This window comes from Sus scrofa, chromosome 4, assembly GCF_000003025.6.
Source record: "Sus scrofa isolate TJ Tabasco breed Duroc chromosome 4, Sscrofa11.1, whole genome shotgun sequence".
Classification (NCBI taxonomy): Eukaryota; Metazoa; Chordata; class Mammalia; order Artiodactyla; family Suidae; genus Sus; species Sus scrofa.
This window is the reverse complement of record NC_010446.5, coordinates 95,703,035-95,762,599: the sequence shown is the minus strand read 5'-3', so window position 1 is coordinate 95,762,599 and position 59,565 is coordinate 95,703,035. Positions and strand designations below refer to the sequence as shown.

Here is a 59,565-nt window from a genome sequence, read left to right as displayed (position 1 = left end):
TTAGGATTTCAGGAAAGCAGTTGCCACCTTGCAGAAGGGCACTGAGGGTGATACAGGGAAGTTTGATTTTATGGAAGTGAGGTCTGATCAGAACCTGGGGTGACCTGGGGGTTCGCCCTCTGAAGAAGGCATCCCCTAGTCCCTGGCAAAAACAGATGGAATTTCCTAAGCTCCTCCTTCCCTCCTTTAGGACACTGCTCAAGATAGGAATGCCAAAGCATCCTCTGGCTCGAAGGTCCCAGAATTCACAAGTACTACTGCCTTCTTCATCCACTGATACCCACCCCCAGGAATTTTCACTCGAGGCTCATGTAAGTTATTTCCACCATTGACACTCTTGCCCTCCTTCCCCAAGGCATTTCTGTTTTGTTGGCTAATTCCCTTTGGTAATTGGTTTTGCAACTCTGTTAGGAGTTGTTTCCTGTCTTTATTTCATTATACAGGAAAGAGAGGGAGAACTCTCGAGTGGGCCAAAAGGATTAGAAAAATGATGCCTGGCTGCCTGATGCCCACATGCAGTGAACCCCTTAATCCTCGCCCCTGTCTTCCTGGTGCTGTCCCCAGGCTAAGACCCTGGCTGGAAGAGTACTGCCTGCAGCTAGAGCAACTAAGGAGGCCTAGGATGACTGCCAGCGCTCCCAGGATGTGTGAGGGCTGCCAATACCAACGACCGGGGAGAGGGTTGTCATCCCTGTGGAGGTACTGGAGAAGCTGGGAGGGGGGAGCTGGGAAAGAGGAAAGGAGGCAGAGATGAGCTCAGGGCCCCCAGAGAATGGAGCCTTTGTATGGGGTACAGATGAGGGACAAGGGGGTGATTGTGTGGGAGGGCCGGAAGTGCCACACAGACTGGCACCACCATAGCCAGCACCGGATTCACCCCTCTCCTGCTCTGAGAACTCCCTGTGCCCCGAGGGACCAGTATCAGACCTGGCCGGGGAAAGCAGTGTGTGCCTGAAGGCAGCAAGGGATGGGAAGGCGGAAAGAAGGATGAGCAGCAGGAGGAAAGGAGAGGTATCCCCCACAGCTACCTCAGACCCAGGGAACAGGAGGCAGAAGAAGAAAAGACAGAAGCAGCTTTTACTATATTTACATCCAACAAAATTTCGCAAGGAACAATCCTTATTGCACAGTCAGGGCCCTGGGTGGGTGAGGCATGCCCCAAGGTGGAGTGGACAAGACGGCTCGGGACTGGAGAGGGACACCAGTTTTTCCTAAGGGGAGCTCGGGACTCCCCTTGCTCCCACCTCCTGACTTTCAAGGACCGTGGGGCCCCCTTTCCCTTGTCTTTCTCACTGTCCATAAGAACCTCATAAGCAAAGGGGGCTGTGGCTCCAGAATAAATAACTTAAAATAAAATACAAACACTAAGGTAGAAAAGCATTGAGAGCCTTGGGCTCCTTCAGCAATTCCAGGGAAGAGGGACCATCACTGGTGGAGAGTGACACCCCTCCCTCCCACTCAGGGCAAAGGCTCAGTAGCTCTGTGTCTTTCCAGTTGTTTTTTAAAACAAAAACTTATAAAATGACCAGGGCAGTGCAGATCAGTGGGTACCCTGGAGGGGAGTTCCTGGTATAGGACAGGGAGGAACAGAGATGTGCCAGCTCCCCGCAGGCCTCCTCCAACATCGGCATGAGCATATAGGGCAGGCTGGAATTTGGGGGATTGTGACTTTTGGTAACAGTGGGTCCCTCTTCCAGCTGCCCCCTCTCAGAGCCTACAGCTGGGCATGCTTCCCAGCCTATTCCCAACTCTATGAAAGGAACAGGGAAGCAGGTTATCGCTAGAATCCTTTCTCCCTCACCTCCTCACCCCAGGCTGGAGAAGGAAGCTTAAAGGTCCCTAGCATTCCAAAGGTGCTCCAAAACACTTTCGGCAGTCAATGGCCTTCGGGGTGGGCATTTGTGCCCGCCGCTGCCTCAGCTCCTCCTTGCTCATGCTGCTGGCCAGCTTGTTGAAGGCGGACTTGTACTTCTTGTCAAAGGCCACTAGGGAAAAGGGCAGAGGTAGGTCAGTGTATTAGGATTCCGACCCCCCACACCTGGCTCCAGGTCCCCAAATTCCTCAGCACCATGCCTGCTCCCTCACCTATGTCCACGTGGTCCTTGCCCAGAGCAGCCATTGTCAGGAATAAGATCTCACGGTAGATGCCCCTGGAGTGGAGGCCAAAGGCTATTATAAGTGAAAGAAAGGGGGTACAGAGCCCGGGACAGACTAGGGACCCCTCAGATGGAAGAGCCGTACCTCTGTAGGTGCAGGCCAGTGGGAGGCGGTCCTAGAGTTTCCAGCAGGAGCCCTATAGCCTTGTGCACTTCGTTGAGACCGACGTGGCGCAGCACCGACTCCAGCAACGCCAGGCTAAGGGATGCGGGTACCGGGCCTGGCCATACCACCCGCTGGGGGATCTGGCCTAGGTGAAAAAAAAGAAGGTAGCCGGGATTATTGAGCCCTCTAAACATGGGACCAACCCCTTCCCACCCTGGACCAAATACCGGACTCACTGTGGACCCTCCAGAGCACATAGAGAGGTGGGCAGCTATTGGGGTCAGGGGTCAGAACATCCCACAGCAGCCGCACCTGCACAGATGCTGGATCAGGCATTATCCAAGGAGATGGGGCCTGCAGGGAGCCAGGATAAAAGAGTGGGAGACAGGCGACAGGAAACGGATAGGTGCTGTTCCAAGAGACAGGGACATTACAGGACATAGCCAAAAAGAAGAGGGAAAGAGAACTCTCATTCCCCATGGGAACACAAACCCCTTAAGAGCAAGGCCTTTGTTTTGTAATCCACTACATCCCTAGTGCCTGAGGCCCTGTCTGGAACCTAAAAGGTGCTCAATAAATACTGGTGCAATAAATAGACCGGTAGCGAATCATCGTCTGGGTACCAGGCACTACACTAGGTGCCTAACAACAGCCCAGCGAGGGGGGTGCTTATGTCATTTTACAAATGGGAAAATTGTGGGAGTTCCCACTGTGGCGCAACGGGATAAGAGGCATCGTGGGAGTGCTGGGTTTGACCCCTAGCCTGGCACAGTGGGTTAAGGATCCAGCATTGCTGCACCTGCAGCATGGGCTGAAACTATGGCTTAGATCTGGTCCCTAGAACAGGAACTCCATATGCGGGGCAGCCGAAAAAGGCAAAAAAAAAAAAAAAAAAAAGGAAAGAAAATTATAGCTTGGCGTAGTGAAGTGAAAGGGCCAGGAGTCAAACCAGTGCAATTGACTCCAAAGCCTGGGCTCTCTCTATAGCACCAAGGACACAAAGGACTGAGACAGAGCTGGGAGATGGGGAACCTGGGACCACCTCAGGGCACTGACCTGGGGGTGTGGGGGGCCATCACAGGAGGCCAGCACCAGGCATGGCAGAATACTGGGCAGGCGCAGCCGCTGGAAATACCACAGAAGGTTCCAGAAGATGATGGGGTGCGCAGCAGGCAGCTCAGGCAATGCCAGCACCTCACTGCCCTCGTTCTCCACCAGCGACTCCAGCTCCTTACGCAGCACCAGGGGGCTCAGATATGCCCATGCCCCACCCTCGACACGCCGGGAGGTACCCTGTCAGGAATAAGGGGGTAGGGGGCAGTGGAGGGCATGTACCACAGCCCCATCCTCAGAGCCATGCTTCCCACTGAGGCGCATGTCCACCAGCTCCTGGGATCCTCCTTGCCCTCAATAGCCATCTCTCCCCAGCACCCCTGGGGCCACCCACAGAGCAGCACATACACACATGGCTCCTGCCCCTTTGGCCCAGCCCTTACCCCCATGTGCCCATTGCAGAGCTGGGGCTCATCCAGGGCAAGGCAGAGCCTGCGGTCACTGAGCACAGGGCCTGGGCCCCCAGGGACAGGAGCATCTTTGCTGCCACTGGCACCAGCGGGGGTAGGCTTGGGGCTGGGGGCACTGCAGGGAGAGAGCAGGAGGGCGTCAGCCCTCGGACCTCCACCTCCCGGTCCCACCCCCAGCACCTGCCCTGCTTGGGGCACCTGGGTCGGGAATCAAGCGTCTGGACACTGAGCAGGGGCACGAAGGCGCAGGCGCAGAAGGGGCAGGTTGTGTTGAGGTTGGAGTCATCAGGTGCCCAGCCAGCCATGATCTCCTCATCATACACCAGGGAGTCACAGGTGCGGCACAAGGAGCAGCTGGACAGCAGGATCTGCAGGCGAGAGGACCTTAGCGAGCAGCCCCTTTGGCCTCCAGGCTCAGGAGCCCATGCTCCTTCCCCAGCCCTTTCACCTTCTCACCCAGCCCAGCCTCCACGGCCTCCCCAGCCCCTGCCTTTGACAGAGAGAACGGGTGTGTGTGGGGGGGTGTTCAAGCACATCTGTGTGGGAGGGGTTATCCTCACTTCCAGGGAAGGTGGCTGGAAGGATCCAGGGGTGTCACTGAGGCGCTCTGAAGAACGACGAAGGCTCACGCTGCTGAGAGAAGATTCTGAGAGGTCCCACTCACTGCCCAGAGAGGCTGAGCTCTGCCATTACATGAGAAAGCATGATTAGCCAACCCCATGCCTCTCATCCCCCAGGATGCTGGCTTCAGCCACCCCTCAGGGCCCTCTCAGGGCAGCCCTGGTTAGCAGCCCCTCCCCAGGCCTCCTGATGCTCAGGTGTTCAGCCCCTCCCCTCACTGGCTACCTCAGACGCAGTGGATCCAGGGCGCTCCCGGGGGTGCAGAAGGCTGTCCATGGGGCTGCGGCGGGCTGGGGGAGGCAGGTCCGGGGGCAGCTCAGGCGGGGGGACACGAGAGGCAGGGGAGCGGCGGGAAGGAGTGAGCAGCTGTTGGAGGCGGGCACCCAGCCCTCGTCGGGGGGTGCTGGCCTCATCCTGACGCCCACCAGCCTTGGGCACCTGCCCACTTGACCCTTCCAAGGTTTCAGTGGACTGGGTACTCAGGGCTGAGCCCGAGTCCCCTGGGCTGCCTCCAGGTGCTGGCTCCTCCCCAGTCAGGCTCAGGTCTGAGAGACTTCCATCGTGCCAGGGCGCAGGTGATGCCCGGGGCTCCAGTACCCCCAAGGCCCCTATCACTGCAGGACAGAAAAGAACCAGAGAGATGGAGTCCAGCCTCTCTTCCAGGAGCTAAGTAAACACAATTCCTGGCTGCACCAACTCTGGCACTACAACCCCGCTCATAATGCCATTCCAGGCCAGATTCCCTCAGACTCTACAGCACCTGCCGCAAGGCAGCACCTCTCCATCCGGCTCCAGGCTTCCCCTCTCTCACTGGCAAGTGATTAAGGAAGCTGACAAGGCTAAGGGCTGGGGTGTGGGACAGGGGCACTCACTGTGGGCCACGCCAGCCTCCACAGTGGGCTGTGCCCCTCGGGCACTACCCAGGCTACCACTCTTCACCAGACGCCCCTTAGGCGAGGCAGGGTCCCGCAGGCTTCTCCCAGCCCAGGTAGTCTGGCGCTGAAGGGGGCGGGTAGGGGAGGGGCGCTCCAGATCGGGCTCTGTAAAAGACAGGCATGGCGGGGTGGGGGTGTTGGAAGGCAGCCAGCTGGAGACCCAGCCCCAAGCCCAAAACAGACTCCCTCACGGGCCTGGGTTGGCAGGGCTCCTCCCATGCAGGACTTCATCTTTTTTGTTACCAGCCAAGTGTCGTCGATCCGTTCTCAGAACACTCAATGCCAACCCCTAAGCCAGCCCCAGCTCTCCACACCTGTCCTTGCCAGAGCCTTGCTGGTCCAGCCCGGAACCCATGTCATGAGTCCCTACCCACCTGTCTGGCAGCTGCCTGCCTCTTGTGCTGCTGTGTCCACCTCCTCCTGCTGCTTCTGCTGCCGCCGCCGCTGCCACCGTTCTCTCAAGGGCTGGCGGAACTGAGCAGCCCCCAGGACAACGTTCCGGAGCTTGGCCCAGCGCAGGCGCCCACCGGGTGTACCCGACGGCCACTTGCTTTCCAGCACAGCCTGCCAAGCACAGTGCCATCGAGATGGCCTTCCACACGCTGGGCCCCAGCCTGCTGCCCACCGCCTGACCCGGAGCCCCATGACCACCTTCCCCTCCAGACATCCTGCCTAGGACTGTCCTGCCAATGGCTCAGCCAGAAACAAGAGCCCAGAAGAGACAGCTGGCAGCAGCCACCCTGGTGGGTTCTAGAGGAAGCCGGAAGCAGTGGAGACAATCCAGATTCTGCTGTGTATAAACTACAAGCTTTGAAGAAATCAACTCTTTTCCTCATCACTTTCCTCATCTAAGAAGCGGGAAATAGTTTAGCATCATGGTCAAGGGCCTGACTTCAGGAAACATCGATATGCCTGTGTGCATACCTTCAACTCCCTAACTTACTCACTCTGGGACCTCAGACAAGCTACTGACCCTCTGCAACCTCACTGCCTCATCTGTAAGACAGGGATACTAATCATTCCACTTCACGGGGCTGTGGTGAAGAGAAAATGATTTTGTGTGAACAACGTGTTTGGAACAGTGCCTGGCACGTTGGCTCACACTATTACCGGGAGGTAGCAGCACTCACCCAACCTCCTTGTCAGGGCTGTTGTGGGTAAGAATCAAAGCAGCCAAGTATGAGAAAACCCTCTGTAGGGCCTAAGGCACTAGAGGAGCACAATGCGTGTCAATGGTCACAGGACCTAGTTGGATTGTCTGGGCCCAATCACCAAGGAGAGGGGAGAGCAGCAGGCCTCCTCCCTGCACTCACACCCATGGCCACAGACCCACCACGCACCCCAGGTTAGGTACCTTGTTATAGTAGCCGTAGGTGATGGTGTTGGGCACGATGCCTGCCCGCCGCATGTCCAGCATGACCCGCACGGACAGCACGGGCTGCCCATAGTGCGAGCAGAGCTGCATCAGCACCCGGTAACACACCTGGGCCAGGAGACGCGCGGATGAGAGCAGACCCACTCCCAACCCCAGCCCTCAAGTCTCAGCAAGCACCCTCCTCCAGCCTCCTCCACTTCTCAGACTTCATTGGTCCCCCGGTGGCTCCTGGGGCCGCCTCAGAGCCACCCACCCTTCCTGCCGACCCTGCCACCCTGCAGTCTCCACAGCTACACCCTCAACGTGCTCATTAAGTCGGTGAATGTGACGGAGCACCCGCCCAGCTCCCGGGCTTGTGCGCAGGCTCCCCATCTGCCTTCCCTTGATGACAGGGTCACCAAGTTTCCCCTCACAGCCCCCATGGCTGCACAAGCCCCCCCGGGGCCAGGCAAGGCACCCACCTCGTCGGGCAGCACCACCTTGCGGCTCTCCATCTGGCGCAGCACCTGGTAGGCCGTGTGCAGGGCCCTCACCCGGGAGGGCGCCGACCGCACGTAGGCAGGTAGACACAGGAACCACAGCCCATAGCAGTGGCCCAGCAGGCACCGGGCCCACAGCTCAGGCACAGCCGCTGACTTCTGCGCCATCCGCTGTGCGACCTTCATCTCCTAGGTAGGGCGGGGGGCACATCTGGGTGAGAACGACGCCAGGGCAGGGCAGGTCTTAAAATAGTGTGGGAGAAGCAGCACCCTCCCGGAGCAAGGGTCTGTGTGCTGAGACGGGAGGAAGGCTGCACACACAGCCCTGGATCCCCAAGCAGAGGTGCCTAGCTTGAGCTTGGGCAGGTGGCCTGGAAGCGGCAGCAAGCCCCTGGATGCCCAGAGTTCTCAGAAAATGAAGACAAGGCTGATGGCAATGGTAACAACAGCTAGTGTTTCACGTGCCAGGCTTTTTATGGGCTGGCCATACTGAAACCTCCCAGCCACCTTATAAGTACTACTATACCCATTTTACAGGTGAAGAAACTAAAGCAGCAACCCTTGGCCTGAGCCATTTGCCTCTGTGAGGCCCACCTGCTGGTTACCTGTTTGGTACGGCGGGGGGCAGGACTGCTGGGGGCGCTTCGGGACGGCCCCGGCACGGGCAGCGCCCCGGGTTGCTCTCGAGGCGACTCAAACAGCTCAGCCCGAAGTTCAGGGAAGCCGTCATAGCTGGAGGGGCAGAGAGGGGCACCCCCAGGAGCAGTCAGCACTAAGTCAGCCTGTGGGGCCCGGGAACATGTGCAGGGACAAGGGGCTCTCACCAGTACTGCGGTGTAGATTCACTGCCCTCTGGCGCCGGGGGCTCCTCAGGAGGTGTGATGAAGACAGTGAGCTCACTTCCCGACAGCTCCTCCAGCTCCACCAAGGGGGTTGGCTCAGGCTTCTCCTGCTCTGGGTGGACCTGGAGCGGGACGATAAGAGAGTGAGCGTCAAGACAGTGGGCACAGAGCAGGGCCAGGGCTTGCAGGAGAGGGCATCTCCCAGGAAAGCACATCCACGGGGAAGGAGCTGTGGGCCCCAACTCCACCAAGGCCCCGGACATAGAGCCTGGGGACGGAGTGAGGAGTGCGAAGACAGTATGTCTGTGAGGCCAGGCACTGTGCAAACTTCAGGGGTGCCGTCAAGCTATAGAGCGGTTACCGCAGGGGTAACAGAGACAGCCAGGAGGAGAGCTGGGGCAAAGGGCACCAAGAGAAGAGACAGTGCCCGATACCTTGTCAACACAAGAGTCAAAGAATTCCAGGGCAGCATGCCGAGCAGAGCCGAAAGAGCATTCCTCGATGAACTGCGAGAACATCTGTGTGTGCAGCAGCTGGGAGTACAGCTTGTGGCTGGAGCGTTCCCGGGATTTGAGGAAGCCTGATGGATGAGAATGGGGCAGGGAGGCAGGTTACCGGGGTCCCTACCACAGCCACCCCCCCTTCGCAAGTCTGGTCGTGGCTGCCGGCCAAGTCGGCATCCAGGCCCACGGAGGCCATCCTCCCTTCGGCCCCGCTGGCACCACTGCACCAGGACGAGGCCCGACCAGCTCAGCTTCCCCAGCCCTGCGCTCCCGAGGAACCCCTCCATTTTGTCACTTGGCACCTACGGCCTCAGACCGGGGCTTCTCCCAGGGAAGAGCGTTTTGCCCATGGGGGCGGCTCAGCACAGGCATCAGTGTGTTCTCATCAGGCCCAGGGCGTCCCAGAGGGCAGGGCCACAGCCGGGCATCTTTGTACCCTTGTCCCCTCCAAGCCCAGAAGAGCACAGGGCTCAGGGCTGGTGCGCTGAGTGAAGGAACAAGAAACCGCATGGTTCCCCTTCCCTCCCGGCTTCCTCATGGAGCCCGGCCCCTGGCCAGGCCGCCCGCGACACCCTCCTCCAGCAAGGCCAGGCCCCCTTTACCCTGCAGGAAGAAGAGGTTGTCAACATCGCGAGCCCCCTCAGAGGGGGCCTGGGTGAGCGGGCGCAGGAAGTCCCGGTAGCCCTTGAGCAGGCAGGCCATGAAGCGGAGGAAGGCCCCCTGGACCTCGCGCTCCAGCCGGGCCCGGCGGCCGCACACCGCCTCGTAGTCTGTCAGCAGGAACTCCAGGGAGGCCTCCTCCTCGGGTCCAGTATACGCTGGGGAGGGACCAGGGCAGCCTGAGAGTCAGGGCCAGCATCCCGAGGGCTTGCCTCACCCCTGCTCTTCACACGGGAGGCATCGCTGCTGCCTCACCACCGCCAGACTTGGTACCGATAGCGACGAAAACTCACCTTCAGGGAACAGTGTCAAGCCTCTCCCATGACAAGCTCGACCTCCCTGACATAATTCAGGGAATATTAATATGACGTGCCCCTCCCTCTTGCTCAAACTGGAATGTGAATTCCTCTCACTTCCACCACGTGAAATTCGAACCCCTCTAACCTCCTCAGGCAAGGTCCAGCCCCCCACAGGCCTACACACACACACACACACACACACACACACACACACACACACACACGGGAGGCACAAGGCCAACGGCAGTTTCCAGCCTCCCACTCCCGACTTGGACTACTCACTCTGATCCAGCTGCTGGTACAGGTTTGTCAGTGTAGCCAGCAGAACCTTGTAGGGTCTGCGGGGCAGGGTCCGAGGGGAGAGGGGCTTCTTTTCCTCACTCCTGTGAGATAAGCAGGAGGAAAGGCTGACGGGGCACCTGGCCAGCCTCCTCCCCTTTTGGCCTGAGGCACCTGTTGAGCAGGTAGCGCCCTCTCCCACCAGCCCCCTGGATGAGAAACAGCTCTCTTACGGGAAGAGCGTGTTGGTATCCAGATCAACGCAGATGACATCAGCGGGCGGGTCATGCAGATCGAAATAACTGGAGTGGATACCCACAATGAAGGGCACGGGGGCACTCAGCACATCGGCCAGCACCAGCGGGCACAGCGGAATGTAGGGGCACTGCCAGTGCAGCGGGAAGATCATCTAAAGCATCGGGGAGTGAGGACCAGTGAGCAGGGCGTTGGGGCAGCGGGAGAGAGGGGACACTGGTGGTGGGGTGGCGCCCATGGAGAGAAGCCACGGGAGGTGGGCTCCACAGAGCTCCTGACGGAAGCTGTATGTCCCGTAGGCTGTGCCCAAGGATGAGGCTGAGGAACCCTCCCAAGGAAGGAAAAGTATGGAGAAACTAAGAAGGGATGGAGCACCAGAAAGAACATTCCGGGCAAGGCAAGATGAGCAGGGTGGCACTCACAGAGACCAGGGCTTCGCAGACGCTGGTGAGCAGGTCTGGCCGCAGCGAGTGGACTAGTAGTTTTTGCTCTGTGAGCACAGCCAGCAGCAGCACGATAGCCTGCTCAGGGTCCAGGCTTTGCAGCAGCTGCAGGAAGCTGGCACCACTGTGGGCAATGCCAAGGTTGGGAAAGAGTCAGCACGAGGCCTTTCCCTAGTCATTGGGCACAGACACCACCTGGCCCAGCCTGCACAGACCTCAATAGATGTGCCCACCTGCCTGGCACCTACCACGTCCTTGGTGATCAAAGACCCCCCCCCAATGTGAGCACATACCTGAGGGGCAGGGGTGAGGATACAGGCTGGCAGAGGAGCAGGTTGTCATAGGGAGACATCTGGGAGGCAGAAGAGCCACGGGTCAGGATGACGAGGGCTAGCCCCTGCCGACTCCCCTTCTCCCATCCAGCCCCAGCCCGGGCCTCAGCTCTCACCTGCACCAGGATACGGGGTCTCTGTGGGGAAGGGAAGGGGACATTGTGAATGAAGTGGGAGATGTGCCTGGGGAAGAGAGGGACACAGTCAGAGGCAGCCTCCCAGTCTCCTTCACGGCCACATTGGCTCTCCTCCTTCACCGGTCCGCAAGGACCCTGTTCCTCCCTAAACTCCACCTCGAGACCAGGATCAGCCATCAGAGCCCGCGTTACATACAGCACTTGTGAGACTCAGAAAAGGTTTCCTCTGCGTGCAGGGGGCGCGGCCAGGACTTGGCTAGCAAGTGCAGACTGGATTTGAGGCCCCACTCACCCCCTGGGCGAGGGGCACGTTTGCAATGGCCCAACTGTCTCTGCCGCACACTGCAGCCCCATCCCCCACTCCTCTGCGCCGCCCCCCCCAGCCTAATCTCTTCCGCCTCGAGCTCCCCTCATGACCCTTCCCCGCGTCAGGGAAGCCATGCTCACGCTTCCAGGGGCAGGCGGTGGGGGCCTGAGACAGAGTAGCGGTAGAGGAAGGTGAGGAAGGCTCGGAAGGCAGGGAAGGCAGGCCAGCGGGACAGCACGGCGATGGCGCGGCGGCTGCGCACAGCTCGGCCCCCCAGCGCCCGGCCGCGCTCCACAGCGCTCAGCAGGCCCAGGGCCCGCGCCTGCCGCTCCGACAGCCTGGCCCTCGGGAACGCCTCGTAGAACTGCAGGGCGGCGCCGTACACCTGGCGGGGGCAGAGGGGCAGTCAGGCGGGCCCCGCGGGCCCCGGCCACCTTACCACATGCTGCACACCCACCTTATCGCCAGCTGCACCCGTGAGCACGAAGGTGGAGAAGACGGGCACGGGGTACTTGGTCTGGGCCGGCCAGCACTCGATGGTGGCCCCCATGGGCAGGCAGAAGACAGGCACTGACTCGGGCAGCGGGAACGCCTCATTGTCCTCCTCTGGGTAGCGGCCCAGCAACTCTGCACCCCCGGCAGAGTGGGGGGCACCCAAAAGGAGTAGGGTTCATCAGACTCCAGGCGAAGGAACCAGGGGATCCCAGAGAAGGGCCGAGTGGCAAAGGGGAAGTGAGTTCTGGGGACACTGAAGGTGCCAACCAAGAGGCACCAGGGTAGAGGGACCCGGAAGGTCAAGGGGTTGGAGAGACAGGGGTTACTCACCTGCCTCATACACCAGCGTGTTGGCCTTGGCCAAGCCCACCTTGTAGCACAGGTACACTGCGGGGCCCCACTGCCCCAGAAACGGCAAGAGACAAGCAGACACACGGCTGACAAAGGTTTCTGGGGTCCATTTTCTCCACCACCCCTAAGCGGTCTTTGTCTTTAGAACTCCCCCTAGTCCGGTTCCCCAAGACCAGAGTCGCGCCTCTGGGCCCACCCCTGCCGTTAGAGGCCTTGGTCCTAGGATGCCCTTTGTGCCCAGGGTCCACACCCTCGCCCGGAGGTGGGGCAGGTCTCAGCTCCTGGCCCAGGGCCCCACTCACCATGCCAAGGTTGAGGTTGCGGGGCAATCGGTAGTAAGTATGAGGAGTGCCCTCACCCTTGCTGGGCAGTATCAGGCAGAGGTCAGTGATGCCCAGGGCATGCAGCCCTGCCCCCTCCGCTGCCCGCCGGTAAGTGAGGTAGGTGCGGGGGTGTCCAGGGCCTGGAGGGGCCAGGTTGGCTGAGTGGCTGTAGGGAGTCGTATCTAGCACTTGGAAGCCAGGCTTGGGACGTTCCTTCCCCTCGGACAACACCCTTGGCACAGAGAACAGGGAGCGATGTCAAAAGCTCATGACAGAGGAAAAAGACCCCGGTCCTGCTAGATCTGCCTGCCTAGTCCTGCCCACTCAGCCTCATCAACCCTCGACACTGGGGCCCTGGAGTTCTTGTTGAACTCTGCCCCCCCAGAAACCTGTGGCCCTCCTCTGCCCTTGGCTCTTCGTGGTCAGTAACAGCCCCTCCAGCCTTCCATGGGTCTCCAGCTCATGAGTAAATGCTAAGCAAGAATAAAAGCTACCATTTATTGACTCTGCTGAGTCCCTTATGTGGGTGATCTTGTTTCATCTTCTCAACCACCCTGTGAGGAGGTATTATTTTCCCCAACTTACAAGTGAGGAAACAGGCCCAGAGGGGCTCGTGACCTGCCTAATGTCACACGGCTAGCCAGCAGCAGCACTGGTACACAAACCCAAATCTGTGTGAGGATTAAGTACACACAACTTCAGGCCCTTCTCCCTGGCCTCTAGCCCACTCTCTTCAGACTCCCATTGCACCTCCCTCATCCCATGCCCCTGCTTCTCCCCAGATCTCCTCCCAGCCTCCCCTGGTGCCAGCATGGGGAGATGCACACACCCCAGTTCAACGAGGGGGGGCTTGTCACGGCCCCTGCGGTAGCAGATGACGGGCTGAGTTCCACCCAGGAGGCCAGCACTGAGTTCCAAGGGGTGGCCCCCAGTGGAAGCCTGGATGCAAGTGTAGCCCTGGGGCACCTCCTCGCCCAGGGCCCTGGCGATGACTGCCACATCTGTGATGGGCTCAGCTGGCCGGGGAGGGCGCAGGGGCCCACTGGGTTCAGGCACCCATGTTTCCTCGGGGATGGGTGCTCCATCCCCTGCAAGCCCAGCTATCACGAAGTAATCCACCAGCCGGGGGGGCCGCTCCTCCGCCATGGCCCCCCCTCGCTCACTGCATCTGGAATGGTCAAGTGGGGGAGAGACGAAGTGAGGAAGGCTGGTGTTGCCATGGCAATCAGGGTTCCCACCCCCCCTTCCTAGTCCTTTCAAGGAAAAGCAGGACCAGTAGCCAACCAATCCTGAACGCTCCCGCCTGTGACATCACCGAGCCCTCGAAGCCCACCACAGCTCCTTAAAGAGACCAAGACCCTCTCTCTCAGTGGTACCAGCCCTCTTCCCAGAGAACCCAACCTCCACTATGCTGCACAGAGCCATCCTGGGCTCTGACATCATATACTTTCTGTATCCCTTTTAAAGGCCCCACCCCTCTCCACTCCCTAACATAACAAAGATCACAGTCTTTTCAGTAACAGCCTGCAATGACATCATTCATTCTGGCCGTGACATCATGCCAACTTTACAGTCTTTATAAGGTTTTCCGCCCTTAGCACTAGTCGACATTCTAAGAACCTCATGAAAGAGGCCACCTCTAGGTTTTTGTGAAGACCCCCACAAGACCCAAGCTTTAAGTGTCTTTTCACCAGACTCAAAAGCATCCTTTTTCCTAACCTAACTCCACCAACCTGACCAAAAAACCAGTGCCCTCCCACTCCCAGGAGCCTCAGGTGTCCCCAGTTAGTCCAAAGCATCTGTGGCAGACAGTCCCAGCCAGCCCCAAGCCCTCCTCCATGGAGCCCAGAGATGGAAACAGGCCCACCAACAGGCCTTCAGTATCTCTTCTCACCTGCCTCCATGGCCCAACCCCAGGGAGTAGGAGCCCCAAGGGTCCCGGGGTGCCCCAAGAAGTTGGAAAAGAGCTTGGTGGGTGGCTTGCAGCAGAGGATCAGAGGCGTGGGGGCTGCTTCAGAGGGGAAGGGAGGTGACTTCCTGAAACAGTGGAGGGGAAGCTGCAGCTCAGCGGAAGTTAGCCTATGGGTGTGTGTGTGTGGTGGGGGGGGGGGGTACTGTGGAAGGTGCCAGCACAGCATCCAGCCAAGTTGGAGTCTGAGACTAAAGGACCGGGAGCACGGCAGGAGGCTCAGACTGGATCCAGGATGTACAGTCCTACTTAACCTCCCACCTTTTCCCACAGAAGAGGGATGCAAGGGAATCTCACGGAGCCAGGCTGGCTCTCCTTAACCTGGCCTCTGGCCACACACACGCACATCAACCCCAGCTAAATTTAGTCTCCACATCTGCGAGGTGAAGCCAGGAGTCAGCGTCAGACTCCTGATTTAGCTCTGGGGCACAGCCCCGTGCCTCGTCCACCGCAGGCAAATGGGAGCCCTATGCCCTGTGCCCGGGTAGCAGGCGGGAACCATGAGGTGGGACCAGCAGAGGGGCGACAGGCCCCCATGGGCAGGATCTGCGCACCCGGGCCTCCCTTCACCGAGCCAGGAAAGAGTCCTGCAGAAGGCACCCTTTCTCCCTGCGGAAGGCAAGGGGCAGGGAGCGCTGCTCCGGGTCCCAAGGCCCACAAGCCGGGCGACGGGAAGTTTGGGTTGGGGCAAAGGGCGCGCTGAGCGGGAGGAAGCTGAGGAGGGAGCGGGAGGGTTGAGAGGAGCGGGCGCGCCGGCGGCCGGGGATGTGACGGCAGCAGCGCCGGCCGCCGCGTGACCCGAGCCGAAGGGAGGGGTGCTCGGGCTCCGGACCCGCGGGAGCAGGAGGGGTGCAGGGCGCCTGGGCACAGCTAGCTAACTCCGGGATGCGCCCTCCCCTCCACTTTCACTTCCCCAGGAGAGAGGAACCGGAACCAGATGTGCAGCGCCGAAGAACAGCTGGGGGAGAGCCCCCGCCCGGCCGGCGCTCCCTCCCTTCCTTCCCCGCCCGCTGCCCCGCCCGGCCAAGCCCCTACCTGCCTGCCCCGCGACTCCCCGGCCGGCCGGCCCGCAGGCGGGTGGCTCGGAGGGCGGGCTGGCGGGCCGGCGGGCGGCGGGGCTACCCGGCCCCGGACATGGCGCACCCGACTCGGGCGCCGCTCCCGCTGGAGCGGCGAGTGAAGGAAGAAGAGGCGGCTGAGGGCGGCGGGGCGCGGGGCGCTGTGGAGGGAGATCCGGGCGCTCCCAGCGTCCCCGCCGAGCTGCGCCACGCGGGGACTGTGCTGCCGCGCCGCTCGCTCGCGCTGCCCGGTCCTCCCGGCTCCCGCTGCACTGGGGGCCGGGTGCTCCTCCGCGCGCCCCGCTTTCTCCGCTCCCCCCACCCCCCTCCCGGGCTGCGGGCGCTGCCGCTCCCCCCACCCCCCTCCCCGGTCGGCGGCCGTGACCCTGGCAGCGCCTGCCCAGCGCCCGGCCGCCTGCAGCGCGACCCCTGGCGGCTGGGAGGGCCCCTTGCACGCAGGCGACTTGCCACCAGCCAGCCATAGCCGCAGGACACTGACCCCAGGCGGCCCTTGAAGTCCAGGGCGCGCTCCCGTCCCGCCCTTGGTCCTAGTCAGATGAGGTCTGCCTGCCTGGGTGAAGGCCCTGAAAGCCTGGTTTCTGGAGACCCAGGTGGCTCCCCCTACTTCCAGGTTCAGTCCCTCCTACATTCCCTTCCAGGCTAAGCCAGAATCTCTCAGTTCTCTTTTCTGAAAACGACAAGTTTTGGAAAGGGGAAGAGAAGAAGCCAGGGTGTGGAAAAGCAGCAGAGATGGGGGCAACGAAGGAGGGGCCCTACTCTCCTGACTGCTGTGTGGGGAAGAGAGGAGAGCAGAAGCTCAGATGGGAAGGATTCCAACCCAAGCCAGAAAAAGGCAACGTCCTCAAAACAAAGTTGGCACGCAAGCCTCAGCGAATGAATGAGAAGAGTGGAGAGCACGGAGTGAATTCGTGCCTAGTGAAGGGGCAGGAATGGGATTTATGGGCTTCCCTGAGACCTAGAGGCATGGGGTCCGAGACAGGCTGGTACCACACCTAACTTCCAGGTCCTCTAGGCTTAAAGGACCATAAAGAAGAGGGAGCCGACCTGAGACCTACCTGGTGCAGGTAGTTTTTAAATACTCTCTCCTTGGGGGCCTTAGCAGTGAGACCAGCTACCCTCCTGGGAAAGCTGGGGTCATTGTACCAGAAACGTTCAGAACCCAGAGCTCAGCCAGCAGTCACCTCCTCACCTCCCAACTCACTGCCAGGCCTCACGGTTGAGGAAGAGCAGTAGCTTGTCTGGCCAGAGTCCTTGTCCTCTGATGCCGCTGCAGCAAGGTCCTGGTCACATGAGAGGGCATACATCCGTCCTACCACAGGAGCCTACACCCAGCCTGGACCTCCATATCCAATGCTGCGTACAAATTCTGAGGCTGGGGGGCACCTTCCACCAACCACATGGCATTGACAAGATGCAAAACCGCGTAACCGACAAAAGGGCCTGCACCCCAAGAACCTCCTAGATCCCCGTTGCATCCCAAACAGTAGCCAACCACACCATGGGTTTGATATGATTTTTTTATTAACATATAATATATTTAATAAAAAATAATATCCACTCTGGCTCTTTCCTCCATTGCAAGGGGAAGAGTGGCGAGGAGGGGCTGGCACTGCCCACCCCTAGGCATCCGGACAAGCCCTGCCTCCGGGGCTCCCCTCTACCCCCCTGCTTTCCAACAGGCTCTGACCTCCAGACAGACGGTTCAAAGTTACAAGTGCTTCAGGCCCTCCCTTGAGCTCCCCTAGGCCCACCCTTTGTGCAGAATTTAGGGGCCACCTGGACACACCCCTTGCTTCTTCTCATTCTTAGGATCCCTCGTTCACGTTAGAAAGAGGATCTGGGGGCAGAGAGTGGAGTCTCTACTGGCCAGGGGGAAGGGAGAAAAGGGACAGTGACGGCGGGGGACAGGGCCGAGGAGAGGGATGGCGATCAGGTGCCCTCACTGCAGCCGGTCACTGCGGAACGAGTCCTCCACAGCAGGGTCGGGCAGCAGGGCACAGGGGTCGCTCAGCATGTTGAGCCCCTCCAGGCCCAGTGGCTCCATGCGCAGCTCCTCCTCCAGCCCCAGGCCCAGCTCCAGCCCAGCCGTGGACACCTCGAAGCCAGGCACTCCAGCCAAGGCTGCCGCAATCTCCTTAGAGAAACCTGGGGAGGATTCTCCTGTGTGGGCAGAACAGACAGGTGAGGACCCCACACCCTGTCAACGCCTCCAAGGTCCCCTTGGCCTCCTGCCGCGCCACCCAATGTGTCACGCCCTCCTTCCATCCCCTGTTACCAGCCACATTTCTTACCCGTGAGGATGATGTTGGGCCCTGAGCCATGGCGGGAACAGTGGGTTAAGTTCTGGTGGTTGAGGGTGTGGGGCTCCTGGGGGCCACTCACTGGCCCCTCACCCCCTAAAAATCCAGGCCCTTCGGAAAAGCCAGAGGCATCCAGCGCCAGGCTGGTGGATGGGTTGTCCATGCTGAACGGCTCCAGCTACGGACACACAGACAGGCCTTGAGGAGGAGGCCTTCAGAAGAGGGTGCCCCTGCCTGCCTGTGCCTAGCCCGGCTGACACATCCCCCGGCCCAGAGATCTTCACACACACCCCTACCCCATCCCCCGCCACCACAGGAACAAAAGCAGAGACAGAGGGAGATGGGCACAAGCAGAGCGACAGAAGTGAGCAGAAGTGAGCACGGGGCCCCAAGTAGGTGTGGGCACCGTACCTACTGGGACAGAGCACGCATGTGCCAGGAAGACAACGGGTCAAAGCAGTAGTCATCAAAGAGCAAGCTGCACGGAGGTAGCTGGGGGAGAGGGGCGGGAGTGGGGGTCAAACGCAGGAAGAGAGGAACCCCAAGCTGGCGAGGCTAATACCTGGCAGGGAAGGAAGAAGGATCTCCTCCACCTAGATCTCCCAATTCAGAGGGCCCCGCGACACTGCTCAGGCTCTTTGGACCCACCTCCAGCTCCCCCCACCCGCTTCTGAGCTAGGGCCCCCCGGGTACTCACGTTCCCCAGGCTGAAGTCACCCATTGGCCGGTGGTAAGACTGCTGCCCATGCCCACTGGAGCCGGGTGGGTACAGCATGCCATAGTGCAGCTGCCTGCCCGGGGGCTGCCCACCCGAGGGCTGCACTGAGCAGGCTTGAGATGGCAGCCCTGGCTGCTGTAGAGGCTTTGGGGTGGGAGGCTGGGTGGGCAGAACCAAACTCGGGGGGCTGTATGGGTATGGAGGCAGCCGCTGGTCAGTGGGCAGCTTACTGGTGTCCAGGGGGACGCCCTGAAGAGAAGCAAGGAAAAAGCGGGGAGCTTAGCCCTCAATGTAGCCCTAAGAGGACCTCTTTGTCAGGGCTTCCTGCCAGCTGAGCTGCGCCCAGCCTCAACACCAACCCCATCATGTACACTGGGCATCACTGGAGTGTGCCACCCAAAAATACATCTCAGGAGTTCCCATTGTGGCACAGTGGAAACGAATCGACTAGGAACCATGAGGTTGCGGGTTCGATCCCTGGCCTTGCTCAGTGGATTAAGGATCCAGCATTGCCGTGAACTGTGGTGTAGGTAACAGACAAGGCTCGGATCCTGTGTTGCTGTGGCTGTGGTGTAGGCCGGCGGCTAGGCCTCCGATTCAACCCCTAGCCTGGGAACCTCCATATGCCGCAAGTGCGGCCCTAAAAAGACAAAAAAAAAAAGGAATCTCAGAATGCAAGTGACTCAGTGAGGTTAACATAAGAATACTTTTGAATCCACTCCAGGAGTCAACTATTCCTAAACCTTGGTACTTTTAACTACGACTGCTAACCAACTACTCACAAGCGACCGACCACACAACAGTGACCTTAAGAACTGCTGTTCTAAAGCCTTGGAGAGGCCAGAGGGAGAGCGAGAGGAAGGAGGGAACACAGACTCACTGCAGGTTCTAAGACACAAGAGCCCGCTGGCCTGGCATTAGTCTCTCCTACAGAAAAGGGGTCCTGCATAAAGATGGAACATAGAACATACATTCCAGGGAAGAACAATCAAGGAGGAGGGGAAAGAAGGGTAGAGGAGGGGGAAGAGGAGCATTAGGGCGAAAGGAGAAGGGGGCAGAGAGAGCAGAAGAGAAGGATGGGAGGGAGGGGAGAGCTGAGAATGCTAAACCCTAAACCAAGAATCGTTAGTTCTGGTCTTAACTCTTCCTGTCGTGCTGTGTAAGTCTAGGAAAATCACTCTTCCTCTGGGCCCCAGCCTCCTCATCTGTAAAATGAAGGGGCCAAGCTCCATGATCTGACAGCCTCTGACTCTATGAAAGGAGTTCCCTGGTGGCCTAGTGGGTAAGGATTTGGCGTTGTCACTGCTGTGGCACAGGTTCGATCCGGGCCCAGGAACTTCCGCATGCCGTGGGCATGGCCAAAAATAAATAAATAAGTAAAAAGTAAAATAAAAATAAAAATACGTGGAGTTCTCCTGTGGCACAGCAGGTTAAGGATCCAGTGTTGTCACTGCAGCGGCTCAGGTCGCTGCTGTGGCTTGCACAGGTTCGATCCCTGGCCCGAGAACTTCTGCATGCCTCGGGTGCAGCCAAAAAAGGAAAACATAAAGTAAAAGAAATAAAGAAATAAAGAAAAATGAAAAGAAAAATCTAGGAAAGAACGAGGGGAGATGGGAGAGGGGATGGGACAGGATACAGGCGGGGAAAAAATAAAAGACAGACAAGAAAAGAAGAACAGAAATAAAAAAGGGAGAGAAGGGAAAGGACGAGAGTAGCTCTGGGCGGGGCAGGATGTGAGCGCGTCACAGATGTGACTGGCCCTGAGTCTGACGACGTGGTCCTTCTTTCACAGATGAGAAAGCTGAGGCTCCTAGAGGTTAAATAACTGTCCCAGGAGACGGCTAATAAGAGGGGGCGCTCAGATTTGAAATCAGAAAGCTTCACCGCAGGGGGTGCACTCTCAAGCCCAGAGAGACAAGATGAAAAGGGGGGGCAAGGAGAGGCAGGAGGAGTGGGAGGGGGGTGGACAACCCAGGAGCAGGGGGAGGGAGGAGGGGAGGGCAGGGCAGAGGGGAGGGCAGACAGGGAGGAGGGCGGAGGAGGGAGAGGGGAGGGGAGGGGGACAGACACGGAGGGAAGGCAGCCACGCATACCTGAGTGATGGAAGACAGGGTGGGTGACATTGTTGGCGAAAACTGTTTGGGCAGTTGCTGTTGGGACCTTCTGGCGTCGGCTGGGCCCGCGGGCAAACTCAGGGGGCTGAGGGGCACACGGCGGTGGCGGGGGGAGGCCCCGGGGGTAGAAGCTGGGTAAGGAGGGGCACCCAGCACCGGAGATGAAGCGGAAGAGGAGGAAGAGGAGGAGGAGAGGGCCGGGGCGCTGAGCGAGGGGTGACCCAGGGAGGCGGTGGGCAGTGTGTGGCGGGCTAAGGAGGAGGCAGGCAGTGAGGGGTGACTGTGGGAGCCCTGGAGCTGGGGCTGCGGGCTGCTCAGGGAAGCCTGGAGGTTGGGATTGCTTAGGGAGGACTGCAAGGATGGGTGGCTGAGAGGTGAATGAAGTCCTGTGGGCACAGACAAAAAACCAGAGATGCCAACATTACTGATGGGAACTGGGCCCCGTTCTGCCCAGAATGGGTAGCAGTGACCAGACTATGGAGGTGGCAACACAATGGCCTCCCTACTCTGCCCCTGACAGTCAGGTTGGCACTGCCCGCTTGAGGGCTGCTCTCCATCTTCTTCTGAGGAAAAGCCACACCTACCAGATCTCACTGGCAGAAAACTGCCAGGGGTGGGGACCGGGCGGGGGGATAGGCACAGGTGAGGGGCTCAAGTGGGCAGTCACAGGAGAATCCCAGGTGCTCAAGCCTCCCACCCTTCATCCCTCCAGCCAGACAGCTCCACGTGGCCGCGCAGCCAGGACAGCCACTCACCTGGCGCCTCGTAGCCCGGGCCTAGGCCCAGGCCCCCGCTGATGCCCAGGTGGGTCATGGTGTGGGTCAAATTGGAGGTACTGTTGCCCCCGCTCAGGCTGGGGTAGGCAGTCTCCTCTGGGTCCAGGGGGGTGGGCAGCGGTGGGGGGAAGTGCAGGTTGGTGAGGTCAGGTAGGGAGCCTCCCGTGTTCATGGCAGGTGGGAGGACAGGCACAGTGGCAGGCTGGTCAGGAGATGGAAAGATGCTGGGGAAGGAGAGGAAAGGCCATAAATGGGGGAGGCAGTGGTCGGGGAAGATCAGCGATCAGCCTCCCACAGCTCCCTCTGCTTCCCTCCTCCGCCCCTGCAGCCCACCTCCTAGAGGTCCTTACTTAATTCCAGGGACTTCACAGGACCGAGGTCGGGAGGAGGAGGAGGACAGCTGAGGAGAGAAGGAAGAAGGGGGCAAATGAGGACGGAGCTCGGGGGTGGACCCTGAAGACCTGCCTCCCGGAAAAGAAGAGGGTCAGTGGGCCCTACCTACCTTCTTAGCATCCCAGGGTTTCAGCAAATGCTTGTCATCTAGCAAGTTCTCCTCAATAGCGGGTACTTGAGAGAGAAAGACTGGTGATGAGAGGGCTGGAGAAGAAGCCGGTAACCAGAACCGGAAGCAGAGGCGGACAGAAGGGAGTCCAGCCCGCTCTGCACAAAGCCCCCAACAGCAGCCCGAGGTCCTTGGGCATTCAGGAGCCCCCGGACCGAGTGTGGTGAGGAGCACATACCTTTGGAGTCCATTTCGCCGTCTAGGAAACCTGCAAAGGACACAGCAGAGTTGGCTGCAGTGCCCACTTGCCTACCTGCTTCAAACAAAAGCTCTATGGCTAGTCCCTCCCCTGGAATACGGCCACCTACCTCCACGGCGGCTGGGCAGGACGCTGGGAGGTGGAGGGCCTGGATAAGTGTCCTGCGGGCTGGGGTTCATCACGCTTGTGTGAAGGGCGGAGTCAGAGCTGGTCCTGAGGAGGGAACAGAGGTGAGCTGGCACCAGGGACCATCTTCCTGGTCCTCGTGCCCTGCTCAGGAGAGGGAAACACCGGCTGGGCTGGGACAGGGTGGGGTGAGGGGGCAGGGCCCCAGAAATGACAGATAAGAAGAGATGTGGCCTGAAGAAGGCAAGGGCCATCACCTGTTTAGCGCAGATGGTAGTCGAAACAACTGCCCCTTCTCTGCAGGGAAATTGCCCCAGGGCATTGTCCTGGGATGGAAAAACAAAGTCAGGAGGAGGAAGGCTAGCAAGGGACCAGAACGCAGGCATCGGGGCTGGAAAACGTGGAGCAGCCAAAGCGGAGAGGGCTGGGCACCCCGGATCCTGCGTCTTTCTTTCTGGTTCTTCTGATACCTGTGATCCATGAACCCTCCCTCCAAACACCCCAGAGATCTGGAAATCCTCCACTTCTATCTGCTAGGACAGGCTGAATAGGACTCCTGGAACCCAGCAACCGTGCGGGGTCCGAGTATTAGGGATGAGACAGACAGGGGAAGGGTACAGAAATCTGAGCACCAGAACACCACACCGGGCACCCACTCTTGACAGAGGGCAAGCTATTCTCCCCTCCCCACCCCCCAGTGCACACACCCCAGCTACCATTGGTCCTGCTCTGGCTGGACTGGGAGGCTTGGCCACCCGTGTCAACATGGCCAAGACTGGACTCTGACCCACCTCCTGCCCCCACCCCCACCCCTCCCAGCCCTGCCACTATGGGAGGAGGTACTGCTGAGAGCCTAGCCCAGCAGGAACCAACCCAAGCTCCCGCCAGAGACAAGTCAGAGAGTGGGCAGCAGAGCCCACCTGCTCTGGACACTGACCTGCGCCAACTGGACTCTGGGGGCGGCGATAAGTAGGCGGGACTATAGGGAGAGCTGTCGATGTGAGGAGCACCAGTCAAGGGAAAAAGGGAGGAGGGGATGGATGGGAGAGAGACCAGAGGAGAGAGAAACAATGGAGTTAACAGATGAGGTGTTTCAAGAAGCGAACACCTGTTTTGGAGTTCCCATCGTGGCTCAGCGGTTACGAACCCAACGAGTATCCACGATCCCTGGCCTCGCCCAGTGGGTGAAAGATCTGGCGTTGCCATGAGCTGCGGTGTAGGTTGCAGACGTGGCCCAGACCCCGGGTTGCTGTGGCTGTGGTGTAGGCCAGCAGCTGCAACTCTGATTCCACCCCAAGCCTGGGAACCTCCATATGCTGCAGGTGCGGCCCTAAAAGCCAAAAAAAAAAAAAAAAAAAAAAAGACACAAAGAAACGCCTTTCTCCTGCTCCACAAGGGACAACAATAGGGGCAACGAATAGAAGGGGAACTCGTGGGACCGGAAAGGTACAGGCGAATATCTGGGCAGGGCCTGGGGGAGCCAGGGCTGTGAGGTCTCTGAGATGGAGAGCTAAGAACATGAATGGGAGGAGGAGGGATGTTAATCCCCCTTAGCAGGAGACACATCGGGGAGCCCCGCCTCTAGCAGCAAAGAGCCACCTGCAGTTGGGACAGTCAGCGCCAGCCAGAGACGGAGGACAGAGCCTCAAGAGCAGCACCTCCCTGTCACAGGAGCCAGTGCTGGCACATGGGCCAAGTGTCACTTTCCAGGAAGGCCGGGTAACGGAGCGCTCCCGCAGGATGGGACTGGACAGCACTGGGAGTCCCTTCCTACCCTGAGTTCCCGGGGAACACCGTCCCACTGCCCCCGGCTCCCCAGCCCCTCTGTGAAGGATATGTGGCGGGGGTAGCGGCGAAGCGGGGACACCATCCTTCGGGGATCTCGCTGTACCCGTTCTACCAGCCCGTGGTGCCGAGTGCTCCGAGATGAATCCAAAGGCGAGTGGAGGGGGCTCTGCCAAAAGAGACAGATGAGTCGTCAACAGAGGGAGCTGCCTGAGAGTCTGCGCACCCCGCAGCCGGTGTCCACGCACCTGGAACTCAGCCAGGCCACAGCCGATCTGGTTCACGTTGGGCAGAGAGCCGCCGTAGTGAGAGCTCCGTGTGTACGCCAGCCGCAGTTTTTGGGCCTGTAACTGAGACACGAAGGACAAAAGGCAGGGTCAGGAAGGGTCCTGAGCACTGTTCTTGTGGCCACCCTTGCCATCCTTGTCTCCAGGGCATGCTAGTACTGCAGGTGCTTATAGGAGATCTGCCAGAGGGAGCTTCTGTTGTGGCCCAGCAGAAACAAGTCTGACTAGGATCCATAAGGATGCGGGTTCGATCCCCGGCCTCGCTCAGTGGGTTAAGGATCTGGCGTTGCTGTGAGCTGTGGTGTAGGTCACAGATGTGGCTCAGATCCCGCATGGCTGTGGCTGTGGTGTAAGCTGGCAGCTGCAGCTTCAATTCAACCCCTAGTCTGGGAGCCTCCATAGGCCGCATGTGCAGCTCTAAAAGAAAAAGAGAGAGAGAGAGAGATCTGCCAGAAGCAAAGCCCAGGCTGGTGGGGAAGGCTGCTGAGACCGTGTGCAAGCAACGTGCCCTGCCTCTTCCACAGGCCACCCCCATCAGTGCCAGCACTAACTCCTGGCTTCACTCTCCTCAGGGCCTCTCCCAGTTGGCTTCAGTCTAAACAGAGTCCCTGAGGGGCTGCCAGGAACCCCCAGGCTAGTCACATGGGTTAGCTCCTGGGGAAGGGTGCTTATTAGGCACCTCTGCTTTCCCTTCCAGATGAGTCCAGGACTAATTGGAAGACAATGGAAGGGCCACAGGTGGATGCCACAGAGCCATTACTGCCAGCCTCTTTCCTTCTCACTCTGGAGGGCAGGCACAGGCTTCTGGGTTCTGCCATTTGCCCAGCCTCGGGAAGGCTACACAGAGCCTGCACCTCCAGAGCTAGAACAGATAAGGAATAATGGCTCTCCTACCTGCAAAGTCTCGCCCGAAAGCAAGAGGCAGTCTTCTCCCTAGTCCTAAAGCCCCTGAACTAGCAGGGGAGCCCAGAGAACAGGGATGGGAGAAGGAGTAGTAGCCCACCCCAGCCTGGCTCTGAGCCCTCTCCTTGGCCTCATCCCTACTCTGGGCGATGTCTGGTACTGGAGGGAGACAGCACAAGCCTCAGCCCGGCTTGGTTTCAGTCTGCCTGCAGATCTCAGATCCCTCTATGAGAGATGAGCACCCGCTTCTGAGGTTTAGCCACTGCCACCAGCCAAATGAGTAGACCCAAGGCAGCTGATAAGTGATAAATTCTAAAAGTTTCCAGGGGTGACACTGTGCAGAGGCCAACACCAGAACTGACTTTTTGGTCCAAGAGCTCAGCCCAGTGAGTTGAGTGGGCACTATGCTGACCTCTGGGCCACTTAGAGACTGTTAGTAATACATGTGATGACCCCAGCCTCTCAGAGGAGTACAGGCCCCAAAGGCCATATATGCCTCCAATGGGCCCTCCCAGCTGGCCAGAAACCAGGCTGAGCCCCAGATCTCGCATCTCTAGCTTTAGACTCTTGGGTTCCCAGGCCCTGGCCATGTATTCCTATGAGATTTTTATGCACAGAAGAGAAGTTATCCAGCAGGGGCAAGATGGGTAGAAGGGGCCTTTTGACAGACCAAGGCACCACAAAGATAGAAGGCCCAGCCTTTAAGCCTTTCTTTGTACATACAAGCCCTAAAATCCCACCATGCCTTCGCTGGAGTCACAGTCCTCCAGCGGGCGGGGGGGGCGGGGAGGGGTCAGCCTCTCACCCACCTTCTTGCCTCTGCCCCCACCATCAAAAACTCCTAAAAGGGAGCAGTTAACAACAGATCAGGATCTTCAGAGCAGCTGGGGAGGGGGGCTGTTTCTCTCTCTCTCAGACACTCAGACACACACACACACACACACACACACACACACACACACACACACTCAAACACGATTTGCTTCCCCACCTGTTTCTGTTCTGACTGCCACAAACTAGGACACATGGTCTCCAGAGACCCAAAGGGGTAAAAAACACAGAAAAGACTAACAGTCAAGGAAAACACATACAAAAATACAACCAGAGTCACAGTTACAGACAGATTCGGAGTTCCTGTCATGGCTCAGTGGTTAACGAATCCAACCAGGAACCGTGAGGTTGCGGGTTCTATCCCTGGCCTCGCTCAGTGGATCCTCAGCGAGTTAAGGATCCAGTGTTGCCAGTGAGCTGTGGTGTAGGTGGCAGATGTGGCTCGGACCCCTCGTTGCTGCGGCTGTGGTGTAGGCCGGCGGCTACAGCTCCGATTAGACCCCTAGCCTGGGAACCTCCATATGCCATGGGTGTGGCCCTAGAAAAGGCCAAAAAAAAGACAGATTCAATCAAAGGCAATCATACCAGCAGAAAGAGCTTAGAAATGTGTTATGGGAGTTCCCGTCGTGGCGAAGTGGTTAACGAATCCGACTAGGAACCATGAGGTTGCGGGTTCGGTCCCTGCACTTGCTCAGTGGGTTAACGATCCGGCGTTGCCGTGAGCTGTGGTGTAGGTTGCAGACGTGGCTCGGATCCTGTGTTGCTGTGGCTCTGGCGTAGGCCGGTGGCTACAGCTCCGATTTGACCCCTAGCCTGGGAACCTCCATATGCAGCGGGAGCGGCCCAAGAAATGGCAAAAAGACAAAAAAAAAAAAAAGAAAAAAAGAAAAAAGAAATGTGTTATGTATGTTCTACCATCCATCTCCTCCTAACTTCTATCTCCCTGCCATGAGGGAGCACTGCAATAGCCTCACCTGCTGTTTTGAGAATAATGTGTCTCTAAATTAGGACTGCACACCAGCTGGGCAAACTCCCACCCCTCACTCTCTCTGACATCCAGCCCTGGGAAGCAAGAAACCGAGGTCAGAGGGGCTTCAGAGGCAACTCTGCCAGGATGCCTTCTTTCTGCAACTTCCCAAGAATCAGTGTTCCCTACACATAGAAGACCCCCCCCCAAGGCACCTCAAAACTGACCCACAAAACAGCCATCTCCCTAGAAAGTTCAGCAAACCATCAGGTTCCACATAACCTATAGCCAACTGGTTACCCCCTTTTGAGATTCAAAGCCCTATCTCTCCTCCAAGGCGGCCAGGGCAAAATACCACGCACCAGTCTGTGAGCAATGGACCTCACCTTCATTCACGTCAGGAAACCACAAGAAGTATTTGAAAAAGGAAGCAAAGGGACGGGACGCAGGAGGGGACTTCCTGCCCCACTGTACCCAGCGCTGCCGTTCAAACCACTCAAGAGGCCCTTTCCCGGAGATAGCAAAGTACCGAGAGTAGCACAAGAGTGCAGAGAGACCAGATTAGAGGAGGTCACCAATTTAAAGGAGCCAGATTAGGGCAAGAAGGCCATCCACCCATCCCATAATCCAACATCGGAGGTGCTTCAGTAGAGTCCCCGAGAGGACTCAATCAGGGATGCACAAGGACCCCACCTCCTACCTTTGTCGGGCTGCGGGGACCACCTCATCTCTCTGTCCACTCCTGCTTCACTTACTTAGTCACTAGTCTTTCCCAAACTCCCAACCTCTCTGCTGTTTTCATCTCCTCCGGCAAAATCCGTCTTCCTGCCCCTCGGCCCTCCACCCGCACCTCCCAGACAGCGGCGCCCGCGGCCCCCTGCCGCGTTCCGCCTCCTTCGCTGAGGCTCCCGCCCCCGCCCCGCCTCTCGGCTCCCAGCTCGGTAACTGCTCTGCTCCGCTCCCGCTCCCCGGAGCGGCCCCTTACCCGGGTGGATCCGATGTCCATCATCACCTCCTCGAAGGCCGCCGTCTCCTCGGCCTGACGCTGCTTCTGCAGCGCGATCTTCTCACTAAACTTGCGCGGATTGGAAGCTGAGGCCGTGGCCGAGCCGGGCCCGTTCGCCCCCGACGTCGCCATCTTCCTCCCCAGTCCCTCCCCGCCACCCTCCCAATACAAGCCACGGCCTCCGCCGCGGGCCCCGGCCCGGCTCTTCCAGCCGTAGCCGCCGCCGCCGCCTCAGCTAGCACCGCGAACCCGGCCCCAGCCTAGCCCTGACCTGTTGCGCGCGGGGACCGCTGGGAGTTGTAGTTTGTTTACGTGACCCTTTCAAAATCCCTGTCACGCAGTACGGGAGAGGAAACGGACACCGTTTCCCAGCAGTCCTATCGACTCCGGGAACTGGGGACTTTGCTCCTCCCTCCCGGCTCCTCCCCGCGCAGGGCAAGCTGGGAAAAGTAGTTCTAAATTGGCCCAGAGCCTACAAACGCGAAGGGGCGAGGGATTAAAAAGGGAGAAAAGGAGGGAAAGAGGGAGGAAAGGGAAGGGGTGGAGACAGGGAGGGAAGCAGGAAGAGACTAGAGGAAAAATTTGGTCATCTTCAGGGAAGGGGACTAGAGAGGGCTGAATGCAAACAGACCCGGGGTATCAAAACAGCTCTAAACATCTGGGACTCAGGCCCTCTCGGACTGGCAACGTGCCCACCCCTTCCCCCCCAAAATAAGTCAGACACTGTACACATGTATAGAAACATGTTTTATTTGGGTAATATATCCCAAAACAAGTCAGTTAGTAAAATAGATTCTAAAGAATATGGCCTATACACAGCCCCTCCCTCCCCAAAAATAACCCTGGGGGTGAGCCTTCCCCTCCCCCCTTGGGATCCTCTGGTATAAAAAATTTTTTGGCAGCTCAGTGTTTATCATCTGGGCATGGGGCACCACGTTCCTGTTCAGTATTCCTAGGGTGCAGCAGCGGTAGGGGGCGGTTGCTCTTCAAACTTTCCCCCCACCCCAAGTTGGCAAACATTTCTGCCCCACCCCGGGATCTGGGACCAAAACAAAGAGCAAGCAGGCCCCCTCCACTGAGGTGCTGGGCAGGGCTCAGTGCCATCACTGTGCTTTGAGAAAGAGGGAGGGGATTTATTTGGCACTTTAAAAATAGAGTGAGGGAGCAGGACTGGAGAAGCCAGAGAAGGTACCAAAACTGGCAGAAAGAGGCCATTTGGCACTAGTCTCCTGGGAGAAGGGACTGGGAAGATAGATACGAAAAGTAGGAAGGGTCCACTCCAAGTGACAGAGGGCTGAAATGGACTGGAACCAACAGGACTGCCTACTCTGGGCCTATGCCCTCTCTGTCCCTCTCCCACAGCAGCTGAGTGCCCACCTCCAGCCTCCCCAGTGGTAGCTTGTCCTCTGTGTAGTGTCTGACCCCTGATACTAGCACTCAATGTCTTCCCTAATACTATTGTCCCTTGATCATGTCTCTAGTGACTTGACCATCTTGTGTCCCCCTGAGCCTAGGAGCCAAGCTCTTGTCTGCCCACATCCTTCTTATTAACTGAATAATTCCAAAGGCTCCATCGCTACCTCCCAGAGGACTCTTTGGTCCTCAATATCTCCCTTCCTATTTCCCACACACTGGGGGAGGAGAGGAAGGTTAAGGGCACGTGAACCTAACCTCCCCTGCCCTCTTGGAGGCCCCTAGACTTGGATGAAGAGCAGGCCAGTGAGCAGAGCAAAGCCTGCTAGGAGCAGAATGACCTTGAGGATTCTCTGCTCAGAAGTGGCCAGCTCCTGGGGCAGGATTTCCAGGAAGGTGATATAGAGAAAGGTGCCAGCCGCCATGCCCTCCAGCACAGACTGGGCCAGCTGGTGCAGAGGCCCTGCTGACTCTGCCAGAGCTGCTCCCAGCCCAATGCCCAGAGGTGTCATGCATGAGAAGAGGATTCCACAGCCAGCCACCACTTGTGCTCGCAGGTGGCTCTGCAGCAGCCTCAGGGACAAGCTGACTGCCAGGATACCCTTGTGGAGAAGCAAAGCCAGGCACAACTCCATGGCCCGAGCCCGGTCTCGCTGCAGCCCCACCGCCAGCCCCTCGAACACGGAATGCAGGGCCAGGGAGAAGACCAGTACACAGGCCCGCAGGGCTGAGGGGGCTGCCAGGGCTCCACCTGCCTGTGGGACCCCTGATCCATCATGCCAGTGCTGCGGCCCACCATTCGTTGTTCCCAGCAGAGCCCTCATCTCCTCTCGAGGTGGTGGCCCCGACTGCTCCTTGTAAGCCAGAGTGATCTGCTCCATCACCAGGACCAGGAAGAAACCCATGGCCAGGATAAACTCTTGTAGAGGGAACTGGAGCTGTGGGCAGAGGGGGGCAGCATGGAGTTCAGAAGACAGGCCAAGAATGGGGAGGAAGAATCAGACGCAGATTCTAATGGACTCCCAGTTACACAGACCTGGAGTCCCACACAGACAGAGCCACTCTCTTACACATAGACCACAGTTTCTCAACTTTGATATTATTAACACTCAGGGAGTTCCCATCGTGGTTCAGTGGTTAACGAATCCGACTAGGAACCATGAGGATGCAGGTTCGATCTCTGGCCTTGCTCAGTGGGTTGAGGATCCGGCATTGCCGTGAGCTGTGTGTGGTGCAGGTCACAGACGCGGCTCAGATCTGGCGTTGCTGTGGATCTGGTGTAGGCCGGTGGCTACAGCTCCGATTCGACCCAGAGCCTGGGAACCTCCATTTGCCGTGGGAGTGGCCCTAGAAAAGGCAAAAAGACAAAAAACAAAAACCAAACCACTCAGTACTGAGTAATTCTGTCGTGGGGCTGTCTTGTGTACTGGAGGATGTTTAGCAGCATCCCCAGCTTCCACCCGTTAGATGCCAGTAGGAAGCCCTCCCTCCCTGAGTTAGGACACAGATGCCTCCAGATGTTGCCAGATGTTTTCTAAGGGGACGGAGGGGGGCGTGAGTGGGAGAAAGGGAGGGGTGGGCAAAACCACCCCCAGCTGAGAGTCACTGATGCAGATGGACACAGTGTCACATGTAGGCATACAAGCAAAAAGTCACACGTGGGCCTGCCTTTCCAAATGCTCACACACAGAGCCACCTGTTGTGGAAGGGACAGTTGGGCTTACACAGAGTCACGCAGAGACACAGGTCACTCAGTCACAGACATGCAGAGGTTTACATTCAATGTTACTTCCTCAGTTCCTCCAACTGTCTCAGTTTTTCCTATAAGACTTCCCTATGCCTTGGCCTTGATCTTCCTCGGACCATAGCCTTTTTGGTCCGCAGGGAATTGCCTCCTACCCTTCCCAAGCCTGTAGGGACCTCTATCTCCAACCCTTCAGGAAAGAGGTGAGGGCGAAAATGATTCTTGGAATGGTTTTAACTTCCTGACAGCTGCAATGAAGACACCTAGAGTAGGTCACACACCTGGTAAGGAGGCTCCTCACACTGTCTCAGAGGGTACACGGGGGTCACAGAGGGATAGGTGGAGAGAACCCCCAGAAAGAGTTATACTCTATAACTAAAAATCACAGCTCATGGGGTCACATGCCAAGAGCCTTCCACAGTCATGGAGTGACACACGCATAGATCCATACAAGCCACCTTTCCTAGAGGTATGACAGGACACCCACATATACAAGGTTGCATGCAGCTGACCAGGGCTCACCGTCACATGCAGGGCTGCTAGGGCCTCATCTATGGCAGCCAGGTAGTCAGGCAGCAGGTCCAGGAGACACGTGGCCAGAAAGACACCGCCCGCAAAGCAGCTTACTAGGCTCAGGGCTTTCTGGCGGGAGGCTGAGCAGGAGTGGAACACGTGGGGGGGGCAGTGAGCAGATGAACCCCGGTTAGGCTTCACTACCCCAACCCAAGCAACGGTCACCCTTGCTGTTCCCCCTTGGGTCACTTTCCTTAGCCCCAGAGCCTTCCCCATCCCAAACCTCCGTGGCAGCAGAGAAAAGCAGAAGGGTACCTGAGGCTTCAGGGTTAGCGCCAGTCCGGCGCAGCACGCAGATGGGCACCAGACTGCAGATGAGAGTGAGCACCAGCAGCAGTACCAGGGCCCCCAACTTCACCTCCAGGCCCACAGGCACTGGGGGCTCTGAGGCTGCTGCCTCGGGGCGCCACACCAGGAGCTCTGGCTCTCCCCAGGGCCCCATGGTGGCTGTGGTGGCTCCAACGACTCTCAGATCTAGGAAGACAGCGTGAGTGGGGGAGTGGTCACTACAGGAAAGATGGAGCCAAGGAAAGGGGAAGGCTGGTCAGCAGAAGGCAGCTTGCTCACCCTAGCCACTTTCTGACATTCCCTATCCATGTGACTCACCCTCTCCCGTCATGGGAATATTCCTCTTTCTACTCAGACGTTACACCTTTCAAAGGACTTAGGGACCCAGCGAGGGGGAAACTGAGGCATGAAGACTGTGTGGACATCTCATTACCCTGCCACCCCCAGCTCCTAAGAACTAGGGAGCTGGGGTCCTTTAAGCAAAGTAGAGGCCAGCCCCCGCCCCCTTCAGGAGAGAATAGGTGAAGGGAAGGGGCTTCGGGGAGAGATGTCACGCGTGGCTTCGTGGACCACCTGCACAAGGCGAGTTGGGGTACTGGGTCACTCTCCTGCTCCCACTTCCCCAGCGCCCACCCCAAGAAAGCAGAAGGCGACTGTTTCAGATCACAGGCTAGGACGTGGGAGCAGAGGATCAAAGAAGAGGGGCCCATAGGGGTCCCGGGACGGGCCGACCCGACCCAACAGCGGAGGGCGGTGTCTGGAAGTCCGGGCTCTGGGAGGCGGGGTCTGAGGCCGCCAGCGTCCCGGGAAGCTGAAGAAGGATGTGAGAACCGGGACTCCGGTTCCAGGCCCAAGGAGGCCTGGGTGGCCGACCCGGATCCCGCTCTCTGGGAGCCCGCACTCACCTCTCGAGGGTCTCACTACTAGGCATCCGCTCGGTTCCGGCCTCAAGTCGGGAATTCCCGCCCCCTCCTCATCGTTTTCCCCTCCCCCGCAGCCACCGCGTTGGGCGGCCAATGACGGCCCCAGGGGGGCGGGGCTCGATTGGAAGTGACGGGAGCTGGGAACAATCAGAGACCCGCGGCCGGAGCCGGGCCTCGGAGGGGACACGCCGAGGGTGGCGGAGAGCAAAGGAAAGGAATTCCGAGAGCACCTAGGGGCTAAGGGCCTAGGGCGCTGTAGTGGGGGTTTGATGGGTGGGGCTGGCCCATCGATCGAGAGTCTAAAAGAGGAAGCTAGAAACCTCGCTGCGAGGCTGGTTCTCCATACCCAGTCTTTGCCTTCCGAAGTCTTCCACCTCCAACACCACTGAGGATAATCTGCCCGGTCTAGAGCCAGAATCATTTTATCTCTCGTAGGAGATTCTAAGACCCCTTCTGTGCACCTCGGCGTCAAAGGAAAAGCATTCCCTTCTTGGGAGCGACCTCCTTGCTGACTTACCCCGCCAGCAGACAAGGCAGAACTGGGAAAGGGGAATAGCACAGTGAGGGTATTTCTTGAAAATCAACCCTTCTTAAACCACCATTGGCCAAAGCTGACTTCTCTGCAGCTGTGCAAGGACCCCTTCTAAGGATTGCTGAACCACCCCCACCCCCACCCCCAGCCCACCAGTGAGGAGCCTCTCTCATCACACTCTAGCCTATCGTCCTTACCGTGCTTCAAGGCCTCTGGCCAGGGTTCTCTCCAAACTTAATCTGGAATTGTCCAACTTCTGTCCCTTCAGCCCTGTTGGCCTCCTTTCTGCCTTCTGTTCCTTAAACGTTCTCTTCCAGGAGTTCCCATCGTGGCGCAGTGGTTAACGAATTCGACTAGGAACCATGAGGTTGCGGGTTCGGTCCCTGCCCTTGCTCAGTGGGTTAACGATCCGGCGTTGCCATGAGCTGTGGTGTAGGTTGCAGACGCGGCTAGAGTCCTGCGTTGCTGTGGCTCTGGCGTAGGCCGGTGGCTACAGCTCCGATTCAACCCCTAGCCTGGGAACCTCCATATGCCGCGGGAGTGGACCTAGATAAAGCAAAAAGACCAAAAAAAAAAAAAAAAAAAAAAAAAAAGAATTCTCTTCCAGTCTCCTGGGAGGGCAGAGGACAAAGGAGGAAAATAAAAGGGACCCAGTCTGTTCTTTTTTTTGCAAAGGTGAAAAGGCCCCACCTAAAGAACAGACAAAGGGAAGCCTCTGATAAGCCTCTGGAAATGGAGGGCAGCAACTTCCTTAAGAAAAGTCAGGAGTTCCCCTTTGGGCAGAAGTTTAAGGATCTGGTGTTGTCACTAGAGCTGCTGTGGCATGGATTCTATCCCTGGCCCAGAGAACTTCCAAATATGGCAGATTTAGCCCCCAAAAAGGGAGGGGGGTGGAACATGAGGACTTCCTGATGGAGCAGGTTAAAAGAAAAGAATCATCTAGGATTTTAAGATCAGGATGTAAGTAAAATGAAAGTCTCACCACTTAATAAAATTATCATTGGAAGTTTCTGTCGTGGCGTAGCAGAAACAATCCAACTAGTATCCATGAGGTTACGGGTTTGATCCCTGGCCTCACTCAGTGGGTTAAGGATCTGGCATTGCCATGAGCTGTGCTATAGGTCACAGACAAGGCTCAGATCCCAAGTTGCTATGGCTGTGGCGTAGGCCCGCAGCTACAGCTCTGATTCAACCCCTAGCCTGGGAACTTCCATTGGTGGTGGGTGAGGCCCTAAAAAGAAAATAAACAAATAAATATTAAAAAGTAAAAAAATTATCACTGCTGTCCCAGGTTCTTAACTAAAAGATGAAAATTACTATTAGAGGCAACTCCAGAGTACTCAAGTGAATATGCTGGTTTGTCGAAAATTATGCTTTCAAGATTACTGATAATTAGGTGTTCCCACTGTGGCACAGTGGGTTAAGAATGCAACTGCAGGAGTTCCCATCGTGGCGCAGTGGTTAACGAATCCAACTAGGAACCATGAGGTTGCAGGTTCGATCCCTGGCCTTGCTCAGTGCTCAGTGGGTTAAGGATCTGGTGTTGCCGTGACCTGTGGTGTAGGTTGCAGACGCAGCTTGGATCCCGCATTGCTGTGGCTCTGGCGTAGGCTGGCGGCTACACCTCTGATTAGACCCCTAGGCTGGGAACCTCCACATGCAGCGGAAAACGGTCCTAGAAAAGGCAAAAAAGACAAAAAAAAAAAAAAAAAAAAGAATGCAACTGGAGTGGCTTGGGTCACTGCAGAGGTGAGTTTCCATTCCTGGCGGTGCAGTGGGTTAAGGGATCCAGCAGTGCTGCGTCTGTGGCATAGGTCATAATGGTGGCTCAGATCCAATCCCTGACCCAGGAACTTCCATATGCTACACTTCCATATCCACTACCTGGCTGGGGCGTTCTCAGATTTTCCCACTCTTGTTTTTCCTGAATCTTGCTCAAGTAGTGGAGAGACAAAGCAGGCTTCCTAGATGCATGCAGAGCTCTAAGGAAAGCAGAGCTGTCCTTGCTGAGATCTTTCCTAGCAAGAAAGGTTTCAAAAGGCTTCTTGCAGGCTGTGCGTGAAGAGAGATAATTAAGTGCAAGGTATATATAGTTATCCCTGGTTATCCATGAGGGATAGGTTCCAGGATCCCCCCTAGACACCAAAATCCTCAGATGTTCAAGTCCTTTAAATAAAATGTCATGGTACACAAAGTTCCCGTTGTGGCTCAGTGGTTAATGAACCCGACTAGTGTCCATGAGGACATGGGTTCCATCCCTGGCCCCACTCAGTGGGTTAAGGATCCAGCATTCCTGTGAGCTGGGGTGTAGGTCGCAGATGGGGCTCAGATCCTGAGCTGCTATAACTGTGGCATAGGCCTAGCAGCTACAGCTCCAATTCAGCCCCTAGCCTAGGAACCTCCATATGCCATGGGTGTGGCCCTAAAAAGACAAAAGACAAAAAGAAATGGCATAGTACAGTCAGCACTCTGTGTTTGCAGGTTGTGCATCCATGGATAGGGAGGGCTGATTGTACTCAGCTTCTGTTAATGTTAGAACTGGACAAAACCTCTGACATCATCTGATCATCTGCTAATCTTTTTTTTTGCTTTTTAGGGCTGCACTTGTGGCACATGGAGGTTCCCAGACTATGGGTCCAATAGGAGCTACATACAGCTGCTGGCCTACACCACAGCCACAGCAACTCCAGATCCTTAACCCCCTGAGTGAGGCCAGGGATCGAACCTGCAACCTCATGTTCCTAGTTGGATTAGTTTCTGCTGTGCCACAACGGGAACTCGCCATCTGCTAATCTAATTTCTCTCTTCCACCTGATTCATTAAGCTCCTAAGAGGGAAAAAGATCACACATCAAATTAAGGTGGAGCTAGGACTAGAACCCAAGAACCCAGGTATCCTGATTCCCAGCCTATGATTCCTTGTTAATAATCTTTTTTTCTTTTTTCTTTTTCTTTCTTTTTTTTTTTGCTTGTTTAGGGCCACAGCCATGGCATATGGAGATTCTCAGGCTAGGGGTTGAATGGGGGCTGCAGCTGCTGGTCTACACCACAGCCACAGCAACTTGGGATCTGAGCTGCATCTTTGACCTACACCACAGCTCACAGCAATGACGGATCCTTAACCCACTGAGCAAGGCCAGGGATCAAACCTGTGTCCTCATGGATGTTTGTCAGATTCATTAACTGCTGAGCCACAACAGGAACTCCAATTTTTCTCTTTTTTTAAATGGTTGCACTCTTGGCATATGGAAGTTCCTGGGGCCAATTGAATCCGAGCCACAGCTGAGACTTATGATGGTTGTAGCAACTCAGGATCCTTTACCACACGGCGTAGGGCCGGGATCAAACCCATGTCTCCACAGCTGGATTCTTAGCCAACTGTGTGACAGTAGGAAGAACTCCTGAGATACCTATTTTTCTTTAATTAACAATAATCTTTTTTTGGGGGGGTGCTCCCATGGCATGCAGATGTTCCCAGGCCAGGGATTGAACCCACACCACACCAGTGACCCGAGCCAATGCAGGGACAACGCCAGATCCTCAACTCACTGCACCACAAGAGAACTCCCCACAATAATCTTTTAATGTTCTGACTACTGGTCTTTGCTCCAAAAACTCCTATATCCTGGCTCCTACCTTACCTCTTTGGTGCAGTTCCTCCAAGCTATCTCAGAAGCTGCCCTTTGGGCCTGAAGTCCTCATAAAGACTGCCAAATGAAACATAGTTGCGGAGTTCCCATCGTGGTGCAGTGGTTAACGAATCCGACTAGGAACCATGAGGTTGCGGGTTCGATCCCTGCCCTTGCTCAGTGGGTTAACGATCCGGCGTTGCCGTGAGCTGTGGTGTAGGTCGCAGACGCGGCTCGGATCCCGCGTTGCTGTGGCTCTGGCGTAGGCCAGTGGCTACAGCTCCGATTTGACCCCTAGCCGGGGAACCTCCATATGCCTGTGGCTCTGGCGTAGGCCAGTGGCTACAGCTCCGATTTGACCCCTAGCCGGGGAACCTCCATATGCCGCGGGAGCGGCCCAAGAAATAAGCAACAATAACAACAACAACAATAACAAAAAAGACAAAAGACAAAAAAAAAAAAAAAAAAAAAAAAACCATAGTTGCCAACTTTTAGGTTGTGCAATTTTTTTTTAAGTTGACAAGAGTAATCTTCTTTTTGGTCTTTTTAGGGCTGGACCCTCGGCATGTGAAAGCTCCCAGGCTAGGGATTGAATGGGAGCTGTAGCTGCTAGACCTAAGCCATAGCCACAGCAGCTCGGGATCCGAGCCCCATCTACGACCTACACCACAGCTCACAGCAAAGCTGAATCCTTAACCCACTGATGGAGGTCAGGGATTGAGCCTGAGTCATCATGGATACTAGTTGTATTTGTTATCACTGAGCCAGGACGGGAACTCCAAGAAGAGTAGTCTGAAGTATGTAATTTCTCTCTGCCAGCTGTGAGTTGCTATGAGAACTCAATAAATATTAGATCCTGTTCTTGTCTTTACCTCCAGCCCATTCAAATTATCATAGGAAAAATACCAGTTTGAATTCTGGATCTCTATCCCAAGTAGACGAAAAATCATACCTACACAGTATAACTCCATTATTTTAAGTTAATTCCAGAGTTTCTGCTGTGGCTCAGCAGTAACGAAGCCGACTAGTATCCATAAGACTCAGGTTCCATCCCTAGCCTCACTCAGTGGGTTAAGGATCTGGCATTTGCCATGAGCTGTGGCATAGGTTGCAGACACAGCTTGGATCCTGCATTGCTATAGCTGTGGTGTAGGCCTGCAGCTATGGTTCTTTATTTTCTTAATTTTTTTGGTCTTTTAGGGCCTCAACCACCGAATATGGTGGTTCCCAAGCTAGGGGTCCAATTGGAACTGTAGCCGCTGGCCTACGCCAGAGCCACAGCAAAGCGGAACCTCGCGAGTCTGCGACCTACACCACAGCTCAGAGCAACGCAGGATCCTTAACCCACTGAGCGAGGCCAGGATTCAAACCTGTGTCCTCACTGATGTTCGTAGTGTTCGCTAACCGCTGAGCCAGGACGGGAACTCCAGGCAGGAGTAGTTCTGATTCAACTCCTAGCCTGGGAACTTCCATGTGCCTGCAGGTGTGGCCCTAAAAAACCCCATCAAAAAAGGTTAATTCCTGGGGGTTCCCGCTATGGCCCAGAGGCTTTATCAGACTTGTCTCAGTAAGGGTGCCCAGTAGATCCCGCTGGGCACAATGGGTTAAGAATCTGGAGGAGTCGCTGCCCCTGGCGGGCATAGGTTCGGAGGAACTCCGAAGCTCCCGCTGAGATTCATTGGATCCCTGGCCTGGGAACTTCCATATGCTGCAAGTGCAGCTGAAAAAGAAAAATAAAGTGAATTCCTGGGTCGTAAGCCTCTAGATCAAGGAAAATGTCCTGAGTGTTACTACAATCTAATCATGTATCTCCCTCTCCTCACTAGTAAAATTAGTAAAACATCTCCTGCTCTGTCTACCTCAGAGCTGTTGTGGATTAAGCTAGGAACAGGGTTTATGAAAACATTATGCAGGGCACATTGCATATTGTTGTTGCTTATTATACGCAAAGAATAAGTCAAATTCCCAAACCAAATCCAAATGATTTCTTAATCTTTTGCAGTTTTCTAGACTCTTGTCCTTCAGTTAGTTAAGAGAGCTCCATGAGTGCGTCTATATAATTGCTATTCTTTATCAGTAGCAATGCACAGATTACGGACAACCGCGATTGCGCGACTTTGGGCCCGCTGAGTCAAAACTCTCACACTTAGGTCTACAGGTTATTTACTCCCAGTTTAGGGCTTTGGAGTCACGTGGCAAGTGAAACCAAACCAAGCCTCTGCCCCCATTCCGGTAACTCCTCCCGCCCCCGCTTTCCTACAGTTTGTCTTGGGGCTCATACTCCGCCCTTTGGTCCAGAGGAATCAAATCCCCGCCGGACAAATAAGCGCTTCGGCGGCATTGGCCTCACTCCCTCGCTGACTGCACATTCCGACCAGTTACCGGGGAGCCTATCTCGAGACGGTAATCTCATTGGCTCAATGCCCTGCCCCTCAAAACCCCTATGTCTTTGGCTTCCAATCAGATTCAACCTTGGGAAGAGCGCCACGGGGTGGGGGAGGGGTGACTCCGCAAATCTTAGGCAATCCTGTGGATTGTCTTCGCCGTGGTCTCCCTCCTAGAAAATTGACCACCAGAGGACAAACACTCAAACATCCTGTGCTCCAGTCACAGCCATCTCTATCCTTCCCTGAGGAGCTACCAAAAACCTCAGGAAGACTTGCTATCGCTAGGAGAAACTGAGGCAGAACGGGCAAGGCTGCTGTTTTCCTTAAGTCGGATTTGTGGACGCCCAGCCTCTTAACCTCCTACTCCCAGATACTGCGTCCCTATGGTGGCTCCTGGCTAGGTGCGACCCACTTTCCTAGTGTAAAGCTGGGGGCGGGGTTTGGCTAGGCAGGTCCAGGATGTGAGATCCTGGAAGAAAGAAAAGGTGTAGTGTTTGGGGCCGTCAACGGGCTAGGCTGGCCTGGCTGGGCTGGGCTCTTCGGAACAGGTAATACCCGGGGCAGAGAGGTGGCTGTTGCTCTAACCCGAGATCTCCGGGTGACAGGTGAGGGGGCTGCACAGGTGAGGAAGGGGAATAATGGAAGAGGGAGAGGAACCCAGAAACTGTGTGTGTGTGTCTGTGTGTGTGTGTGTGTGTCGGGGGTCGGGGGGGGACCATCCTCCTCCTTCTGCAACTCAATCCACCCCACATGCTTCCCCGCAGAAGCATGGATTTCAGAACCCCTGACCTACTGGATGTGTGGCTGGAGCCCCCAGAAGATGTCTTCTCAACAGGATCCTTCCCCGAGCTGGGACTCCACTGTTCACCTCCAGAGGTCCCAGTGACTAGGCTACAAGAACAGGAGCTCCAAGGCTGGGAGTCCAGTGGGGGCCGTGGCTGTGTGAGTGTGATGATTGGAAGTGGGTATGAGTTGAGACAGAACTCTGTGATATAAAGTCCAAGAGGCTTTAGCCTTCACTCAGAGGTCCAAAGACAGAGCCCCTAAAATATTTATTTTTTTGCCCGTGCCCATGGCATGCAGAAGTTCCAAGCCAGGGATTTAACCCATGCAACAGTGGAGACCCAAACCACAGCTGCGACAAGGCTGGATCCTTAGCCTGCTGATCTGCCAGGGAACTCCAATAAAATAGACATGCGCTGTAACTATCCTAATATCCAAGGACAGAAGGAGCTGAAACTGAAGCATGAAGGATCATCTAGTTTTGACATCAGATAGGACTTCCAGAATTCTTTCTTCCTGTGTACATATGTACCCTCTTCTATGTAGGGTCTTCAAGAGAGTGAGCCTGAAGATCTCCTGAAGGTTTTCATTGATCCCAATGAAGTGTACTGCTCAGAAGCATCTCCTGGCAGTGACAGTGGACTCTCCGAGGATCCTGGTCATCCAGACAGTCCCCTTGCTCCCAAACCCCCCGGTTCCCCTGCCTTCTATGAGGTCGTCTATGAGGCGGGGGCCCTGGAGAAGATGCAGGGGGAAGCTGGGACAGCTGTAGAACTTATCTCCATCCAGCTAGGTCAGTGTTCTTTGTGGGAAGGGGACATTGGCCCTAACTGTAGGGTTAAGGGGTTTTCCCCAACCTGTTCCACTACCCAGGCCCTGTGGCCATCAGGGGGCTATCACACAGCCGTGGCCCCCACTGGACTCCCAGCCTTGCAGCTCCTGTTCTCGTAGCCTCCATCTCCTTTCTCCCAGCCTCCTATGTCTCCCTCAGATCAGTGGAACCCACCGTTTATGGTGCCTGATGCCTGCGTGGTCAGTGAGCTGCCTCCTGATGCTCATGCCCACATCCTGCCCGGAGCCGGTGCTGCAAACCCAGTGCCTCCTGTGGCCCTGGTGAGTCTTGGGGGTCAGCTGGATTCAGTTCTCCCTTGCTATACAGAACTGGGAAGTAGGGGATGAGGGAGGGGAAAACTGATGCTGGACACTGTCTTTGTCTCAATTTTTGTGGCATCAGGCCTGAATACCGGGGGGACGTGGGCAACTTTTAAGAGCAGGAAAGGCCAAGAGAGACAGAAACTGCTGGGGGTGAAGTGATGATGCCTCAGTTAAAGAGTGGGTGGGGTGAGGGAATCTGGGGATAGGGCTCAGGAGAAAGCCCCGACTTGTGTGCACTGTCTGCTCAGCCAGGGCCATTGTCTCAGCTTTGGGTCAGGATGTGGAAATGAGACAGGCCACCTGGGAGTTCAACTGGTTACTGGGTACGGGGTGTAGAAGCAACTGAAACTTTTATTTATTTATTTATTTATTTTTACTGGAACAATGGTTCAGCAGGCACCACTGGCCATAGTTACAGGGTAGGGCAGTAATGCATCACATACCTTCTCCAAGGCTGGCTGGGCTGGTCCCTGCAGTGGGGACAAGGAGGGGGCCTTGCTCAGGCTACTGTTCCTTCCTTAATCCTGAAAAGAACTCCTTGTGTGCAAAAGACAGGGAAAAGGCTCTAGTCCCTCCTCCGCAAATCTGTGGTTGAAGTGGAGACCAGAAGCCAAGTCAAGCATCTGAGAATCTTGGGCTGAGGAACCTTAAACAGTCTGAGGCATCTGTCTGCCTGCCTGTCTGTCTGCCTATCTATCTATCTATCTTTTTTTTTTTTTTGGTCTTTTTAGGGCCGAATCCACGGCACATGGATGTTCCCAGGCTAGGGGTGGAATTGGAGTTGGAGCTGCTGGCCTACACCACAGCCACAGCAACGCCAGATCCTAGTCACGTCTGTGACCTACACCACAGTTCATGGTAATCCTGAATCCTTCACCCAATGAGCAAGGCCAGGGGATAGATGCTTCGTCCTCATGGATGCTAGTAAGATTTGTCTCCCATGAGTCACGACAGGAACTCCCAGTCTGTGGCATCCACACTTAAGTGTGCATCGGAAATACTGGGGAGTTTGTGGTGGGTTTTGTTTTTTAAAATAAAACCCTCTAGGCCTCATTTTCAGAGATTTTCATTAGGCGGATTGAGAGCAACACCCCTCCAGTATTTCACTAAATAATTACAGAAGCAAGAAAATATCAGAAAAATGCACAGATAGAAGTGGTTTAGCTAAAAGCCAAAGAACATCTGGAGGCAAAAACAAAAGCAAATTCCTCCTAGGTCACAAAGTGAAGCATAAGGAGTTCCCTCACTGTGACGCGACCAGATTGGTGGCGTCTTGGCAGCGCTGGGACACAGGTTCAATTCCCTGCTAAGCACAGTGGGTTAAGGGTCTGGTATTTGCATAGCCACAGTGTAGACTGAAATTGTGGCTTGGATCTGATCCCTGGCCCAAGAACTCCATATGCCAAGGGGTGGTCACCAAAAAAAAAAAAAAAGCTAAAAACAATGAAGCATAAATCTTTCAAAAAGTACCATTCGTTAGGAAAAGCAAGTCACTCAGTTGATGCGCTCAACGTGAACCAGACACCATCTCTTCTCTCCACATACTTTGATATGAGAAGTGGTTCAGACTGGCTGCCTTTGGGGAATTCTTTGAGAGAGGACAAAACTTCAGTCTGAAAAGCAGGGCTCAGACCCTAGGGGCGAACAGGCCTTTGTGGTTGAGAGATAACACTGCCAAACTGAAGTTAATGGCTGAAAGTGAACGTTTTCCTGCTGTTAAGATTAGTAAACTCATTTTAGCGAGTTACTCCACATTCTCTTCACATGCCCCTACTATTTTTTTTTTTTTTTGGTGCTTTTTCTTTTGGGGGCTCCACCTGTGGCATATGGAAGTTCCCAGGCTAGGGATCGAATCAGAGCTATAGCTGCTGGCCTATGCTTGCTGATGACCAGGCAAGCAAAGACGAAGGCCACACCTACAACAGCCCCTTCGAATGTCCAGAATAAGTGTTGTTCCATCAAAGCTGAGCAGCAGCTAAGGGCAAGAAGAAAGCCACAGCATGGAGTTCCTGTTGTGGCTCAGTGGTTAACAAATCCGACTAGGAACGATGAGGTTGTGGGTTCGATCCCTGGCCTTGCTCAGCGGGTTAAGGATCCGGCGTTGCCGTGAGCTATGGTGTAGGTCACAGATGCAGCTCAGATCCTGCGTTGCTGTGGTTCTAGAGAGGGCCAGCGGCTACAGCTCCGATTAGATCCCCAGCCTGGGAACCTCATATGCTGCAGGTGAAACCCTAAAAAGACAAAAAAAGAAAAAAGAAAGCCACAGCAACCTGGGATCCGAGCCTTGTCCACGTCCTACAGCACAGCTCACAGCAATGCCAGATCTGTAACACACTGAGCGAGGCCAGGGATCAAACACACATCCTCATGAATCCCCGTCAGGTTTATTAACCAGTGAGCCATGATGGGAACTCCACTCCTATGTACTAGGACCTGAACAGGTCTGCTCTAGCTTGGTCAGAGGACGAGGGCCCTATGTCTGTGGGCAAAGAATATGACAATACCTCCTCCCTCCCTTGTCCACTCTTAGAAGTCCCTCTGAGGCTTGATCCAGAGTCTGTCTGAATTAAATCCCTGCCCCTCACCTCATTTCATGGTTTGTTATTCCTCCGTGCCATTAAGAAACACCCTCCAGGAGTTCCTGTCGTGGCGCAGTGGTTAACGAATCCAACTAGGAACCATGAGGTTGCGGGTTTGGTCCCTGCCCTTGCTCAGTGGGTTAAGGATCCGGCGTTGCCGTGAGCTGTGGTGTAGGTTGCAGACGCAGCTCGGATCCTGCGTTGCTGTGGCTTTGGCATAGACTGGCAGCTACAGTTCCGATTAGACCCCTAGCCTGGGAACCTCCATATGCCACGGGAGTGGCCCAAGAAATAGCAAAAAGACAAAAAAAAAAAAAAAAAGAAAAAAGAAAAAAAAGAAACACCCTCCAGGAGGCCTGCAAGGGGAACGGCCTAAGAATTGCAAAGGGGATGACCCTCTCTCCATTCTCATCTTCTCTTGTCCCTCCACCAGCTGCCCTGCCAAGCCTTGTTCCTGACAGATGAGGAGAAACGTCTGCTGGGACAGGAAGGGGTCTCCCTGCCCTCTCACCTGCCCCTCACCAAGGTAACAGGCTTCCCCAAAGGGTATCCCAATCCAGCAGCACTGTCATGGCCCCTGAGGAGCCAGGAGAGCAGAGGGAGAGTTGGGGAGTTGAGGGAGGTTATGGGCCCTGTTCTGATACACCCTGGGCCCCAGGCAGAAGAGAGGGTCCTCAAGAAAGTCAGGAGGAAAATCCGCAACAAGCAGTCAGCGCAGGACAGCCGGCGGCGAAAGAAAGAGTACATTGATGGACTAGAGAGCAGGTATGTTTCTGGCTTCCACCTCTGGGCCCCCTTCCTCACCAAGCAGACAAGGTCAGGGACTCACATGACTACAGAGCCTTGTGCGACCTGTCCATACTCCCTAGGGTGGCTGCCTGTTCTGCACAGAACCAGGAACTACAGAAGAAAGTTCAGGAGCTGGAGAGGCACAACCTGTGAGTGAGAACAGCGCGCAGCCCGTCGGGACGCCATTCACGGGCCCTGCTTCCTGGGAGATCTAACCCTCCACTCCCCGCTTCCCAGCTCCCTGGTGACTCAGCTCCGCCAGCTGCAGATGCTTATTGTTCAAACGTCCAACAAAGCTGCCCAGACGAGCACTTGTGTTCTGGTACCTGTAGTCTGTTTGCCATTCCGCCACCCCGTCCCTCCGTCTGCTGCCACGTTCCCATCCCGAGAGCCCCGCTTCCCAGCCGTACCTGTCTTCCCATCCCGATGACTCCAGCTGCCCCCAGTCACTCTGCCCTCTGCTCCCTTCCTTTATTGTCACCACGGCCCAAGTGTCCTCTTGCTTCTTCCCAGATCCTTCTTTTCTCTTTGGCTCTCATCATCCTGCCCAGTTTCAGCCCCTTTCAGGACCTGCCCGAAGCTGGGCCTGAGGACTACCAGCCTCGAGGAGGTGAGAGGCGAGGGCAGGAAGGGGACACTGTTTTCCAGGGTAGCTGAGAAGTGGGAGGGAGGGAGGAGGTCCTGTTCTGTCTAGGATCCCTCCCGCCCCCAGTCACAGGGGCACTAAACTACTGCCCTTTTTCCTTCATCCCACAGTGATTTCTAGAAATATCCTGACTCACAAGGACACGACAGGAAATCTGGAGAACCCAGTGGTAGAGTCCAGATTGGAAGGGCCACGGGGGGTCAAGGGTAGAAATGGCTCCACAAGGACACTGCTTGAGAAGATGGGGGGAAGGGCAGGCCCCAGCAGGCACATCAGAACTGTGCTGCACGCTGATGAGATGTGAGCTGTCACACTTCCTGGCCCACTTCCCAATCATAACAAGGAATCCAGGGCTCCAATATGCTTCTGCTTCCCCCTAGGATTCCTGCTCAGGGATCTTTGGCCTCAGGGGACTGAGTCACATCAGGATGTCCTAGATGTCTGTACTCTGTGGCTCAGTCTGCCTATGGAGGGGGGGCACCTCAAATACTTTTGTTGCGTGTCAGTGATTTTATTTCTTCTTTGGGGATGGGGTGAAAGAAAATATTTGTTTTGGCTGAGAAATAAACTTTTTTGCTGCAGTTGTATCCTGGCAGTTTCAGAGCAAGCAGTGGAAGAGGGGGAGGACAGGTACTTGGCAAACTGGAACTTAGAGTTGCCACCCGCTTTCTCTCTCTCTACCCCCATGACTTCCCGGCCCAAATCAAACTACAATGTGGAGGAGTTCCTGTCGTGGATCAGCGGTAACACACTTTTCTAGCATCCATGAGGACGTGGGTTGAAGATCCAGCATTGCCGTGAGCTATGGTGTAGGTCTCAGACACAGCTTGGATCCCATGTTGCCGTGGCTGTGGTGTCGGCTGGCAGCTACAGCTCTGATTTGACCCCTAGCCTGGGAACCTCCATATACCTCGGGTGCAGCCCTAAAAAGACCGGAAAAAAATTAGAATTGGGAAAGGAAATGATTTTACTCTTTTTATTCTATTCATTTACTGATTTCGCTGAGGAGAAAGGGCGAAGGGTGTGCCACCACAGGGTTCCAGAGAACCAGGGGCACGAGTCAGTCCATTCCCCTTTCTCTGAGGTAGGGTCTCTAAGACCCCGATAAAAGGGGAGAAGTTAGTTATATGGACTCAATTTGCTTCCGGACCTTTTCCAGAGCCTTTCTGTCCAGTTGTCGCTGACGCACGATGACCAGGCAAGCAAAGACCAAGGCCACACCTACAACAGCCCCTTCGAATTTCCAGAATAAGTGTTGTTCCATCAGAGCTGAGCGGCAGCTAAGGGCAAGAAGAAACAGTTATTCCCAGGGAAGGCCACGTAGCCTCTCCCTCTAATCTCTTTCCTGCTTCATCCTAACCAAGATACATAGCTGAGGGAAGAAGAGGAAACCAAAGCCAGCCATTTATTCATTTATTCATTTATTTATTTGGCTTTTTAGGGCTGTACCCTCAGCATATGGAGGTTCCCAGGCTAGGGGTCGAATTGGAGCAGTAGCCACTGGCCTACACCACAGCCACAGCAAATGCCAGATCTGAGCCATGTCTGCGACCTACACCACAGCTCACAGCAATGCCGGATCCTTAACCCTCTGAGCAAGGCTGGGGATTGAACCTACATCCTCATGGATGCTAGTAAGATTCGTTTCCCCTGAGCCACGATGGGAACTCCCAGAGTCAGCCTTCTAATGTGTTTATAGCACATTAATCCCACTTGAATATTTAATTTGTTTTCTGGTGAGAAAAGCAGAGCTGTGTGAGCCAGTTTTACTGATGAGGAAATATGGCCAATAACATCGTGCCGAGGAGTAGAGCTGGGACTTGGGTTCGAGTTATTTGGCTCCAGATCCCCTCCTCTTTCCAATATGCCATGCTACCTCCAGACAAAGAGGAAGTGGGGGGACAATCTGCCTAAAGTCATAGGGAGCAAAGGAGGTGATCTAGGAGGTTTCAAGAAGAGAAGAAACACTTACCTCTTGAACTCATTCCTCTTAGATGAGCTGCATGTGATTTTCTCCACATACCCTGTGGAACTGCACTCAGGGGTAGTTTTCTGTCAGGAGGAAAGGACCAAAGCATATGTTAGGAAGTGGTGGCAGGAGAAGCAGAAGGCTGCCATTCAGAATGGGCAGGTGCCCAAGTGCTATGGCTCAGAGCTGGCAGGCAACAGAGAACTAATGAAGACTTCTGATGGCGATGATGAGGTGGTGGTTACATGATCAGGAGTATCTTTTAGCAAGAACACTTTGGGGCAAGACTCTAGGAGAGGTGACAGCAAGTTCTGGAGCCCACTGGAGTATAAATGAACCGAACACAGTTATTAACTGAATGTTGCCATTAACTTGAAAAGAGCATTTTTGGGGGGCGGGGGGAGGGGGACAAGTTCAGATGTGGACTTAGACTGCAAGGAAAAAGAAGACAAGACAATGCAAAGGCACACTTAGTTAATTTGATGTGAGGAAAGAGGGAGAGAAAACAGATACTCACAGCCTGGAAATTAGAACATGGAGCACACTCTTCTGCCACCACAAACTCTTCCACCAGCCAGCACCGCAAATTTGAGGTGCTCACTAAAGACGGAGAGAAAATGCAAGCCCCAGACTTCGTTCAGGAAGTATTTCTCCCCAAAGTTCTGCCCATCGACTTCCTAACCCCGCTGAATGGCCTCATTTCACGTGGTGCCGCCCTTTTCCACTCGTGTTCTTGGTATACGGGAAGATATAAACACAAAACAAAACAACTATAGGGGTGTCGGGTTCCTAGACATCACCCACCTGAAAGTTTCTCCTCGCGCACGGGAGCTTCTGCTTGGCTGCAGCGGGTGACGGGGGGGAAAGGGGCAAAAGTCAGTAGCCAGAAAACTGGGAACTGACCCACCTCCGCGGTCCAGGGACGGTCTCCCTCACCCCAGGGGGCGGGGACGACCCGCTACCGCCATCCCCTCCTTTTCCCTGCCCTCAGCCCCTCCTTACCAGAGCTTTAAAGTGAAAGCGCAGAGCAACCAGCAGAGGTGGTGGCCCTGGGGGAGGCCACGCCTCCCCGCGCCCGCAGGCATGGAGTGCTCAGCGTCGCACCTGTCGGGACACAGGGACCTGCTTGACTGGCCTCGTGCCTCGGTCGGAACGCAGAGGCGGCGCTTACTCAGCAGTCCTCGGGGAAGTTCCAATTCAGGGCTACGAAAAGCTGGTTTGCCTAACAGATCAAAGACTCTATCAGGACATTCCCATGACCACGGCAAGAAAAGGCAATAAGCATTTGTTGGCTAGGACCGTGAGTTTCCTTCGGACCCGTCAGATCCTCTCCAAGGGCCGAAAGGGCGTAGGGCCTAGCACTCCCTCGGCTCCGCCTCCACTCCCGGCGCAGCCATCTTGCTCCGCGCAGGACCCTGGGTTTTTCCAAAGTTAGGCCAGTCGTCGGAAGCGGAGGCCCGCGGGTTGCCTGATGGGCCTTGTAGTCTTCCGGGCTAGGTGGCGCCTCGCCGGTGCTCCCCGGGAAATGGATCCCCCTGCTTTTGTGCGGTGAGACGCGACCCATTGGCTCGACGCCCCGTTGCATTATGGGCCTGGTAGTCTTTTGCGGGAACTGGGGAAATGGCGGTGGTCGGGTTCGAGTTATCGGTTCGTTGCTCCCTAGGCTGTGGCTGGTTTGCTTTTCTGGGCTAGAACAGTGAGAAGTAAACGGAACTATACGTCTGCCTCTCAGGACTTTCTCCCTCCTTAATGGGATTCACAGGAATTCTCGTTGTGGCTCAGCGGTAACGAACCCCACTAGCATCCATGAGGATGCGGGTTCAATCCCTGGCCTCCCTCAGTGGGTTAAGGATCCGGCGTTGCAGTGGCTCTGTGTAGGCTGGCGGCTACAGCTCGGATTGGACCCCTAGCCTGAGAACCTCCATATGCCGCGGGTGCAGCCCTAAAAAGACAAAACACACACACAGGATTCACCATTAAGCATCGGACTTTTAAATACCCTTCTCCCTTCCCACCTCCATCGGAAGTCAAGGGGAGATCCTGGGTGGGCGGTCCAGAGATGGCAAAACTGCATTTTTTCCTCCTTCCAGGGGCCAGAATACCAGAGATCCAAGGTGAAAGTGAAGCCTTCCCCTGTCTCTGGGCTTTCACTCAGCTCTACCCAGGGTTCACCTCTCCTGTTAATTGCTAAATTAACCCAGAGCTGGTCCTTTGAATAACCTCCTCAGATGTTCTCAGCTGTCTCTTGCTCCTACCTAATGCAATGAGGAGAGCTTGAGATGTGAAGTCCCAAGAAGTGTTGAGTCCAAGTTCAGGTGCTTAAGCTAAATGACTTTAGGACTGTATCTGAATGGCAGTGTTCTGTGTCAAATGGAAATACTAATGTGCATTTTCTAGGTTTCGGTATTTTTTTTTGGCAAGATGCAAATGAAATGTTTATAAAAATACTTTATTCTCTTCTAATTATACTGCCTCACATTTACCTTTTAGAGTCAACATTTAGCTCACTGAAGTTGGCATTATCCTTGTTTTATGAATAAGATCAGAGTGTGTCACCTGTCCAAGATCACACAGCTAATAGAAGAGCTGAGGCTTAAGCCCAGACTTTCAGGCCACAGGTTTTTATTTTTCGTTTTTTAATTACTCAATGAATTTATTACATTTATAGTTGTATAATGATTGTCACAATCCAATTTTATAGGATTTCCATCCCATGACCCCAGCGCATGCCCCCACCCCCGTTTTTGTTTTTGTTTTTTGCCTCGCTTGTGGCATGTGGAAGTTCCCAGCCAGGGATGGAACTCGTGCCACAGCAGTGATCCAAGCTGCTGCAATAACAACGCTGAATCCTTAAACCCTCTGTACCACAAGGGAACTCTCCAGGCCATAGATTTGTGCCTGATTTCCATCCCCATGGAGTTAAACCTTGACATACATCCAGAACTGTAGTGATGTGACCCACATTCTGGGTTCATGCTTTACTATCTGATAATGTATTAGTCACTATCCTAATTGTGCCAGAATTTTTCACCTAGTTTTTCATATATGTATGTCTGTAGCCTCTCAGACAAATGGACCATATGAATGTTCTCAGTAGATGGAGAAATTTAAAATAAACTTTATATAAATATAGGCACTATTAATAATCTGTATCCATATCCCACCTTCTCAAAATCAAAACACTATCATCATTTTTTTTTTCTTTCTTTTTAGGGCCACACCTACAGCATGTGGAAGTTCCAGGCTAGGGGCCCAATCGGAGCTACAGCTGCTGACCTGCTCCAGAGCCACAGCAACGTGGGATCCAAGCAGTGTCTGTGACCGACACCACAGCTCACGGCAACGCCGGATCCTTAACCCACTGAGCGAGGCCAGGGATCAAGCCTGAAACCTCATGGTTCCTAGTTTTTTTTTTCGTCTTTTTGCCTTTTCTAGGGCGGCTCCCGCAGCACATGGGGATTCCCAGGCCAGGAGTGCAGTCGGAGTCGTAGCCACAGCAATGAGGGATCTGAGCCGCGTCTGCAACCTACACCACAGCTCATGGCAATGCCGGATCCTCAACCCACCAAGCAAGGCCAGGAATCGTACCCGCAAACTCATGGTTCCTAGTCAGATTCGTCAACCACTGCGCCACGACAGGAACTCCCCTCCTCATACTTTTTTAACTCTGCTCCTCACTCTCCTCCTTCTCCCACAGCTATTCCCCTCCCCCATAGCCCTAAGGGCTAGAGCACTTTTGGAGATTAACAGTGTATCTGGTGCTACATCCCATAAATTCTCTCTCCCCATCAAACATGAACCTGGTTACTCAAGAGCAGGAACTTTCATTGGGTGGGATATGAAAAAATAAAACCCACAACCTGGTGAATGGGCTGAGCTTTAATTTTGCTTGAAACTATCTGTTCCTTTATTATTTGTCTGCGTGTGTCATTTGTATGTTATAGAAAGTTCTTGTTTATTTTTTTTCCCAGCTGTACCCTCGACATGCAGAAGTTCCCAGGACTGGGATCAAACCAGAGCCACAGCAGTGACAATGCCAGATCCTTAACCCACTGAGCCACGAGGGAACTCTGGGTATGGATTTTTTTCCCAGCATTTTTTAGCTGTAATAAAGGTTTTGGCTGAAATACAGTATTCTGTTACTCCCTACCCAATTCTACTGTGTCTCATGACAAGCTGGGAGATCTTGTAAGATCTCACTTCCAATAGCCTTTCCAAGCAACTGAATAGGATCTCTATGCTGAAAGTGGATTTTAAAATATCTGGTCTAGGGGGTTCCCGTTGTGGCTCAGCGTGTTAAGAACCGACTAGCATCCACAAGGATGCAGGTTTGATCCCTGGCCTCACTCAGTGGGTTAAAGGATCTGGGGTTGCCACAAGCTGAGGCTCGGATCTGGCATTTCTGTGGCTGTAGTGCAGGCCAGCAGCTATGGCCCCAGACCCCTAGCCTGGGAACCTCCATATGCTGCTAGTGCAGCCCTGAAAAGAACAAAAAAAAATTCTCTAAGGAGTTCTCTGGTGTCTCAGTGGGTTAAGGGTCCAGTGTTGTCACTGCTGTAGTGCATGTTTGGTCCCTGGCCCAGGAAACCTCCCCATGCAGTGGGTGGAGAAAAAAAAAAATCTGGCGTGTGACAAAGATATCAGTCAGTCTTCTTCCTGGGATACACACAATGTAAGTTTTTCCCATCTCTTTGTTATTCAGTGGTTAGGGGCTATTTTTGTTAAATTGTATTAATCCCTCTTCTTGTTAAGTACCACCTGGAGGTTATATTAACTTGATTGTGTGTAGCACAAAGTAGATGCTGAAATAAATATTATGACTAAATGAATCTTTTCTGTACCTCATTTTCTTCATCTACAAAAGCACATAATAATGCCTACTAGTTACCTAGAAATATTGCTGGCAGAAACAATCACTCCTCTGGGGAGACCCAAGAAAAAGTCCTCTTTTAGAATTCCCTGGTTAAGACCCTGGCCACAAGGATCCTCTAACTCCTACGTTGCAAAGAGGATGTCCATTCTGTCAGGTTCAGAGAAACCACTCATTCCCTCATCAATTAAATAGCTGGGAAAGGAAGCACTGTAGGACCGGGCACCACAGGAACTCAACTAGATTCAGGGAGACTGATCACCTTAATTGGGACAAGAATTGGGTTTATGAGTAGAGAGCAAATTCCAACAATAATGAAAGTTACCCAAACCAGGGACATTTGTGCAAATGGTGGCCTTTAATACTGAAAAAGACCATGCAGAGTGACAGGATTGGACTAAACCTTCAGAAGGTGGTGCTGAGCCAGCCTTGCACAGGGCCCTAAAGCCTGATCCAGTAACAGAATAAGTCAGTCATTTATTTACATTGATGTTTGCCCCAGGAACCCAGAGAAGGTCTGAGGCCTCAGGCCATCCCTCTTCCCTTTCCTCCTCCCTGTCTTCCTACCTCCTCCTCACCCTCTTTCACTTTCTCAATTCTTCTCCTTCTTGCCTCTCCTTCCCTCTCTATCTTACCCCTTCTTCCCTTTTTCCTCCTCTCCCCCTCCTTTTTTATTCTCCCTTTTCTCCTTATTCTTCCGCCATCTACCCATCTGTATCCCTCCAAGCCCCACTTGCTATTTCTCCCTGCCCAGCCCCTCCGCCCTGCCTCCCTCAGGTTCTGCCTCCAGGCTTAGGGTGGGGAGGCAGAAAGGGGCCCTCAGCCCAGGGAGCACTTGTTGGTGTTCTTCTTGTCACAAGTTTTCAGGTCAGTGCTGTGGGGCTTGTTGCTGTTTCCCTACAGGGAGAAAGGTACAGAGGTTGGGGTGAGAATGGTGGGCTGGGGTCTGGGGCCATAAAATGAAGGAGACTCGCCCTCATGGGAAGTCTTAGCACGGCTGCCCCCCCCAACTCCCAACACACACACACACACACACACACACACACACACACACACACACACACACACACACACACACACACACACACACACACACACACACACACACACACACACACACACACACACACACACACAGTTGTACTTAGCCCAGCAGAATCAACGCACCAATCTCCGGCCTCCTGACTTGAGCAAGATGTCCCGGGCCAGGGAACTAAAGGCCTGATGGAGAAAGGAGAGATGGAGATTGTACAGCACAGGTTGGAGGGGAGGAGAAGTCAAATCTTGCAATACTTCATCTCTTTGAGGGGTGGGTGTGGGGTGTGTCTCACCTCATCTACGTTCATACTGGATTTGGCACTTGTCTCGAAAAAACGGATTCCATGCTCCCGGGCCAACTGCATGGGGGTGAAGCAGGAAGAGTCAGCTGAAGGGCAGCAGCCAAGTCCTCTGTAAATCCAGCCTCATCTTGGACCCCCCCAGCCCAGTTCTGGAACATTGCCCAGCTTGCTCTCACCTTATCGGCTTGCTCCTTCTGTACCTTCCTCTTGGCCTCCATGTCACACTTGTTCCCCAGTAAGAGGCGCTCTACCCCAGCGGAGGCATTCTGGGAGCAAAAGGGAAGACAAGCAAAAGTTGGGTCCTGCCCATCTTCACAGTCCCCTTTATGCTCCAGGTTCCACCCAATTCCCCCATCTCTCTGGGGAAGTCCTTACCTCTTTGATGCTCTTCATCCAGTTCTGAATGTTCTCAAAGGATTTCTCATCTGTGATGTCATATACTAGGATAATGCCCTGGGGGAATGGCAGAGTTCACAGTGGGGTCTTGCACCATATTGCCCTGTCTAGGCTTCCCACTGCCCTCTAAGTGACCCTGCAAAGTCTACCCACAAGCCTAATCATTAGGCCATTTGGGGCCCTCTGCAACCCATTCTGTGCCCCTCTCCATTTTTTCTCTGCCCCAACCCCTACCCCTCTGTATTCATACAGTCTATGGCCTCGTGCCTCATCCCTTGTCCAAAACCACACTTTTTTTTTTTTTTTTTTTTGTCTTTTTGCCATTTTTTGGGCCGCTCCTATGGCATATGGAGGTTCCCAGGCTAGGGGTCAAATCGGAACTGTAGCTGCCAGCCTACGCCAGAGCCACAGCAACGCGGGATCCAAGCCGCATCTGCGACCTACACCACAGCTCATGGCAACGCCGGATTGTTAACCCACTGAGCAAGGGCAGGGACCGAACCCGAAACCTCATGGTTCCTAGTTGGATTCATTAACCACTGCACCATGACGGGAACTCCCAAAACCACACTTCTTACCATGGCTCCACGGTAATAGGCGGTAGTTATCGTCTTGAATCGCTCTTGGCCAGCCGTGTCCCTGAAGAAGTGGAATATTTCATGGGGTGGGATAGAGGGAAGAGCTCTCCAAAGAGAGAACCCCAGCCATACCCCCTAAGAATTTAGCTTTTGCAACAAGGGGTGCTGAAAGGAACAGAATCAGAAAATAGTAAAGAAAGAAAGGGGGTGAAAGATGGTTGGGCTGATGTTGAGCCATGGTAAAGATCTAAGAAACAAGATCTTTCTGTTTTATTCAGTGTTTACTCTTTGCCAAGTACTGTATATGTATCATTTTACTTGTGTCATTTTATAATCTTCACTTTATCCTTGCCAGATGTGTTTCATTGTCTCTACTTTACAAATGAGGAAACAGACTCAGGGAGGCCAAATAACTAATGATGGTCATTCTGTAGCAGAACCAGGATTGAACCACACATTCTGCTCTTATCTACTGTATCATAATGCCTCCATTAAGCCTACTATGGAACCCCCGTCCTCATGGGTACTAATTGGATTCCTTACCACTAGGCCATGGCGGGAACTCCCAGAAATGGATTTTTTGTTTGTTTGTTTGTCTTTTTGCCTTTTCTAGGGCCGCTTACCGTGGCATATGGAGGTTCCCAGGCTAGGGGTCAAATTGGAGCTGTAGCCACCGGCCCACACCTCAGCTCACAGCAACACTGGATCCTTAACCCACTGAGCAAGGCCAGGGATCGAACCCACATTCTTAGTTCATAGCCAGATTCGTTAACCACTGCGCCACGACGGGAACTCCCAGAAATGGATTTTAAAAAGTGCTGGAAGCAGCCATGGGGAAAGGGAGCGAAAAGAGGCAAACTAGAAGGGAAATGGTTATAAAAGGTAAATGAGGAAGTCTGGTTTAGAAATCCTGGGGAGGGGGGTGGTTTGGAGTTCCTGTTATGGCTCAGCGGAAATGAATCTGATTAGCATCCTTGAGGACGCAGTTCAATCCCTGGCCTTGCTCAGTGGGTTAAGGATCCGGCATTGCTGTGACCTGTGGTCTAAGATGTAGCTTGGATCCTGCGGTTGCTGTGGCTGTGGTGTAGGCCCTCGGCTACATCTCCAGTTCAACCCTAGCCTGGGAACCTCCATATGCAGAGGGCGCAGCCCTAAAAATACAAAAAAAAAAAAAAAAAAAAAGAAGAAGAAGAAAAGAAATCCTGTGGGAGGTTCACTCACCAGACTTGCAGTTTGATCTTTTTCCCCTCTATATCCACAGTGCGAATCTTGAAATCAATTCCTAAGGGTGGAGAATATACACTGAAATTGAGACATGAATGTATATGCACGTCAAAGTGTGTGGTGAGATAGACAGGAATCGAGCAGGAGCAGTGCCAGCAATTCTGCAGGGAGGCACTTGGGAAGCAATCTTGGAGGCAGTGCAAAACGAGGAGGATTTTCTCAAAGCTGTATGTGTAGAGCAAACATACTGTTTTTACAATCAAAAGTAAAGCACATTGATTTTATGGATTTTGTGGGGGAAGGCGATGAAAATTCTGCTGGGAGTCTTAAGGCGTTTAAGGCACTTCTTGGGTCCACTCAGCCATGTCAGCTGACAACTGTCTTAATTCAATTTGTCTCCTCCAAAATATTACTTTCAGATTTTTCCTCTGTTTTCTTAGAACCCTCTACTCTTGGTTCTCCCACCTACCCTCCTGGCCCTAAGGGTAAAGAGCGAGAAAAAAGGTAGCTGATGCCAATCTATGCGAATTAACTCCTAAACCAAATTTGCAACCGAGAAAGCTTGGGGCTAAACAAGATTCCCTCAGAGACTGACTTAGGAGAGAGGGGCATTTTCCCCTCCCCTTTCTAACCAGGATTATCTTGAGACTCTCCTTGTCTTATTTCCCAGGCCAGAGATCCAGAACCAGGAGAGGGGAGGGGGGAAACAGTGTCCTTAGGGCAAACTTGTGCACCTCCCCCAAGCCTGTTGGGAGCTCCAGGGAGGAGGCTGAGTCACCAGGCTGACTCAGAGACCCCAAAAGTCCCCTCACTCCCACCTTCCTCACCAGGCTGATTGGATATTCATGATCACAGTCCTTGGGCCACTTTCCAGCACACCCGGCCACTCCGTTCCATCCTCCCCAACCCCCTACTAAGTTGAGAGGCAGGGAGGGTGGAAAGTAGACCGTAAGATGGGGATGCAATTGGGAGAGTGTGCCACTCAGGAGGACGGAAAGAGGTTAGCAGAACTGGGAGCCAGATGTTCAAGGAGAGTGTATACAGGAAACATGGAGAGGGGTCAAGAGTTCTAGGTGGGTGGGGGTGGGGAACAGGAGCTGAGAGAAAAATGGCCTTCGTGTGGATTTGGGAAGGCAAGGGAGACAGGTGGCACCAAGAAAACCAGGGATTGGCACCACCGAGCAGTTATCTGGAGGTCTCAGAGAGGTTAGAGGTCCGGGTGCCATCCAGAGACGCATAAGGGGGACGGGTCTGAGACAGGGGTTGAGGGGCTGGAGTTTAGAAGCCTGACTCTAAGGAGGCAGTTGTGGGCCACTAGTAACCCCAGAGCCTGAAGATGAGGGCCCCGGGGGGAGTCGGGATCTAGGGTATCGCCAGTGGGCTCACCGATGGTGGAGATGTATGTGTTGTTGAAGTTGTCCTCTGCAAAGCGAATGATCAGACAAGTCTTGCCCACCCCCGAGTCCCCGATCAGCAGCAACTTGAAGAGGTGGTCGTAGGCTTTGGCCATGGCGGACACTGGGGGTGCCGGGGGAGGGGTGGGGAAGCGCCGGGCACCGGGAGGCGGGATTGGAGGGGTGGCCGACTGAGCGGCCGGGAGCCCAGGCCAGGAAGTTTTCCTCCCTCTCCGCCCAGGCTCCGGGAAAAAGGAGAGGCGGCCCTCCTCTGGGCCCCACCCCCTGCCCGCCCACCCCTTTCTGCGGGCCGAGGAAGCCAGCCCAACCTTCAGCTCTCCAGGCTTTCCCTTCTGGAGCAACGTTGGCCTGTTTCTCTAATCGATTCCTCCAGCTTTTGGCTTGCCATCGTTCCCCTCTTTTGACTTCATTCTTCTAGACTGAGGCCAGGAAGGCTAGGGGGAAGTAAAGTAGAGATGTAATCAAAATGACCAGGGGAAGAGGAAGGAAAGGGAATGTTTGGGGGAATAAGGGTGAAGGCTAGGATAACGCTGGGAGTTGGCAAAAATTGGGGATTTTTGGAGGGGCGACTCAAGGAAAATAGAACCGTTCTATTTTCTAGAAGGGGCAGTTCTAGAATTCTGGTGTTATTGTTCCAAGCCCTTAGTTTCAGAATCCCAACTTCATTTGAAAAAAGCGGGATGCTTGGAGTAGGTGGCTATTTGTTGAGTCAGTCTGCCCCCTGGTGGCACAGAGTGAAAAATTGAAATTAACAGTACCATCGAATCAGTCCCCCACCCCCACCCCGCTTCCACCATCACCTCCATCCCTAGCTGCGTGCACCCGCACCCTTCACCTAGATACATTCTGGAGCTTCATTTTGAACAGTCTTCCTTCTGGGACCCTGTGTGTGAATTCTCTGAGAAGCCAGCTCAAGAAGACAGAGATGGAGACCACAAGTCTCTGGCCTCATTCTTTTGATGAATGTGGATCTTTTAACACAGCCCTGAGGCAATACTCCTAACACCTCACTGAACAGACTGTGAATGTGTAGCCTTGGCAACCTGGAAGCTGAAATGCAGAGAACATGGCTATAAAGAAACTAGTTTATCTTTGCCTTTGGAAAAAATTCTTCAAAATATCTGCTTTTCTTACAGTGGGTCGGTAGAATAGTTCTTGTACGATGCACTGGTTGAGAGGGCATCTTTGTCACTTATTCCTGTCACCTTCTGTGCCGATGCTTGTCCCTTCTCAAATACAATTATTCAGTCCCCATTTGTCCTTTATCCCATCATCCATTATGTCTTCAAGCTTCATGACAAAGCTTGAGTGTTCTTTACTTCTCTTCTCTGGTCAAATTATCTCTCCTTGGTCCTTTAAACGATTCTTCAGTTTTCATGTACTGTTCTGAAAATCCATCAGTTCTTTTTGTTTTGTTTCTTTGTTTTGTCTTTTTAGGGCTGCACTCATGGCAAATGGTTCCCAGGCTAGGGGTCATATCAGAGCTGCAGCTGCCGGCTAACACCACAGCCACAGCAATGCCAGATCCAAGCTTTGTCTGCAACCTACACCACAGCTCATGGCAAAGCTGGATCCTCAACCCACTGACCAGGGCCAGGGATGGACCTTGCATCCTCATGGATACTAGTTCGTTCTTAACCCACTGAGCCACAGTGGGAACTCCTCTATCAGTTCATTTTTGTTTAATTTTATTTTGTCTGGATCTGAACTTTTCATCCCCGCCAATATCTTATTCTTGTTCACCTCTCTAAATTGTATTTAATCTGGTGCATACACGCTTTCACTGGAACCCCATCTTCATAGTACTCTCTCCTTAGCTCTCAGAGCTTCTGCAACACTGCCTTCCCTCCACCTCCCAATTTTGGCAGGTTCATTCTGGCCTTGGTTTTGTATTCACAAGCTTTTCCCTCAGCCTAAAATACTATATCCCTCCAGATTGTTGCTAGGTTGATTCCCTGTCTTTCAAATTTCAGCTTAAATGTCACTTCTTTAGAGGTTTTTCCTGCCCAGCAGTATTGTGTTGGAACCAATTCTTTTTTTTTTCTTGGCCATGTCCAGGCCAGGGATCAAAGCTGCACCACAGGAGCAACCCCCCAGCTGCTGCAGTGACAACACTGATCCTTAACCTGCTGTACCACAAGGGAACTCCTAGAACCAATTCTTACTGGCTCATGAGAACAGACTATGCTTATCTCTTCCCAAATCTGTGTTTAATAATGTCACATTGGTAGTCCAAAACTGGTCATAGTGAGAGTATTTACAGCACCGAAATTAGCAAAGACAGCAAATC

At 54.7% G+C, this 59,565-nt stretch overlaps 6 protein-coding genes across 20 annotated transcripts; 1 reads left to right on the top strand and 5 right to left on the bottom strand.

The window, feature by feature from the left end:
• On the bottom strand, positions 408 to 16,722 carry DENND4B (DENN domain containing 4B). 9 transcript variants are annotated; one of them, XR_002343434.1, is made up of 28 exons: positions 14,316 to 14,952; positions 13,251 to 13,589; positions 12,401 to 12,653; positions 12,078 to 12,147; positions 11,710 to 11,879; positions 11,393 to 11,637; positions 10,925 to 10,991; positions 10,770 to 10,828; positions 10,456 to 10,600; positions 10,012 to 10,187; positions 9,782 to 9,882; positions 9,143 to 9,358; positions 8,472 to 8,617; positions 8,020 to 8,159; positions 7,801 to 7,927; positions 7,178 to 7,384; positions 6,696 to 6,824; positions 5,716 to 5,905; positions 5,279 to 5,446; positions 4,629 to 5,020; positions 4,346 to 4,468; positions 3,984 to 4,153; positions 3,759 to 3,900; positions 3,319 to 3,555; positions 2,499 to 2,671; positions 2,242 to 2,407; positions 2,086 to 2,150; positions 408 to 1,985 (listed from the first exon to the last, which is right to left on the bottom strand). XR_002343434.1 is itself a non-coding variant. In XM_013997083.2 (28 exons), the coding sequence occupies exons 2-28, from the start codon at positions 13,565 to 13,567 to the stop codon at positions 1,840 to 1,842; spliced, it is 4,485 nt and encodes a 1,494-aa protein (XP_013852537.1). In that variant the 5' UTR covers positions 13,568 to 13,589; positions 15,948 to 16,722; the 3' UTR covers positions 408 to 1,839. The 9 variants fall into 9 exon arrangements, 7 of the variants coding, with proteins under 7 accessions (XP_013852537.1, XP_020945458.1, XP_020945455.1 ...); XR_002343435.1 differs by having other exon boundaries at positions 4,632 to 5,020; positions 14,316 to 14,951; XM_013997083.2 differs by lacking the exon at positions 14,316 to 14,952 and adding an exon at positions 15,948 to 16,722 and having other exon boundaries at positions 2,499 to 2,616.
• CRTC2 (CREB regulated transcription coactivator 2) lies at positions 16,970 to 28,372 on the bottom strand. Of its 3 annotated transcripts, none has more exons than XM_021089800.1 (14): positions 27,738 to 27,907; positions 24,298 to 24,399; positions 24,102 to 24,218; positions 23,202 to 23,263; positions 22,522 to 22,590; positions 22,248 to 22,351; positions 22,118 to 22,147; positions 21,880 to 21,944; positions 21,728 to 21,777; positions 21,357 to 21,601; positions 20,581 to 20,987; positions 18,467 to 18,736; positions 17,761 to 17,947; positions 16,970 to 17,629 (listed from the first exon to the last, which is right to left on the bottom strand). In XM_021089800.1, the coding sequence occupies exons 3-14, from the start codon at positions 24,132 to 24,134 to the stop codon at positions 17,409 to 17,411; spliced, it is 1,743 nt and encodes a 580-aa protein (XP_020945459.1). In that variant the 5' UTR covers positions 24,135 to 24,218; positions 24,298 to 24,399; positions 27,738 to 27,907; the 3' UTR covers positions 16,970 to 17,408. The 3 variants fall into 3 exon arrangements, with proteins under 3 accessions (XP_020945459.1, XP_020945460.1, XP_005663462.1); XM_005663405.3 differs by lacking the exon at positions 27,738 to 27,907 and adding an exon at positions 28,023 to 28,372 and having other exon boundaries at positions 16,978 to 17,629; XM_021089801.1 differs by lacking the exon at positions 27,738 to 27,907 and adding an exon at positions 28,023 to 28,371 and having other exon boundaries at positions 23,202 to 24,218.
• Positions 28,776 to 33,120, bottom strand: SLC39A1 (solute carrier family 39 member 1). Its single transcript, XM_001929505.4, has 4 exons — positions 32,967 to 33,120; positions 32,029 to 32,247; positions 31,723 to 31,853; positions 28,776 to 30,394 (listed from the first exon to the last, which is right to left on the bottom strand). Exons 2-4 carry the CDS (start codon positions 32,213 to 32,215, stop codon positions 29,738 to 29,740), a joined length of 975 nt encoding a protein of 324 aa, XP_001929540.1. The 5' UTR covers positions 32,216 to 32,247; positions 32,967 to 33,120; the 3' UTR covers positions 28,776 to 29,737.
• Positions 38,641 to 46,070, top strand: CREB3L4 (cAMP responsive element binding protein 3 like 4). Of its 4 annotated transcripts, none has more exons than XM_005663346.3 (10): positions 38,641 to 39,547; positions 40,296 to 40,473; positions 40,861 to 41,107; positions 41,306 to 41,427; positions 44,482 to 44,574; positions 44,707 to 44,813; positions 44,918 to 44,986; positions 45,075 to 45,159; positions 45,351 to 45,447; positions 45,594 to 46,070. In XM_005663346.3, exons 2-10 carry the CDS (start codon positions 40,300 to 40,302, stop codon positions 45,785 to 45,787), a joined length of 1,188 nt encoding a protein of 395 aa, XP_005663403.1. In that variant the 5' UTR covers positions 38,641 to 39,547; positions 40,296 to 40,299; the 3' UTR covers positions 45,788 to 46,070.
• JTB (jumping translocation breakpoint) lies at positions 46,446 to 48,906 on the bottom strand. Of its 2 annotated transcripts, XM_021088474.1 has the most exons (6): positions 48,770 to 48,906; positions 48,455 to 48,674; positions 48,257 to 48,294; positions 47,970 to 48,052; positions 47,456 to 47,535; positions 46,446 to 46,763 (listed from the first exon to the last, which is right to left on the bottom strand). In XM_021088474.1, exons 2-6 carry the CDS (start codon positions 48,535 to 48,537, stop codon positions 46,607 to 46,609), a joined length of 441 nt encoding a protein of 146 aa, XP_020944133.1. In that variant the 5' UTR covers positions 48,538 to 48,674; positions 48,770 to 48,906; the 3' UTR covers positions 46,446 to 46,606.
• On the bottom strand, positions 52,658 to 57,507 carry RAB13 (RAB13, member RAS oncogene family). The gene is made up of 8 exons (XM_013997080.2): positions 57,247 to 57,507; positions 55,858 to 55,918; positions 54,637 to 54,697; positions 54,038 to 54,115; positions 53,839 to 53,928; positions 53,654 to 53,719; positions 53,490 to 53,543; positions 52,658 to 53,219 (listed from the first exon to the last, which is right to left on the bottom strand). The coding sequence occupies exons 1-8, from the start codon at positions 57,368 to 57,370 to the stop codon at positions 53,142 to 53,144; spliced, it is 612 nt and encodes a 203-aa protein (XP_013852534.1). The 5' UTR covers positions 57,371 to 57,507; the 3' UTR covers positions 52,658 to 53,141.

Excerpts from the sequence above, each read along its gene's own strand:
- DENND4B (XM_013997083.2), bottom strand. The coding sequence starts at position 13,567 with ATGGCGGAGGAGCGGCCCCCCCGGCTGGTGGATTACTTCGTGATAGCT. Across the intron at positions 9,883-10,011 it reads GATACCAACACGCTCTTCCC|GAGTGAGGAAAAGAAGCCCC; the intron begins GTAAGAGAGCTG and ends CTTATCTCACAG. Across the intron at positions 3,556-3,758 it reads TCTGCAATGGGCACATGGGG|GGTACCTCCCGGCGTGTCGA; the intron begins GTAAGGGCTGGG and ends TATTCCTGACAG.
- RAB13 (XM_013997080.2), bottom strand. The coding sequence starts at position 57,370 with ATGGCCAAAGCCTACGACCACCTCTTCAAGTTGCTGCTGATCGGGGAC. Across the intron at positions 55,919-57,246 it reads CACATACATCTCCACCATCG|GAATTGATTTCAAGATTCGC; the intron begins GTGAGCCCACTG and ends CTCCACCCTTAG. Across the intron at positions 53,544-53,653 it reads CCAGTATGAACGTAGATGAG|GCCTTTAGTTCCCTGGCCCG; the intron begins GTGAGACACACC and ends TTTCTCCATCAG.
- SLC39A1 (XM_001929505.4), bottom strand. The coding sequence starts at position 32,215 with ATGGGGCCCTGGGGAGAGCCAGAGCTCCTGGTGTGGCGCCCCGAGGCA. Across the intron at positions 31,854-32,028 it reads CGCTAACCCTGAAGCCTCAG|CCTCCCGCCAGAAAGCCCTG; the intron begins GTACCCTTCTGC and ends ACTCCTGCTCAG. Across the intron at positions 30,395-31,722 it reads TAGCAGCCCTGCATGTGACG|CTCCAGTTCCCTCTACAAGA; the intron begins GTGAGCCCTGGT and ends CTCTGCCCACAG.
- JTB (XM_021088474.1), bottom strand. The coding sequence starts at position 48,537 with ATGCCTGCGGGCGCGGGGAGGCGTGGCCTCCCCCAGGGCCACCACCTC. Across the intron at positions 48,295-48,454 it reads GCTTTCACTTTAAAGCTCTG|CCAAGCAGAAGCTCCCGTGC; the intron begins GTAAGGAGGGGC and ends CACCCGCTGCAG. Across the intron at positions 48,053-48,256 it reads GCGCGAGGAGAAACTTTCAG|TGAGCACCTCAAATTTGCGG; the intron begins GTGGGTGATGTC and ends CTCCGTCTTTAG.
- CRTC2 (XM_021089801.1), bottom strand. The coding sequence starts at position 23,830 with ATGTGTCTCCTGCTAAGGGGGATTAACATCCCTCCTCCTCCCATTCAT. Across the intron at positions 22,148-22,247 it reads CCTGCCCAGCCGCCGTGGAG|GTTTCCTAGACGGCGAAATG; the intron begins GTAGGTGGCCGT and ends TGTCCTTTGCAG. Across the intron at positions 21,602-21,727 it reads TGTGAAGTCCCTGGAATTAA|CATCTTTCCATCTCCTGACC; the intron begins GTAAGGACCTCT and ends CTCCTTCCCCAG.
- CREB3L4 (XM_005663346.3), top strand. The coding sequence starts at position 40,300 with ATGGATTTCAGAACCCCTGACCTACTGGATGTGTGGCTGGAGCCCCCA. Across the intron at positions 41,428-44,481 it reads CAGTGCCTCCTGTGGCCCTG|CTGCCCTGCCAAGCCTTGTT; the intron begins GTGAGTCTTGGG and ends TCCCTCCACCAG. Across the intron at positions 45,448-45,593 it reads GGACTACCAGCCTCGAGGAG|TGATTTCTAGAAATATCCTG; the intron begins GTGAGAGGCGAG and ends TTCATCCCACAG.